A 72,089-nucleotide genomic window follows, 5' to 3' on the forward strand; every position below is an offset into this window, starting at 1 on the left:
CTGTTGGGGCAGCTTCTGATAAAGGCTTTTAACCAGTCAAAGAAGCTGGGAATGCTCCCCGCCCCCCAACGTTATCGCAGGCATCGATTTCCCTTATTTTGAAACGGGATAAGGGCCGGGAATCTCCCCTACCCGGCAGGGCGGTGGGTCCCGGTGTGAACCACTCCGGCGTCGGGCCGCCCCAAAGTTGCTGAATTCTCCGCACCTTTAGCGGCCAAGCCCTCACATTGAGGGGCTAGGCCTGCGCTGGAGTGGTTCCCGCTCCGCCGGCTGGCATGAACGGCCTTTAGGGGCCAAACTATCACATTGAGGGGGTAGGCCTGCGCTGGAGTGGTTCCCGCTCTGCCGTCTGGCATGAACGGCCTTTAGGGGCCAAGCACTCACATTGAGGGGCTAGGCCTGCGACGGAGTGGTTCCCGCTCCGCTGGCATGAACGGCCTTTAGGGGCCAAGCCCTCACATTGAGGGGCTAGGCCTGCGACGGAGTGGTTCCCGCTCCGCCGGCTGGCATGAACGGCCTTTAGGGGCCAAGCCCTCACATTGAGGGGCTAGGCCTGCGGCGGAGTGGATCCCGCTCCGCTGGCTGGCATGAACGGCCTTTAGGGGCCAAGCCGTCACATTGAGGGGCTAGGCCTGCGACGGAGTGGTTCCAGCTCTGCCGTCTGGCATGAACGGCCTTTAGGGGCCAAGCCGTCACATTGAGGGGCTAGGCCTGCGCTGGAGTGGTTCCCGCTCCGCTGGCTGGCATGAACGGCCTTTGGTGCCACGCCAGCCGGGGCCGAAAGGACTTCACCGGCCAGCGTCAGTCCGCGCATGCGCCGGAGCGTCAGCGGCTGCTGATGTCATCACGGCACATGCTCACCAGAGAGGGTCTCTTCTGCCTCCGCCATGGTGAACGCACAGGCCCGCCTTCTGATCGGTGGGCCCCAATCGCGGGCCAGGCCACTGTGGGGGTACCCCCCGGGGTCAGATCGCCCTGCGCCCCGAGCCCAGGACACCGGCTCCCGCCCGTGCCGCCTGCTCCTGCCGGTAAGGTCGGTGGTTTAATCCACGCCGGAACTTCGGCCCATCGCGGGCCGGAGAATCGCCGCAGAGGGCCCGCCGACTGGCGCAGAGCGATTCCTGTCCCCGCCGATCGGCGCAGTGCGATTCCCGTCCCTGCCGACCGGCTCAGCGCGATTCCTGTCCCTGCCGACCGGCTCAGTGCGATTCCTGTCCCTGCCGACCGGCGCAGCGCGATTCCCGTCCCTGCCGACCGGCGCAGCGCGATTCCTGTCCCTAGCGACCGGCTCAGCGCGATTCCTGTTCCTGCCGACCGGCGCAGCGCGATTCCCGTCCCTGCCGACCGGCGCAGCGCGATACCTGTCCCCGCCGACCGGCTCAGTGCGATTCCCGTCCCTGCCGACCGGCTCAGTGCGATTCCTGTCCCTGCCGACCGGCTCAGTGCGATTCCTGTCCCTGCCGACCGGCGCAGCGCGATTCCCGTCCCTGCCGACCGGCTCAGCGCGATTCCTGTCCCTGCCGACCGGCTCAGTGTGATTCCTGTCCCTGCCGACCGGCGCAGTGCGATTCCTGTCCCTGCCGACCAGCTCAGTGAGATTCCCGTCCCTGCCGACCGGCTCAGCGCGATTCCCATCCCCGCCGACCGGCTCAGTGCGATTCCCGTCCCTGCCGACCGGCTCAGTGCGATTCCTCTCCCTGCCGACCGGCGCAGTGCGATTCCTGTCCCCGCCGACCGGCTCAGTGCGATTCCTGTCCCTGCCGACCGGCGCAGTGTGATTCCTGTCCCTGCCGACCGGCGCAGTGCGATTCCAGTCCCTGCCGACCGGCTCAGTGCGATTCCCATCCCTGCCGACCGGCTCAGCGCGATTCCTGTCCCTGCCGACCGGCTCAGTGCGATTCCTGTCCCCGCTGACCGGCTCAGTGCGATTCCCGTCCCCGCCGACTGGCGCAGTGTGATTCCTGTCCCTGCCGACCGGCGCAGTGCGATTCCTGTCCCCGCCGACCGGTGCAGCGCGATTCCTGACCCCGCCAATTGGTGCATTGCGATTCCCGTCGCCGCCGACCGGCGCAGCGCGATTCCCATCCCTGCCGACCGGCGCAGTGCGATTCCCCTCCCTGCCGACCGGCGCAGTGCGATTCCTGTCCCCGCCGACCGGTGCATTGCGATTCCCGTCGCCGCCGACCGGCGCAGCGCGATTCCTGACCCCGCCAACCGGTGCATTGCGATTCCCGTCCCCGCCGACAGGCGCAGCGCGATTCCCGTCCCCGCCGACCGGCGCAGCACGATTCCCGTCCCTGCCGAACCTCGGGTGGCGGAGAATTCGGGACACGGCGGGGGCAGGATTTACGCCGGCCCCGGGCGATTCTCCGACTCGGAGAGCTGTGGCTCGTATTGACCAATCCTCCTGTTAAATGGAGATGCAAAATTGCTGACAACGATCTTGGCTGCACGCAGACAGGATTGTGTCCCGGGGATGATAGGAGAGGACCAGACAGGATTGCATCCCGGGGATGATAGGAGAGGCCCAGACAGGATTGTGTCCCGGGGATAATAGGAGAAGACCAGACAGGATTGTGTCCCGGGGATGATAGGAGAGGACCAGACAGGATTGTGTCCCGGGGATAATAGGAGAAGACCAGACAGGATTGCATCCCGGGGATGATAGGAGAGGACCAGACAGGATTGTGTCCCGGGGATGATAGGAGAGGACCAGACAGGAATGTGTCCCGGGGATGGCCAGACAGGATTGTGTCCCGGGGATGATAGGAGAGGACCAGACAGGATTGTGTCCCGGGGATGATAGGAGAGGGCCAGACAGGATTGTGGCCCGGGGATGATAGGAGAGGGCCAGACAGGATTGCATCCCGGGGATGATAGGAGAGGACCAGACAGGATTGTGTCCCGGGGATGATAGGAGAGGACCAGACAGGATTGTGTCCCGGGGATGATAGGAGAGGGCCAGACAGGATTGTGGCCCGGGGATGATAGGAGAGGGCCAGACAGGATTGAATCCCGGGGATGATAGGAGAGGACCAGACAGGATTGCATACCGGGGATGATAGGAGAGGACCAGACAGGATTGTGTCCCGGGGATGACCAGACAGGATTGCATCCCGGGGATGATAGGAGAGGACCAGGCAGGATGTGTCCCGGGGATGATAGGAGAGGACCAGACAGGATTGTGTCCCGGGGATGATAGGAGAGGACCAGACAGGATTGTGTCCCGGGGATGATAGGAGAGGACCAGACAGGATTGTATCCCGGGGATGATAGGAGAGGACCAGACAGGATTGTGTCCTAGGGATGATAGGAGAGGACCAGACATGGTTGTGTTCCGCAGCAAATAGGAGAGGCCCAGACAGGATTGTGTCCCGGGGATGATAGGAGAGGCCCAGACAGGATTGTGTCCCGGGGATGATAGGAGAGGCCCAGACAGGATTGTGTCCCGGGGATGATAGGAGAGGACCAGACAGGATTGTGTCCTAGGGATGATAGGAGAGGACCAGACATGGTTGTATTCCGCAGCAAATAGGAGAGGCCCAGACAGGATTGTGTCCCGGGGATGATAGGAGAGGCCCAGACAGGATTGTGTCCCGGGGATGACCAGACAGCATTGTGTCCCGGGGATAGGAGAGGACCAGACAGGATTGCGTCCCGGGGATGATAGGAGAGGGCCAGACAGGATTGTGTCCCGGGGATGATAGGAGAGGCCCAGACAGGATTGTGTCCCGGGGATGACCAGACAGGATTGTGTCCCGGGGATGATAGGAGAGGACCAGACAGGATTGTGTCCAGGGGATGATAGGAGAGGACCAGACAGGATTGTGTCCCGGGGATGATAGGAGAGGACCAGACAGGATTGTGTCCCGGGGATGATAGGAGAGGACCAGACAGGATTGTGTCCCGGGGATGATAGGAGAGGACCAGACAGGATTGTGTACCAGGGATGATAGGAGAGGCCCAGACAGGATTGTGTCCCGGGGATAATAGGAGAAGACCAGACAGGATTGTGTCCCGGGGATGGCCAAACAGGATTGTGTCCCGGGGATGATAGGAGAGGCCCAGACAGGATTGTGTCCCGGGGATGATAAGAGAGGACCAGACAGGATTGTGTCCCGGGGATGATAGGAGAGGACCAGACAGGATGGTGTCCCGGGGATGATAGGAGAGGACCAGACAGGATTGTGTCCCGAGGATGATAGGAGAGGCCCAGACAGGATTGTGTCCTGGGGATGATAGGAGAGGACCAGACAGGATTGTGTCCCGGGGATGATAGGAGAGGACCAGACATGGTTGTGTTCCGCAGCAAATAGGAGAGGCCCAGACAGGATTGTGTCCCGGGGATGATAGGAGAGGCCCAGACAGGATTGTGTCCCGGGGATGATAGGAGAGGACCAGACAGGATTGTGTCCCAGGGATGATAGGAGAGGACCAGACAGGATTGTGTCCCGGGGATGATAGGAGAGGACCAGACAGGATTGTGTCCCAGGGATGATAGGAGAGGACCAGACAGGATTGTGTCCCGGGGATGATAGGAGAGGCCCAGACAGGATTGTGTCCCGGGGATGATAGGAGAGGACCAGACAGGATTGTGTCCCAGGGATGATAGGAGAGGACCAGACAGGATTGTGTCCCGGGGATGATAGGAGAGGACCAGACAGGATTGTGTCCCAGGGATGATCGGAGAGAACCAGACAGGATTGTGTCCCGGGGATGGCCAGACAGGATTGTGTCCCGGGGATGATAGGAGAGGACCAGACAGGGTTGTGTCCCGGGGATGATAGGAGGGAACCAGACAGGATTGTGTCCCGGGGATGACCAGACAGGATTGTGTCCCGGGGATGATAGGAGAGGACCAGACAGGATTGTGTCCCGGGGATGGGAGACGACCAGACAGCATTGTGTCCCGGGGATAGGAGAGGACCAGACAGGATTGCGTCCCGGGGATGATAGGAGAGGACCAGACAGGATTGTGTCCCGGGGATAATAGGAGAAGACCAGACAGGATTGTATCCCGGGGATGATAGGAGAGGACCAGACAGGATTGTGTCCCGGGGATAATAGGAGAGGGCCAGACAGGATTGTGTCCCGGGGATGATAGGAGAGGCCCAGACAGGATTGTGTCCCGGGGATGATAGGAGAGGCCCAGACAGGATTGTGTACCGGCGATGATAGGAGAGGACCAGACAGGATGTTGTACCGGGGATGATAGGAGAGGACCAGACAGGATTGTTTCCCAGGGATGATAGGAGAGGACCAGACAGGATTGTGTCCCGGGGATAATAGGAGAGGGCCAGACAGGATTGTGTCCCGGGGATGATAGGAGAGGCCCAGACAGGATTGTGTCCCGGGGATGATAGGAGAGGCCCAGACAGGATTGTGTACCGGCGATGATAGGAGAGGACCAGACAGGATGTTGTACCGGGGATGATAGGAGAGGCCCAGACAGGATTGTGTCCCGGGGATGACCAGACAGGATTGTGTCTCGGGGATGAAAGGAGAGGACCAGACAGGATTGTGTCCCGGGGATGATAGGAGAGGACCAGACAGGATTGTGTCCCGGGGATGATAGGACCAGACAGGATTGTGTCCCGGGGATGATAGGAGAGGGCCAGACAGGATTGTGTCCCGGGGATGATAGGACCAGACAGGATTGTGTCCCGGTGATGATAGGAGAGGACCAGACAGGATTGTGTCCCGGGGATGATAGGAGAGGGCCAGACAGGATTGTGTACCGGGGATGATAGGAGAGGACCAGACAGGATTGTGTCCCGGGGATGATAGGAGAGGCCTAGACAGGATTGTGTCCCGGGGATGATAGGAGAAGACCAGACAGGATGTTGTACCGGGGATGATAGGAGAGGCCTAGACAGGATTGTGTCCCGGGGATGATAGGAGAGGACCAGACAGGATGTTGTACCGGGGATGATAGGAGAGGACCAGACAGGATGTTGTACCGGGGATGATAGGAGAGGCCCAGACAGGATTGTTTCCCAGGGATGATAGGAGAGGACCAGATAGGACTGTGTCCCGGGGATAATAGGAGAAGACCAGACAGGATTGTGTCCCGGGGATGGCCAGACAGGATTGTGTCCCGGGGATGATAGGAGAGGACCAGACAGGATTGTATCCCGGGGATGATAGGAGAGGGCCAGACAGGATGGTGTCCCAGGGATGATAGGAGAGGGCCAGACAGGATTGTATCCCGGGGATGATAGGAGAAGCCCAGACAGGATTGTGTCTCGGGGATGATAGGAGAGGCCCAGACAGGATTGTGTCCCGGGGATGATAGGAGAGGTCCAGACAGGATTGTGTCCCGGGGATGATAGGAGAGGACCAGACAGGATTGTATCCCGGGGATGATAGGAGAGGGCCAGACAGGATTGTGTCCCGGGGATGATAGGAGAGGACCAGACAGGATTGTATCCCGGGATGACCAGACAGGATGGTGTCCCGGGGATGACCAGACAGGATTGTGTCCCGGGGATGATAGGAGAGGCCCAGACAGGATTGTATCCCGGGGATGATAGGAGAGGACCAGACAGGATTGTGTCCCGGGGCTGATAAGAGAGGACCAGACAGGATTGTGTCCCGAGGATGATAGGAGAGGACCAGACAGGATTGTGTCCCGGGGATGATTGGAGAGGACCAGACAGGATTGTGTCCCGGGGATGATAGGAGAGGACGAGACAGGATTGTATCCCGGGGATGATAGGAGAGGGCCAGACAGGATTGTGTCCCGGGGATGATAGGAGAGGACCAGACAGGATTGTATCCCGGGGATGACCAGACAGGATGGTGTCCCGGGGATGACCAGACAGGATTGTGTCCCGGGGATGATAGGAGAGGCCCAGACAGGATTGTATCCCGGGGATGATAGGAGAGGACCAGACAGGATTGTGTCCCGGGGCTGATAAGAGAGGACCAGACAGGATTGTGTCCCGAGGATGATAGGAGAGGACCAGACAGGATTGTGTCCCGGGGCTGATAAGAGAGGACCAGACAGGATTGTGTCCCGGGGATGATTGGAGAGGCCCAGACAGGATTGTGTCCCGGGGATGACCAGACAGGATTGTGTCCCGGGGATGATAGGAGAGGACCAGACAGGATTGTGTCCCGGGGATGATTGGAGATGACCAGACAGGATTGTGTCCCGGGGATGATAGGACCAGACAGGATTGTGTCCCGGGGATGACCAGAAAGGATTGTGTCCCGGGGATGGCCAGACAGGATTGTGTCCCGGGGATGACAGGAGAGGACCAGACAGGATTGTGTCCCGGAAATGATAGGAGAGGACCAGACAGGATTGTGTCCTGGGGATGATAGGAGAGGACCAGACAGGATTGTGTCCCGGGGATGATAGGAGAGGACCAGACAGGATTGTGTCCCGGGGATGATAGGACCAGACAGGATTGTGTCTCGGGGATGATAGGAGAGGGCCAGACAGGATTGTGTCCCGGGGATGATAGGAGAGGGCCAGACAGGATTGTGTCCCGGGGATGATAGGAGAGGCCCAGACAGGATTGTGTCCCGGGGATGACCAGACAGGATTGTGTCCCGGGGATGATAGGAGAGGACCAGACAGGATTGTGTCTCGGGGATGATAGGAGAGGACCAGACAGGATTGTGTCCCGGGGATGGCGAGACAGGATTGTGTCCCGGGGATGATAGGAGAGGACCAGACAGGATTGTGTCCCGGGGATGATAGGAGAGGACCAGACAGGATATTGTCCCGGGGATGATAGGAGAGGACCAGACAGGATTGTGTCCCGGGGATGGCCAGACAGGATTGTGTCCCGGGGATGATAGGAGAGGACCAGACAGGATTGTGTACCGGGGATGATAGGAGAGGACCAGACAGGATTGTGTCCCGGGGATGATAGGAGAGGACCAGACAGGATTGTGTCCCGGGGATGATAGGAGAGGCCCAGACAGGATTGTGTCTCGGGGATGATAGGAGAGGCCCAGACAGGATAGTGTCCCGGGGATGATAGGAGAGGACCAGACAGGATTGTGTCCCGGGGATGATAGGAGAGGACCAGACAGGATTGTGTCCCGGGGATGATAGGATAGGACCAGACAGGATTGTGTCCCGGGGATGATAGAAGAGGACCAGACAGGATTGTGTCCCGGGGATGATAGAAGAGGACCAGACAGGATTGTGTCCAGGGGATGATAGGAGAGGACCAGACAGGATTGTGTCCCGGGGATGATAGGAGAGGCCCAGACAGGATAGTGTCCCGGGGATGATAGGAGAGGCCCAGACAGGATTGTGTCCCGCGGATGATAGGAGAGGACCAGACAGGATTGTGTCCCGGGGTTGATAGGAGAGGACCAGACAGGATTGTGTCCCGGGGATGATCGTGTTAATTCATGGTTAATTTGCTGTCAGTCTAGATTCAATAAAATCTGAGATGGATTTGCAGGTATCATATCATTTAATAATATCTAACTTGCAAGGCTGCATCAATCCATAGAGCTACAGGACACACATACTGTCTTCTGCAACATCCAGGAGTAAGAGAGAGAATGCACGCAATTTTCTACAGATATATTCAAAATTACAGTAAGATTCACATATAAGCTTCCCATTGGTCATTCTATATACCTCCTGACCTGGCCCTACATCCTAATTGGTCACTTTGCATTGTGCCCAGCATCCTTTTCAGCATGCTCACCACGAGGTTACCATCCCCCGAGCCATGCTTTGTTCTGCTCTCTGCTTTGTTCTCTGTCTGTGAACATATTACCCTCAGGGTCCTACTGTCCACCATCTCATTCCATCCTTTTATCATTTCATGATAACCCATCATTCCTAGCTGTAGTTATGGCCCTTCAACTAAGGAAACTCGTTGCTGCATTGCTAAATCCTACTGCAGCACCTCATCGGCCGCTGCATGCTCGTGGATGCTAACAGTCAAGACTCTCGGGGCGGCTATCTGTTCCACCGCACCCTGCATTTTACCCATCACGCATTTAAGGATGGCCATGCCCACAAAGATGCAGGTGAGATAGTCAAGAGCATACCGGTTCTGCATGGCCAATAACCTGAGTTGAGATAATTCCCTGGTTATTGCCCCGAGGGCCCCCAAGGTCTCATTTCACAGGATGGTAATGCCACAAATAAAATACTTCCTATCGTTGACCGCCAAGGAACCCCCCACACCCCCCAGTGTCTAGGCGCTCAGAATTCCCCATCCGGCTGAGTGGCCCCGGTTGGGTACTGGGACCTGAGGTTTCTTCCAACCTTCGCAGAATTCGGCTGAGACTGACCGGCGCGCCAATTTATGGGCAGTATCCACTCAGTGGGGCAGGGGGCCGCAGTATCCACTCAGTGGGGCAGGGAGCCGCAGTATCCACTCAGTGGGGCAGGGGGCCGCAGTATCCACTCAGTGGGGCAGGGGGCCGCAGTATCCACTCAGTGGGGCAGGGGGCCGCAGTATCCACTCAGTGGGGCAGGGGGCCGCAGTATCCACTCAGTGGGGCAGGGGGCCGCAGTATCCACTCAGTGGGGCAGGGGGCCGCAGTATCCACTCAGCGGGGCAGGGGGCCGCAGTATCCACTCAGTGGGGCAGGGGACTGTGGTGGGGACTAGAGTCCCGATAGCAATTTGGCGGGGAAATGGGGTGACAAAACATTGGTCGCTGTACCATTAAAGAAAAAGTAGTATCCTTGCTCCGTTTACAGGCTAGCATCACAATCAGTATATTGATTGAGCAGGGAACCCCCAGTAGCCCATTTCATCCAGCTTTGGAACGCCCATTCGGGCCTCATAGCAATGCGGAATGCCCTAGACCCAACAGTGATATGAGAGACATTCGCCCAGCCACAAAGGAGCGGGACACAAGTGGCATTGTAACAGGCGCATTGACCTGATGTCAGGGTTGTGCAACACTTTGGATCAGTACAAGTGGAGAACAGACATGATATATACATTTTCATCTCTACCAGCAAACAGCCGTACCCCTCACTGCTGAAACAATTCTCGTACGACCGGGAGTCTCTATTGGGAGTGAAGGGGCTAGGTATATACGCCCTCCACCGTCGAAGCTTATCCTACTGAGAGTGGGAATTATCCCGAGGAAGGGGAAGGCAAATAGCCGGTGGTGCGGAACCCGGATCGTAAGGAAGAGTGACTTGCTCGGGCGGTGGCTCGGAACTCTGACAATGAACCACAGTTTGGGGAGTGCCCCAAACAGAAAATAACCTAGACACCGATGCGGGGTTCGGGTAGCAGACAACCTGCCCCAGGCCATACAAGCGGTGGTAGATCTAGTAGAAGAGATTCATACCATCCAGGTTTCCCTCATTCCGGGTCCTAAATAAATTAAGTACATCTCCTGATAACCTACGTCTAGTTGTACCTCCACTCCTTACACAGCCCTTCCTCTGTCTAGTCCCTCTCTCTCACAACCTCTTCCTTCCCCCTCCTCACAGTCTGATTTTACCTGTAAGGCATCAAGGTTAACACATCCAAAATCAAATTTACATATACTCCAAAAACAAGGCAATGTCCATGCAGTCTTCCCTTCCCATCGTTGGGACCAGTGCAATTGCGTCATAAGTCCTGCCTGGTCCGTTAACCGGATGACCTTCCATGAGTCGATACCACGTCCTCGTATATGGGGGGCAGCGAAGAACGTCATCTTTGCAGAGGTGGAATGTCCGGATACTTCGGTTGGGGTTACAGATGTAGATGATATTCCCCTGTTCCATTTCTGCCGCCGATGTCACTCTAAGCGAGGCGATGCCAAAGATCACACAGGCGGTGTGTAGCCACCCCATCATGCTTCATACCTGTAAAATAGCGCTGGGGAAGGGAGGCAGGTTAGTGACCGACCTTTTACAGTGGTGGAGGTGGACCCAAACACTCCACCCCTCCACTTTAACTGCAGTGGGGGTGGTAAGGAGAACATGGAAAGGCCCCTCCCATCGTGGCTCTGACCCTTTCCGAGTCCAATTTTTTTGACCATGATATAACTACCAGGCTGTACTGAGAGCAAGCTATGTGATAGGGACGGTGACGAGTGAGCTGCGTGGACCTGGCCATGGAGCTCCTTGAGGGCGTTAGTGAGGGCTAGAACATAGTTAGTCCTTTCTTTAGTCAGATGGTGAAACTGGACCAATCTGGAAACAGGCAGGTTCCCGGGAGTTCTAATGGGCCTGCCGTAAAAGACTCGGCAGGAGAGAGCCAGGCCGATCCTGCAGGCGTGACCTACAGCTGAATGAGGGCAACGGGGAGCAACTTAAGCCATGTCGGTCCAGTGTCTGTTCTTAATTTAGCCAATTTAGTTTTGAGGGTCTGATCGTGCCTCGCAACCAACCCGGCCGCTTGCGGTCTGTACGCACAGTCTAGCTGCTGGCGTATGCCCAACTGGGAGCAGAACTCCTTGTTAATCTGTCCAATAAAATGAGGCCCGTTATCAGAACTTAACTGAGCCGGTATTCCGTACATAAACACCTCATCACATTTTTACAGCCTTTGGCTCTCCGTCCTCTTCCGTCTGGTGTGATGGTCACCAGTAACGAGATGACATCTTTGGTGAATAATGATGGGCCAAGCCTATCGGCAGCATCCGAGCCCTAGCCAGCGTTTAACACATATTAAGGCATCCAATGATTGTGCAGTATACAATTATAATAACAAGTATTATCAATCCATGCATCAGGTGAAACCCCAAGACCAAGCTATGAGAGATAACCCCGAGCTGATTCCGACTAGATAGATAGCCATCCACAATACTACCGTGTTGCCCTTATGATTTATATCCTTCGTATAGTTATACTGACTAGCAACTATCCCTCAGCCTTGTCATTCGTATTTCCATGTCATGATTTGTAAACTGTGCAGGAAAATCAATGGTAAATGCATCCATCTCGCAGACCAGTGTCGATAGACCCTTTGTGATGTGCTTTCCTCAAGTCCAATTACCGTGAACCATAGCTGGCGCCCCTCAGGAAGGTAACACAATAGCCATTCCGGTTGTTCCACTACCTCCAAGGCATCTGACTACCTCGGGGTAGTAGCACCATAAAAGCTTCCTCATGTCCCTTAGAAGCAGCACACAACTCAGTTCATCAGCGACCAAAAGGTCCTCATCCCTCACTGGGGTTTTTTTTGTAGGAAGTGCTTTCCGTTTCCCATAGGAATGGTAACTGATGATATCTTGTATCATGCACTGATTAACTTGCTTTAATAATTGCAGGAGCTTCAACCAATCTTGTTTCTATTCCTGACTTCCTGACTCTGACGTCGAACATTGTACTGAATCATGTAGCCTGCAAGCCCTGGCTTACTTGAGACAATAGCTCAGTTTGCTTCAACCCCCTGTTGTCTGTTATCATTTTCCTTCCAGCATGGAGTGTATACTTGCCATTATTTGTTTTTTTGTTAAACACCACGCACACACTTAGTTCAGTTAACTTCTTGTGGTTACAACCCAATTGAATTTATACATAAAAGTCCCTAGCAACTTACAGGACATGTCATCTGTAATAACTGTTATACTCTCCAATGCTATATTGGTTACAAATTTCCCCTCGCGGCAGCAAGCTGCCAATATTCTAGACTGTTGTCATTTAAAATACGGGGGTTCCTCATCAGTCGCTGCTGTCTGCCGAGACCCTTAATAACTCCTCCGCGTAATACATCCCTCCTTGAGACCACAGATCACCCATCAGCTAACGTCCCGTTAGAGAAGTCTGACCGGAGGTTTCAGTATTCAGTAATAATTTGATATTTTGATTTGTTGCTAACCCGTAAGGTTTTCCCCCCGGGCTCTATCATTTAATTCCCTCAAACATGTAGCCAATTGTATCATTAGTTTTTTTTTCCATGCTGTCTGAAACATTCTTCTGCAGAGTGTTGTTCAGGTTCTTCATCTGTATTATTGTTGCTTCATCTGAAACTAAAATGAACAGTGCAAAGGCGGAGAGGGCCCTATTTCTTAATTTGTATCTTCATATCCTTGCTTGGATATTCCAGAAGTACCATCTCCAGGTTTTCCCAACAGCATAAACCACGTACTTCCTCACAAATCGATACCACAAGGCTGTCACCTGTCCACAAGCTTGCACAGCCTTTTAGAGTCACATTGTTGTCGGCCAAATTATCCTTGCAGTAATTGCACGTTGCAATTAATCTATCCCACTTACGCTGACACTTCGTGGATTCAAAATCCCCCCTGTGGTCACAAACCTCAATCATTAAAGTTGCCTGATATTCCACAAAACAATCATGACAAAACTGAATGCCCCAAATCTCCCTGGGGGCTGCAGCACCCCATCGCTGTCTTTGCTGTTTCCTGATGTTCACTGTGAACCATTTTAAACTGAGGGCCATTAATCACAGCCCTTGTTCTATCATTCCATACATTTAAATCTTTACTGATTACATTCCTACGCTCATTGCCCGTAGGCTGCCGATGGAGTATCATAATTCCTCTGTATTTGTATAATTTGACCAGATTTTTAAATTCTGACATAATGTCTTTTGCTCCAGACGCCATGATTCTCTAATACAATTGTATGCTCACCCAAAAAAAAAAATTATGATTACTGCTCCTGTGGTTTTATTCGGCAGTTTCTCCCACACTTCCTCTCTGTCATCAATTGGTTTTAATATCCTAATTTTCCTGCATCATCTTAATTTTATTAAATCTTTCCCTGTCATCAGATTCTTATTTCCTGATATGGCAAGTAATTCTCCTAATCTAACTTCAGGTCTAATGTTTCTATTGTCTGATACCCCCTCTAAAATGTAATATCTAACTTCTGGTCTAATATCTTCATTCTTTAAAGCTCCTTCTACAATGTATTTAACACTCTAAACTTCATTTCTTCTGCTAGTAACTTTCTAGCGATGTATCGGGCACTGGAACCCTCGTGGAGCTGTGCCGTGTCAATTTCAACCGGACAGCTGCATAGAGCTGACTGCTTGGAAGTAAAACTTCTCTTTGTGTTTATGCGAAGACCAATTTAGTGCTGAGCACATTTCTTGCCTGCCATTTATAACTTCTAAGTTATGTGAAACTATTTTATTATTTGTTTTTTTGCAGCCAAGACTATGCCGAGTTGCAACTAATCATTTACAAATCCCAATTTATACATTTTGATTTCACTTTTTGTTTTCTTCCTGAGAATTATGTTCTAATTAACTCCCACAATGGTAAGCATTATTATTAAGTTGCTGAAGAAATTTCAAATACTTACCCCGTTTTAAATCTCACTTTAATACCTCCTAAAACACAACATTTCAAAAAACTAGGAACAGAGGATATCACATTCTTATTAAACAGACTCATTCGTTCATTGGAGATCTCCATTCTGACAAAAGGAATTCAAATCCTTATACGTTCATTCATCAATACACAAGTTTGCCTCTGGTTCCCCCTGTCATTTATAAACAATTCTGTTTCATTCAAACAACCCATATCTTCCCGAAACTATATTTGAACGGAATTGAACTGTCCGCAAACATTCCATCAGCGGTCTTTCACTGAACTGTTTCGCGACATCACATCAACCCGATACAGACCTTAACCAATTTTAGCCAAATTCGAATTGAACGGAATTGAATTGCCCGCCAACATTCCATCAGCGGTCTTTTACTGAACTGTTTTAGCGGCATCACATCAATCCATTAAAGACCTTAACCGAATTAAAGTATAATTTAACAGAACCAATTTTTAATTTGCTACTCACATGCAACTGAGTGACCAGGCAACATCCCATCAGACTCCAACTGAACTGTTAGCCTCATTCCAAAACTGAGCCGTACCTGCAATGACTGAAATCAAATCTTCTAATCCATCAGACTGACCTTTGATTTCGTCGAGACAATCTCACCTGATCAAATGCGAGTGATTAGACTGTTAGCAGAATACGAGACAGAGGAAAATCGATATCACATGTTTTATCCAGCCATATCGTGGGCCCATTTTCCTCTTTCCCCTTCCGAGAGCAGTCCAATTCTGATTTCGCAGATGAAAGGCAAGGATCTCGAGAAAGCTGGATTTTGGCACCAAATGTTAATCCATAAGACCATAAGATCATAACACATAGGAGCGGAAGTAAGGCCATTCGGCCCATCGAGTCCACTCCACAATTCAATCATGGTTGATTTCAACTCCATTTACCCGCACTCTCCCCGTAGCCCTTAATTCCTCGAGAAATCAAGAATTTATCAATTTCTGTCTTAAAGACACTCAACGTCCCGGCCTCCACCGCCCTCTGTGGCAATGAATTCCACAGACCTACCACTCTCTGGCTGAAGAAATTTCTCCTCATCTCTGTTCTAAAGTGACTCCCTTTTATTCTAAGGCTGTGCCCCCGCGTCCTAGTCTCCCCTGCTAATGGAAAAAACCCCTACGTCCATCCTATCGAAGCCATTCATTATCTTGTAAATTTCTATTAGATCTCCCCTCAACCTCCTAAGCTCCAATGAATATAATCCCACGATCCTCAGACGTTCATCGTATGTTAGGCCTACCATTCCTGGGATCATCCGTGTGAATCTCCGCTGGACCCGCTCCAGTGCCAGTATGTCCTTCCTGAGGTGTGGGGCCCAAAATTGCTCACAGTATTCTAAATGGGGCCTAGCTAGTGCTTTATAAAGACTCAGAAGTACATCCCTGCTTTTATATTCCAAGCCTCTTGAGATAAATGACAATATTACATTTGCTTTCTTAATTACGGACTCAACCTGCAAGTTTACCTTTAGAGAATCCTGGACTAGGACTCCCAAGTCCCTTTGCACTTTAGCATTATGAATTTTGTCACCGTTTAGAAAATAGTCCATGCCTCTATTCTTTTTTCCAAAGTGCAAGACCTCGCACTTGCCCACGTTGAATTTCATCAGCCACTTCTTGGACCACTCTCCTAAACTGTCTAAATCTTTCTGCAGCCTCCCCATCTCCTCAATACTACCTGCCCCTCCACCTATCTTTGTATCATCGGCAAACTTGGCCAGAATGCCCCCAGTCCCGTCATCTCGATCGTTAATATAGAAAGAGAACAGCTGTGGCCCCACTGAACCCTGCGGGACACCACATGTCACCGGTTGCCATTCCGAATAAGAACCTTTTATCCCAACTCTCTGCCTTCTGTCTGACAGCCAATCGTCAATCCATGTTAGTACTTTGCCTCGAATACCATGGGCCCTTATTTTACTCAGCAGTCTCCCGTGAGGCACCTTGTCAAAGGCCTTTTGGAAGTCAAGATAGATAACATCCATTGGCTCTCCATGGTCTAACCTATTTGTTATCTCTTCAAAGAACTCTAACAGGTTTGTCAGGCACGACCTCCCCTTACTAAATCCATGCTGACTTGTCCTCATCCGATCCTGCACTTCCAAGAATTTAGAAATCTCATCCTTAACGATGGATTCTAGAATTTTGGCAACAACCGAGGTTAGGCTAATTGGTCTATAATTTTCCATCTTTTTTCTTGTTCCCTTCTTGAACAGGGGGGTTACAACAGCGATTTTCCAATTCCTCTGGGACTTTCCCTGATTCCCGTGAATTTTGAAAGATCATAACTAACGCCTCCACTATTTCTTCAGCTATCTCCTTTAGAACTCTAGGATGTAGCCCATTTGGGCCCGGAGATTTGTCAATTTTCAGACCTTTTAGTTTCTCTAGCACTTTCTCCTTTGTGATGGCAACCATATTCAACTCTGCCTTCTGACTTTCCTGAATTGTTGGGATATTACTCATGTCTTCTACTGTGAAGACTGACGCAAAGTACTTATTAAGTTCCTCAGCTATTTCCTTGTCTCCCATCACTAGATTACCAGCGTCATTTTGGAGCGGCCCAATGTCTACTTTTGCCTCCCGTTTGTTTTTAATGTATTTAAAGAAACTTTTACTATCATTCTTAATGTTACTGGCTAGCCTACCTTCATATTTGATCCTCTCCTTCCTTATTTCTCTCTTTGTTATCCTCTGTTTGTTTTTGTAGCCTTCCCAATCTTCTGACTTCCCACTACTCTTTGCCACATTATAGGCTCTCTCTTTTGCCTTGATGCATTCCCTGACTTCCTTTGTCAGCCATGGCTGCCTAATCCTCCCTCTGATAACCTTTCTTTTCTTCGGGATGAACCTCTGCACTGTGTCCTCAATTACTCCCAGAAACTCCTGCCATTGCTGTTCTACTGTCTTTCCCACTAGGCTCTGCTTCCAATCAATTTTCGTCAGTTCCTCCCTCATGCACCTGTAATTACCTTTATTTAACTGTAAAACCTTTACATCTGATTCTACCTTCCTTCTTTCAAATTGCAGACTGAATTCTACCATATTATGATCACTGCTTCGTGAGTGTTCCCTTCCTTTAATATCTTTTATCAATTCTGGCTCATTACATAACACTAAGTCCAGAATAGCCTGTTCCCTCGTGGGCTCCATTACAAGCTGTTCCAAAAAGCCATCCTGTAAACCTTCAATGAATTCCCTTTCTTTGGGTCCACTGGCAACATTATTTACCCAGTCCACCTGCATATTGAAGTACCCCATGATCACTGTGACCTTGCCTTTCTGACATGCCCTTTCTATTTCGTGGGGCATTTTGTGCCCCTGGTCCTGACCACTGTCAGGAGGCCTGTACATAACTCCCATTATGGTTTTTTTGCCTTTGTGGTTCCTCAACTCTACCCACACAGACTCCACATCGTCTGACCCTATGTCGTTTAGTGCTATTGATTTAATTTCATTTCTAATTAACAAGGCAACCCCGCCCCCTCTACCCACCTCTCTGTCTTTTCGATAGGTTGTCAATCCCTGGATGTTTAACTGCCAGTCCTGAACCCCCTGCAACCACGTCTCTGTGATGCCTACCACATCATACCTGCCAATGACAATCTTGGCCACAAGCTCATCTACCTTGTTCCGTACACTGCGGGCATTTAAATATAGCACCTTTAATTCCCTATTGACTGTCCCTTTTTGTTTTCTTAGTGTGGTGGACCTTGGTTTACTGAGCCTTTCCATACACTGTGTCATATTTTGTGAGATGGGGGCTATCGTAACCCCTCCTGAGCTCTGTCTTTTCGTGATTTTTTGTAATCCTAAGCAGCTACGCTTCCCACTGATTCCTTCACCTCTTGGTTCCCTGACTTTCCCTTCCCCCCCCAATCTCTAGTTTAAAGTACTATTGACCACCCTATTTACTCTTTTCGCCAGAGCACTGGTCCCAGCTCGGTTCAGGTGGAGACCATCCCAACGGTATAGGTCCCCCCGTCCCAAAACTGATGCCAGTGTCCCATGAAAAGGAACCCCTCTTTCCCACACCACTCTTTCAGCCACGTGTTAACTTCCCTTATTCTTGCCTCCCTATGCCAATTTGCACGTGGCTCGGGCAGTACTCCGGAGATTATGACCCTTGAGGACCTGTTTTTTAATTTGAAACCTAGCTCTTTATAATCTCTAAACAGGTCCTCTTTCCTAGACTTGCCTATGTTGTTGGTACCGACATGGACCACAACAACTGGATCCTCCCCCTCCCTCTCCAGTATCCTTTCAAGCCGGTCAGAGATGTCCCGCACCCTAGCACCGGACAGGCAACATACCATGCGGGTCCCTCTATCCTGCTCACAAAGGATACTATCTATCCCTCTGATAATAGAATCCCCTACAACTACAACTTGCCTATTTACTTCCTCCCCTTGAATGGCCTGATGAATTTGCTGTCAGTCTAGATTCAATAAAATCTGAGATGGATTTGCAGGTATCATATCATTTAATAATAACTAACTTGCAAGGCTGACTCAATCCATAGGGCCACAGGACACGCATACTGTCTTCTGCAGCATCCCAGGATAAAGAGACTGGAAACACAAAGGGTCTCTGCAGATATATTCAAAATCACAGTAAGATTCACATATAAGCTTTCCATTGGTCATTCTATACACCTCCTGACCTGGTCATATATCCTAATTGGCTCACTTATCCTTAGCCCCTTCTACCCGGCATCCCTCTCACCACTCTCTCCACGAGGCTACCATTCCCCCAGCCATGCTTTGCTCATCTCTTTGTTCTCTGTCTGTGAACACATTACCCTCAGGGTCCTACTGTCCATCATATTCGTTTGCTCACTTCCTCAGTACCACTGCCAACTTAACTGGGTGGCATGAATGTGAATGAGCTATGACGTGGATGGGAAGAGGCAACTTATCATCCAGTATTCCTCAGCTATGTAGCCATGGTAAATACTATCTCGTTGAGTACCGCTCCATGGACACCTTCCTTTTCCGTCACTAGAACTTGCTGGAGTACATAAAGAAAACAGTAAACATGTCAACTACCTCCAACAATGCAGGGATACAAATGAGACATGGATGCATACCCCCGTAACCTTGCGTTGCTATTAAACTTTTTTAACTTCAATGTGAAAGGGTAGGTGACTGCTAAAAGCAAACTTTGACAGCAATTTGTTAAACTACTAAATAGGAATCCTGGCTAACAAAAATCCACAATCTCTCAAGACTGCTAAAAGCAAACTTTGACAGCAATTTTTAAACTACTAAATAGGAATCCTGGATAACAAAAATCCACAATCTCTCAAGTATTTTTCCATTAAGAAGGCATTTTTATTCATTAGTCCTTTGTGGGTCCCTACTTTTCCCATTACAAAGACCACGATCTGCCAGCTCTGCCGACAGAAACATTGTACGTTGCTCCTCCAGATTGGCTCTTAGCCCTGAAGCCCAGTGTGAACTCACCATCAGTAAACATCATCAGTAAATATCTCTGATAACAGAGCACTTCATTCCACGGAGGACCATGTAGCCACCGAAGTTGGCCATTCCCTCAATATAAAATGGAGGAACGCAAAGCTTGCAGGGTAAAATGGACAAAGTTTGCAGCACAAGCAGGCTGCAACAAGCCACTGTGTATTCTGTCTGCTAAGAGAGCAGACGGCACCGAAACGAACATTCCGCATACTAATGAAGCAATCTCAGGGACAGTTTGCACAGTAATGGGACGAACCCAGGGGAAAAGGACACACATAGGGAAGTGATTGCAACATTGTATGGGAAGCCAGACACCTCGGCACCAGCGGGATTCGAAGACAAAGCACCTGGAAGCCCGCCCAGTAGTCGAGGGACAGCCTCAGTATTGGGGGGGGGGTTCAAACAAATCGATTGGGAAAAGACCCAATCGATCCCCAGCAGATAGAGGGTCCGCCCAAAAGGGCGCGAAGCCCTGGGACCTATTAGAGACAGGTCACAAACACCGTTCGTTCTTCTTGACCAGCCCTCCTCTCTTGACCAGCCCTCTCGACCAACCTTTACCGAAGAAGACCTTGACCGAGAGAGAGGAGATGTTCCGACAGCAGCCGCCAGCAAGTAAGTGTCTCTCATCCGATCGCTACCAGAGATAAACACTCCTGACCCCTTTTAACCCGTACCAACTCATTTGGTACGGGTTAAAACAAACTCATTTGTTTGAACTTACTAATTGGTATATGGTTTTATTGCTTTGAACTTGACCTTGAAACTTGTGGCGGTATCTTAACGATACCTGGCGACGCCAGAGCTAAGGAACGAACCAGAGCCAAATTGAGTGTTAAGCACACTCACCCAGAAGGACCAACATTTAGTGGCTACATCCGACGGGTCTCGATTAGAAGTGCCCCCCCCCCCCCCCCCCCCCCCCAAGGATGGCCCCTTTGGAGTTAATTTTGTGTGAATGAGGAGACAGGTTCCGGGAGTATAGGACATACTTGGTGGGAGAACCTATCTCAAATTCATAAAAAGAGTTTAGAGAAAGCACGTAAGCCGATGGCAATTGTGTCCTGCTTGGCACAATTGCGAGGCACAGAGGAGGTCGCTAGGACGCTCCGAGCAGAGTTGGAGGAGAAGAGCCCAATGCGCAAAGTGGATGTCAGGGACATCGAAAAGTTGAATCTAGGTTTAAGGCAACGACTGGTAGATAAGGATAGAGAGGTGAATGATGCCAAGAGTCCACATCAGTCTTGTCTAGCCCATCTGAGCAGTCCCCAAGTTCAATATGAAAAGGCCTATCAAGATGTGCAGCGTGCAGTCTTGGTAAGAGAAGAAGCAGAAAAGCAGGTCGAAACACTAAAGAAGCAATGTAGCGACCTAAAGGCAGCTTTAAGGGCACTCCATGCTGCCACCACTGAGCAAAGGCAAAGCACAGTGGACCATGCGAAATGTAGGAAGCAGATTGCGCAGCTGCAATCTCTGCTTTCTGTGCAGAATGGCTTACAAGAGACATTTGGAACTCAGCTAGATGAAGAAAATGCCGCAGATTGGCAGGGGTTGAGTGAAACCGCGCAGCGCTATGTTCAGGGAACATGTGCGCCAGCGGCGCAGCAGAAAAGGAAAGCGCCCCAACCCCCCACAGCTCAGATTGCACACACACCAATGAACCCAGTCACCACCCAATGAAAAGCAACCGCAGAAGGCCACATGCTAGGTCACATACACCACCCGCTTAACTGTAACCCAACTAAGGGATGCGTGTGAGAAAATCACCCCATCCCTCCCCACTGCAGACCCCCACCAATGTTTCACAAGAGTGATACAGCAAGCGACCATGTGCGGCCTGGATGAGCGAGAGCAGGTTAAGCTCACAGTTTTCAGTTTAGACTCATCGGTAGTAGCAGCCCTCCCCGACCCACAGAACGTTGGAGGAGGCACCCTCGAAGAGATGCAAACAGCTATTTTAGACGCGATAGGGTACAACAGAGAAGACCCAGTCGAAGGCCTAAATAAGTGTAAGCAGAAAAGGACCGAGCACCCCACAGCATTCGCATGAAGGTTGTGGATTCATTTCACTGCCGTTTTTGGTGAGTCAGACCACGCACATTTAACTCTAGATAATAAGGTTAAATGGACCCGCACAATCATCTCCCACGCCACAGACGCAGGACAGAATGTCTGCAGCAATTATGACCCCTCAGAAGAGGCCCATAATGAAAATGCGTCTTGAAAAGATTGTCCCGCACTTGGGAGAAATCTGTCCAAGGCAAGGTAACATTAAAGAACCCCGAAGAAGCTCAGGCTGCAGCATATATTCAGGCAGTGAGAGCGCACCAAAACCCCGCATAGGTAAATGAGGGAAAGAACAGCCCCCCACAGAAGTCACAAGAATCTTATAACTGAGGACAGTTAGGGCATTTCGCTAGGGAATGCAACGCCCCGCAGAAATCTCAGAGAGGCCAGCCGACAGGCACTCTGACCAGGAACAAAGCTAAGCCTATCCATAGTACAGGGACGCAGTCAGGACAGACCAATGTGGACGGAATGGACTGACGGTGTTCGGGATCCCCCACTTGGGTCTGTGACACCCTCTGGGACCGATCCGGAAGGCCGGTGGTCACGGCGAAAATTCGGGGAAAGCCCATATAATTACTTTGGGACACAGGAGGGTCCCGCACTACAATTAATTTCTCCTCTACACCACAGGCAGACACGTGGCCCACTACAGCTTCAATCACACTCAGCGGCTTTACAGGTCACTCGCAGCAGGGACACATTACAGCCCCTGTACCCATCCAACTAGGGAATATCTGCACCAGAACCCCGTTGTATTAGTTAATCTGCCCCGCACAGCAGAACACATACTGGGCATTGACTTTATGAATGCCCACAGCCTGTCGTTCGACCCAGTCAATCAGTGTGTCTGGCGAATGGCAAAATCTGACAGAGCACCCGCAACGCTCACAGTAGGAGAGTATGTGAACAGGATAAGCGCAGTAGGCGACTATTGTTTTGACCCGAACACATTTAGCACGTAAAAACAGGTTAGGGCAGTACTGAACAAACACAGGACAGCATTTGCCAGTCACCGGCACGACTGCGGCAGAATGACTGGACAAGTCCAAATTACAGTACCTGACCCGAGACCACAGAGACGGTACAGCTTTTCCCTTGAAGCGGAGGGAGAAATTGGAAAAGTTGAAGAGAGCTTATTAGAGCAGGGTGTACTTAGGACAGTAGCCTCGACTAATAATGCCCCTATTTGGCCAGCGAGGAAGCCTGACGGATCATGGCGTCTGACCATTGATTACCGGGAAATCAACAAAGTTACCCCAGCAGTAACCCCCACGGTAGCAACAAGTCCCGAAACCATGCTCAAGCAGGGACTCCACTCCAAATATTTCACGGTATTGGACATTAGCAACGGCTTCTGGTCAATCCCATTGGCAAAGGCGTGCCAGTACAAATTTGCCTTCACATTCAAAGGACAGCAGTACACGTGGTTCTGCCTCCCACAAGGATTCCACAATTCCCCCTCCATTTTCCACCGACAGCTGGCAAATGGACCAGCAAAATTTTTCCGACCCGAATGTCTGGTACAGTATGTGGACGACCTATTACGGCAGACAGGCACCGAGGCAGAGCACATCACGCTTCTGTCCGAACTCCTGGAACTTCTGAACTCAATCGGATGTAAGGTTAACCACAGAAAGGCCCAAATATTGGAGAATAAAGTGATGTATTTGGGTACAGTCATCACACACGGCAAACGCGAGATCGAGTTCAAAATAATTGACTCAATCGTCAAATTGCCCCGTCCCCAGAATGTTTCAGCCCTCCGGTCGTTATTAGGACTGGTTGGGTATTGTCGGAACCATATCGATGGTTTTGCGACAAAGGCAGCCCCACTTTCATAAGAACATAAGAACAAAAGAACTAGGAGCAGGAGTAGGCCATCTGGCCCCTCGAGCCTGCTCCGCCATTCAATTAGATCATGGCTGATCTTTTGTGGACTCAGCTCCACTTTCCGGCCCGAACACCATAACCCTTAATCCCTTTATTCTTCAAAAAACTATCTATCTTTACCTTAAAAACATGTAATGAAGGAGCCTCAACTGCTTCACTGGGCAAGGAATTCCATAGATTCACAACCCTTTGGGTGAAGAAGTTCCTCCTAAACTCAGTCCTAAATCTATTTCCCCTTATTTTGAGGCTATGTCCCCTAGTTCTGCTGTCACCCGCCAGTGGAAACAACCTGCCCGCATCTATCCTATCTATTCCCTTCATAATTTTAAATGTTTCTATAAGATCCCCCCTCATCCTTCTAAATTCCAACGAGTACAGTCCCAGTCTACTCAACCTCTCCTCATAATCCAACCCCTTCAGCTCTGGGATTAACCTCGTGAATCTCCTCTGCACACCCTCCAGCGCCAGTACGTCCTTTCTCAAGTAAGGAGACCAAAACTGAACACAATACTCCAGGTGTGGCCGCACTAACACCTTATACAATTGCAACATAACCTCCCTAGTCTTAAACTCCATCCCTCTAGCAATGAAGGACAAAATTCCATTTGCCTTCTTAATCACCTGCTGCACTTGTAAACCAACATTCTGTGACTCATGCACTAGCACACCCAAGTCTCTCTGAACAGCGGCATGCTTTAATATTTTATCGTTTAAATAATAATCCCGTTTGCTGTTATTCCTACCAAAATGGATAACCTCACATTTGTCAACATTGTATTCCATCTGCCAGACCCTAGCCCATTCACTTAACCTATCCAAATCCCTCTGCAGACTTCCAGTATCCTCTGCACTTTTCGCTTTACCACTCATCTTAGTGTCATCTGCAAACTTGGACACATTGCCCTTGGTCCCCAACTCCAAATCATCTCTGTAAATTGTGAACAATTGTGGGCCCAACACGGATCCCTGAGGGACACCACTAGCTACTGATTGCCAACCAGAGAAACACCCATTTATCCCAACTCTTTGCTTTCTATTAATTAACCAATCCTCTATCCATGCTACTACTTTACACTTAATGCCATGCATCTTTATCTTATGCAGCAACCTTAAGAAAGAAGCACCTTGGGAATGGCTTCCGCAGCATATTGAGGCTGTGGAAGAGTTAAAGAAAGCCCTCAGCGCAGCACCCGCGCTACAAGTTCCAGACCAACTCTCCCCCTATGCAATTGAGGTAGCTAGCACAGATCTGACCCTCTCGGCCGTGCTCTCGGAACCTCTCTAGCACAGATCTGACCCTCTCGGAACGGCACGAACAGCTACAACCAGTGGCTCATGCCTCACGACTGTTAGACCCCGTGGAGCAAGGTTTCTCAGCCTGCGAAAGGCACCTGCTCGCGGTATTTTGGGCAGTACAATATTTTTCCTACATTACCGGACTCAACCCCATCACCATTTTGACCGAACACACCCCCACATCGTTACTTTTAGACGGACGACTGAAGGACGGTTCCGTGAGCCAGACAAGAGCAGGTAGATGGACACTTCTGTTACAGGGACGGGACATAACAGTTAAACGGACCAAGACACACACATTTTTAGCGGACAACCTACAGTATCCAGGACTACCCCATCAATGCAAAATATTAGCCCCCCTACACAACACAGGGCCCTTCATTGCTAAGACGCCCCCCAGGAAGATCGGGAATTCAAGCCAGAGTCCCTAGCCCACGGACACGTGTGCACCCCTACGGATTTATTTGGGCGCTTCATCCACAGTTTTAGATGGCGAACGCATTACGGGATGCAGTATTTATGTGGAAGATGGGCAGGGACGCGCACTAGAGGAGATAGCACTAAAGTTACCCGGTCACTTAGGCGTGCAGGCAGCAGAGCTCGCGGCCATTGCATACATAGTGGACCACCCAGATTCGTTCACCTGCCCAGAAGACATATTCGGACAGTCTATATGTATGTAACAACCTCACAGATTTTCTACCCCTGTGGAGGACAAGAGGTTTTGTCTCCGCGGACTGGAAACCCCTTCCATCAGCCCCATTGCTCTGCCATATCTTAGAGAAGGCAAAGGATAGGACGTATGGCATTATCAAGGTTAGAAGCCACCATCGATCGTCCCCCCCTGGAAATGTGAAAGCCGACGCACTGGCTAAAGCAGGTTCCAGGCGAGGTCATTTTTGGACACCCCCAGCCAGCGCACCAGCTAGCGCCTCTGTGAGTTCCGTTCAGGTCTCACAGACAGACATAGAAGATTTTGTACAGGCACAGAAGCAGGGCGCAAATCTCCGGGAAATTTTAAAAGGAAACTTTGTGGCCCAGTACGACAAATTCAAACACGCTTTGACCACACATGAGGGTGTGATTATCAAAGACAAATTATATGTGGTTCCTGAGAAGGACAGGAATCAAATGATTGCCTTATTCCATGATGGTCATGGACACCAAGGGATCGACCCTAATACAGCCCACCTTAGACAACTCTGTTGATGGCCCAATTTAAGAGAAGATGTAACCCACTACATAGATAACTGTACTTTGTGCACAGAATAACCCAGAAATGTATTCAAAGAAGGCACAACTCAGCCACACTCGCCCCGTAATGGCCCCTGGACAAACCTCCAGATCGATTTTATAGGTCCATTGCCCCCTTGGAGGAATGGCTATCAATATGTTCTGGTGGTCATAGACACGCTTATGAAATGGGTAGAGGCATTCCCATCTCGTACAAACACTGCAAAGACAGCCGCAAAGATCCTGACCCACCATATTTTTACTAGATGGGGACTCCCCAGAAGTGTAGAATCAGATCCTGGATCTCATTTTACTGGACGGGTCAAGAAGAACGTCCTGACCATATTCGGCATCAAACAAAATTTCCACATTGCGTATCACCCCCAGTCAAGCGGGATAGTGGAACGCATGAATCGGACTCTAAAATCGCCCCTAAGAAAGATGGTATAGGTGAACAATTCAACTTGGGATTCAGTGCTCCCATTCGCACTAATGTGTACAAGAAATATTGTTTCATCATCAACAGGTTTCACCCCACACACACTCATGACCGGACGCCCTATGAAAGGATGGATCAGAATTTCTTTTAGGACTCGACATGACCAGCCCAGAAGTGAAGGCCCTCACACACGAGACAACAGGTAAACAATTAGTTGAGACTGCAAGGTCGGCCCAGCTAGCAGCCACAGTAAAATTGGATAAAAGGCGGAAACAGAGCAAGGCCTGTTTCAACAAAAATGTCCGCACCACAGAATTTCAGGTTGGGCAACAAGTGATGTTATCTGTGTATAACTCTAGCACGTTTTTGGCCCCAAAATTTTCCGTCCCGTACTCAATTTCGGACAAAATCAGCCGGTCAGTATATCGGATAAAGTACCCCAACGGTAAGACTGCGAGGTTCCATATTAACCGCTTAATGGCTAATGGAACACAGTCAAACCACTCGCACCATGTCCTGCAAGACGCAGCAGAACACCTCGCCCCGCCCACAAGAGACACATTTCCACCCTCTCCCTCACAGGCCAGTTCCTCATCGGACTCGACCTCAACTCCCCCCACCGACTTTAAGACACGCCCCGGAACGCCCACAAGCTGTCACAGCAGAGACAGTGACAGTGACTGTGAGACTGAGGACAACCACAGCACTCCACCCTGCAGCCCCAACTTCACTGTCTTCGACCACGACTTCACTGACCCCATGGAGATCGCTTACCTAAAAACACCAGACCCGCACCCAAACCCACCACCCAACACTGACGACCCCGACAACGTCCACACAAATTTGGACACCAGTATTTGCCACAGGGACAATTTACACAGACTCGTCCGGAACAACGGGAGGGACCCAAGCTCACCGAATGTGATCATAACATGCCTGATCCATACAAGGGTATGGGATCCGGGAGAAGAGGATGCCTTTGAGTCTAACTCCCGGCACCGCAACCCCTTTGTGACCCTGTTCGCAGGGGATAATGAATAAGGTGTCCAGATGCTGAAGTAAAAGGAACCACTTGAGAGAAGCGCTGTCCTTTCTGATGGTAGCCATGATGGAACCTGCAGTACGTTTAATTTTTGTTTGTTCTATGTTTGTATTTCACTCATCTCAGAACGCCTAGGAGAATCGGCCCCAAGACTTTTCAGCTGAACAGTTTGTGACCATCTCACATCTCACAGTATCACTGTAACCAAGATGTTTGTTTCCCGAACCCACCTCATATTGGCCCCCCGCCATATACCAATATCCTGGTGGGGAGATTTGCTAGTGCTCTTCGGGGGGGGGGGGGGTTTAAACTAATTCAGCAGGTGAATGGGAACCTAAATTGTAGTCCCAGTGTACAGGATGTTGAGAGTAGTGAGGTCAGGGATAGGGTTAACAGTTCGAAAGAGGGCACCGGCAAACAAGATGCTGGTTTGAAGTGTGTCTACTTCAACGCCAGGAGTATCCGAAATAAGGTGGGTGAGCTTGCAGCATGGGTTGATACCTGGGATCTCGATGTTGTGGCGATTTCGGAGACATGGGTAGATCAGGGACAGGAATGGTTGTTGCAAGTTCCAGGATTTAGATGTTTCTGTAAGAACAGAGAAGATAGTAAAAGAGGGGGGGGGGGGTGCGGCATTGTTAATCAAGGAAAGTATTACGGTGGCAGAAAGGACGTTTGAGGACTCGTCTACTGAGGTAGTATGGGCCGAGGTTTGGAACAGGAGAGGAGAGGTCACCCTGTTGGGAGTTGTCTATAGTTCCGAATAGTTCCAGAGATGGAGAGGAAAGGATTGCGAAGATGATTCTCGACAGGAGCGAGAGTAACAGGGTAGTTGTTATGGGGGACTTTAACTTTGCAAATAATGACTGGAAATACTATAGTTCTAGTACTATAGATGGGTCAGTTTTTGCGCAGTGTGTGCAGGAGGGTTTTCTGACACAGTATGTAGATAGGCCAACGAGGGGCGATGCCACATTGGATTTGGTACTGGGCAATGAACCCGGCCAGGTGTTAGATTTAGATGTAGGTGAGCACTTTGGTGATAGTGATCACAATTCGGTTATATTTACTTTAGCGATGGGCAGGGATAGGTATATACCGCAAGGCAAGAATTATAGCTGGGGGAAAAGCAATTATGATGCTATTCGGCAATATTTGGGATGTATAGGATGGGGAAGGAAACTGAAGGGGATGGGTACAATCGAAATGTGGAGCTTTTTCAATGAACAGCTAATGCGTGTCTTTGATAAGTATGTACCTGTCAGACAGGAAGGAAGTTGTCGAGCAAGGGAACCGTGGTTTACGAAGGAAGTTGAAGCACTTGTCAAGAGGAAGAAGAAGGCTTATGTTAGGAGGAGACATGAAGGCTCAGTTAGGGCACTTGAGAGTTACATGTTAGCCAGGAAGGACCTAAAGGGAGAGTTAAGAAGAGCGAGGAGAGGACACGAAATGTCGTTGGCGGATAGGATCACGGAAAACCCTAAGGCTTTCTATAGGTATATCAGGAACAAAAGAATGACTAGAGTAAGATTAGGGCCAATCAAGGATAGTAGTGGAAAGTTGTGTGTGGAATCAGAGGAGACAGGGGAAGCGTTAAATGAATATTTTTCGTCAGTGTTTACACTGGAGAAAGACAATGTTGTCAAGTAGAATACTCAGGTACAGTCGACCAGGCTTGATTGGATTGAGGTTCACAAGGAGGAGGTGTTAGCAATTTTGCAAAGTGTAAAAGGGTAGCAAAGGGTTGCAAAGGGTAGGTCATGCCTCACAAACCTTATTGAGTTTTTTGAGAAGGTGACCAAACAGGTGGATGAGGGTAAAGCGGTTGATGTGGTGTATATGGATTTCAGTAAGGCATTTGATAAGGTTCCCCACGGTAGGCTATTACAGAAAGTACGGAAGTATGGGATTGAAGGTGATTTAGAGGTTTTGATCAGTAATTGGCTAGCTGAGAGAAGATAGAGGGTGGTGGTTGATGGCAAATGTTCCTCCTGGAGTTCTGTTACTAGTGGTGTACCGCAAAGATCTGTTTTGGGGCCACTGCTGTTTGTCATTTTTACAAATTACCTGGAAGAGGGTGTAGAAGGGTGGGTTAGTAAATTTGCTGATGACACGAAGGTCGGTGGAGTTGTGGATAGTGCTGAAGGATGTTATAGGTTACAGAGTTTAATAGATACGCTGCAGAGCTGGGCTGAGAGGTGACTGATGGAGTTTAATGAGGAAAAGTGTGAGGTGGTTCACTTTGGAATGAGTAACAGGAATGCAGAGTACTGGGCTAATGGCAAGTTCTTGGTAGTGTAGATGAACAGAGAGGACTCGGCATCCAGGTACATAAATCACTGAAAGTTGCCACCCAGGTTAATAGGGCTGTAAAGAAGGCATATGGTGTGCTAGCCTTTATCAGTAGGGGGATTGAGTTTCGGATCCACGAGGTCATGCTGCAGCTGTACATAACTCTGGTGCGGCCGCACCTGGAGTACTGCGTGCAGTTCTGGTCACCACATTATAGGAAGGATGTGGAAGCTTTGGAAAGGGTTCAGAGCAGATTTAGTAGGATGTTGCCTGGTATGGAGTGAAGGTCTTACGAGGAAAGGCTCAGGGACTTGAGGTTTTTTTCGTTAGAGAGGAGAAGGCTGAGAGGTGACCTAATAGAGACATATAAGATAGTCAGAGGGTTAGATTGGGTAGACAGTGAGAGTCTTTTTCCTCGGGTGGTGATGACCAACACGAGGGGACATAGCTTTAAATTGAGAGGTGGTAGATATAGGACAGATGTCAGAGGCAGTTTCTTTACTCAGAGAGTAGTAGGGGTGTGGAACGCCCTGCCTGCAACAAGACTATCCAAATTTAAGAGCATTTAAGTGGTCACTGGATAAACATATGAATGAAAATGGAATAGTGTAGGTCAGATAGGCTTCAGATGGTTTCACGGGTCGGCGCAACATCGAGGGCCGAAGGGCCCGTACTGCGCTGTAATTTTCTATCTTCTATGTTCTATATCAGTTGAAATGTCTTCTGATGAATCAATCAATGTTCACGACTTGTCTTCTATTTACAGATGTTTGTTTTCACATGCCCGCTCATAACTGCTCTTCTGTTTGGAGGACATAAGATGCAACCCCACGATGAATACATTCTTGCCTGTTTGAATCTGGTCGCTCAGGCAGTCGAGAAACGGCACTGAGGACCCGCCCTGTCTGAGGACCACCCCTTTGGTCAGCTAAGCTCGGGTAGAGCACAGCCCGTCCTACCCGGGGATTCCACCCAAATCTTACCCGTCGCGGCCCACACGCAACCCATTTCGACTGTCTTATTTCTAAAAGTTTGTTTTCCTCTGATTTCGTTTAACGCAGCCCTTTGGTTGCCACCCTTATGCTATTAACATCCAGTAACATTTTGGGATGGTAAATTGCAACACTCTGCGAGATGGCTTGCACTGGTTTAGTACTTAAGTATATGTCTGCTCCTAAACCCGCTTTTGAAAAAAAAAAATAATGAGGGAGTCACATGGACGTGACCATCATCAAGGGAAATTTGGAACAAGAGGACAAATATACTTAAAGTCAAGATATTAAACTGAACAGTGACAGATAATATGCTTGATCCCATAGGCTTCGATCGTTCGAGAGAGGAACCGAAGCAACAGTACAGCACGATCCCAGGAAGGAAGGAAGAGAAGGGAAGAGAGAGAGATGAAGAGCACTCCAATTGCTATGTTTTTAGCTTTTGTGGCATCTGCGTGGTTGCGCGTGAACGCGAACCCCCTTTCCCACAGTACAACGTTTGCAAACTTCTCCCAAACCCTGACCACCCCCAGCCCAGTCAATGGTAACAGTACCCCGACCTGGTGTACCAGATCTCTGACATGGTACTCCTTGTCGTACGTTATAGAATCACTTTTAGCAATTGCGATCAATTATTATAGTCCAAACCATCAGGATGAGGAAATGGAGAAGGAGAGCCTACCGCGCTCGTGCCTCAACAGTGTATAGAGTGAGATCCCCTATTTTTGGATTCCACCAGTCCCCCGAACCCCTGGAAATGTACTTAGAACTTAGAACTTAGAACAGTACAGCACAGAACAGGCCCTTCGGCCCTCGATGTTGTGCCGAGCAATGATCACCCTACTCCAACCCACGTATCCACCCTATACCCGTAACCCAACAACCCCCCTTAACTTTACATTTTAGGACACTACGGGCAATTTAGCATGGCCAATCCACCTAACCCGCACTTTTGGACTCGATGCCTTTGTAAAATAAAGAGATTATTTCTATTAATGATGTACCTCTGAGCTCGACTGCCGAGTCAGAGAGAATTAAATGTCATGATGCTGCTGTGTGAATGATTAAGGATTTAGAATGTTGTAGAATGTTTAAATATGAGATGAGAGTAGTTTATTGAGGATAGTTAGAGGTTCCCGATTTCAATTGATAATGCATGTCCCCTTTGAAATAGCGCCAATCAGAAATTGTTAGATAAAGTTTTTTTGGCATAATTGAGGAAAGTGCAGAGGCCATGGAACTCGCTGAGGTCTGGGAAGAGAGACACCGTACTTGGGTGAGGCTTCACGCTTTCGCTTTAGTATCACAAGGAGGGAGCGTAGCCACCGAAGTTGGCCATTCCCTCAATGCAAAATGGAGGAACGCAAAGCTTGCAGGCTAAAATGGACAAAGTTTGCAGCACAAGCAGGCTGCAACAAACGACTGTGTATTCTGTCTGCTAAGAGAGCAGACAGCACCGAAACGAACATTCCGCATACTAATGAAGCAATCTCCGGGACAGTTAGCACAGTAATGGAACGATCCCAGGGACAAAGGACACAAATAGGGAAGTGATTGCAACATTGTATGGGAAGCCTGACACCCCGGAACCAGCCGGGTTCGAAGACAAAGCATCTGAAGGCCCGCCCAGTAGTCGAGGGACTGCCTCAGTATTGGGGGGGGGGGGTTGCAACAAATCGATTGGGAAAAGACCCAATCGATCCCCAGCAGATAGAGGGTCCGCCCAAAAGGGCGCGAAGCCCTGGGATCGATAAGAGACAGGTCCCAAACTCAGTTCGTTCTTCTTGACCAGCCCTCCTCTCTTGACCAGCCCTCTCGACCAGCCTTTACCGAAGAAGACCTTGACCGAGAGAGGGGAGAGGTTCGGACAGCAGCCGCCAGCAAGTAAGTTTCTCACAACGATCGCTACCATAGATAGGCACTACTGACCCCTTTTAACCCGTACCAACCTGACGTCTGCGGACCCAGTGCAGTGCAAGAGGCCATTGTCCCCCTGATCCGGCAGTTCCTTATTCAGATAAGTGTTGGTCTATTTAGTGGTAGGAATAGTTTAGTCATCTTAGCGTGTGCATGAGTAGTTTATAATTGTATTATAATAAACTCATTTGTTTGGACTTACTAATCGGTGTATGGCTTTATTGCTTTGAACTTGACCTTGAAACTTGTGGCGGTATCTTAACGATACCTGGCGACTTCAGTGCTAAGGAACGAAACAGAGCCAAATTGTGTGTTGAGCACACTAACCCAGAACGAGCAACAACAAGGCCATTGGTGCAGAAGCTGTGCCTATCCTTTCCAACCACCACATCTATTTCTGGAGGCGTTACAACTGACAAGGTACCTCCAGTACATCCTGCCCAGATGTACTTGGCGTCCACGTAGCCAGCGTCGGCTGAGTCCTGGCAGTGCCCCTCGGCCATCAGCATCTCCAAATAACAGAGCTAGCCAGCCATGGGTCAGCCATGGTCGGACTGCCTCATCTCTCTCCCTCCCTCCCTCCCTCTCCCTTGGTCAGACCAGAGGAAAATTAAATTAAAAGGTTTTTAGTGTAATTGTGTGGGAAAGGAAAATGAGCCTCACGGATAACTGCCGTTCGTCTCTGGCGAGATGGAAAAATATATTGTGTGGGGGTGGAAGGTTAGCGGCTTGGAATGAAAAAAGGAGGGGGAAAAGGATGATTCCACCCCCCCCCCCCCCAACCGCCGCCGGCTCGCACCCCGTTAGCAATTTACCTCCTTCACCTTAAAATATACAGGCGTAGCTTTTTTTTTCTCTTCTTCTTTCCCCGCCCTCCGGCTCCACTTGGTTCGAAATTATTGATATATTAAACTCTTCCCCCCACTCCCTCCCTCTCGCTTTTGAGCACACTCCAGCCCGGGCCGCTGTCTCTGTAAAAGCATGTTGTTAGATTTGACTGGTATCGAAGTGTATGGAGATCAGCTAGGATTTGGAATTTAGATAGAGGATCAGCCATGTAAATACTGAATGGTGGAACAGGTTCGAACGTTTGAAAGACCTGATAATGATCCAAGTCTCTGTGTTTTATGTTACAACAACATTTAAATAAGGTTACGAAAACACGACATTTTTTAGGAGGTACAGTATCTTCCGTGACCTGTTAATATCGAGCACTGTTGGAGTTTTGTCATTGTTGTATACTCCCCTTTGGGAGCGCATTGATACCATGCAAACCTATTGCTGCATTAAAACGTGGGAAGAGTCCGTCCTGTTTATTTCCTTTGTTACGATTTAGTTTATTTTGTTATTTTTGATCCCAGGATCTATAATCGGAACGTTCCTTTCAGCAGAAAGGTGCTTGCCTGGACTCTGTCTTCCCAGGTTTTGTATTCTGGAGAGGATAAAACAGACCAGTCCGAAGCAGGTGAACTGCAGATTGATAGGTTGGCTAGGGACAGTGTTCTGCCTGCCAGCAGAGTGAGAGCCAGAGAGGTTTACAGAATCAAAACATGCCGCCCAGATTTTACCACGAAGCTAGTTCTATTGCCTGTATTTGGCCGAAAATGCTCCACACCCAGCTTTCCCATCGAACTGTCTAAATGCTTTTTAAATGACAAAATTGTACCCGCCTCTACCAGTGCCTCTGGCAGCTCGTTGCAGATACTCACCACCCTCTGTGTGAGAAAATAGTCAGCGATTGGCTCCTGTCTGGTGTTTATTTCAGAGAAACTGCCAGGCGCAGCTGGGCCCTCGAAGGAAGTGGATCTTTGTTTCGCCCTCTCTCTGCTGCCAGTTGCCTGCGATCTCTGTAATTCTGCAGTGAAGATCTTTACAAGCTGAAGGGAAAGAAATGACCCAAATGAAGGTCTAACATTGACTGAGAAAGTAACTGGAAGACATCCATCTGAATCAAAGATCCTTACCCTGTTTATTTTATAATATTTTCTTTACCTTGTAACCAGCCTCTTGCCCTCTGTTTTTCGTCTGTGTGTGTGGCGAGACTGGGTGGAGTTAGAAAGACGGGGTTGGGAATCAGATACCGCATAACTAGTTCAATGTTATTCCGTCTATTTAATTATAATAACTTATATTAATTAAATGTTACACCTGTTTACTAGTGTTGACTAGTCTAGTTATCTCAATCAAGGCCACATGCATTAATACAGAATACTATTTCACCTGTGTTTTGACTCCCGATCAAATGGGGTTGGAAGTTACGGTGCACTAGCCCACGGTGTCATCCCATAATTTGAGGGCTCGCCCGGGATCTTTGGGACCGCAGAGAGCGGCGAATTGGGTACAGTATATATTAAAAAGGCAGCAGGTTTGTACTAGCATAATTGCAGCTGGTACTGGAAGCTTCCGCGGCCTTTCTGCAGTTGGTGGAACTGCCTTTGGTTTATTACAAGGACTTCGTACAGGCATGTTAATTGAATTGGCAATGAATTAAAGTAGATTTGCTGATTAAAGCTAGGAAAGCAGAAATACATGATGTACTGTTTGAGTCTTTGGTGTATTATAAACATAACGGAGCCCACAAGCACTTCGGCTTGGCAGTGTCTTACCAAAAACACTTGCTGATGTGGAGGACGCTGTGGAGAAATTCACTTGCAATTCGAGCACGACAGGGAATTTTAAGAAATAAAAATGATGGAAAAAATGGGGAAGAATAATGGTTTTAATGGCAGATTTAGACGAGGAAATCTGATCTGGAAATGGAAATATTAACAATGGAGAAAGGGCAGAGAGAAAGAGAGAGAATATCAATTTAAAAGTTTGGAGTTGAAGACAGAATTTGAGGAAAGTCAAGAAGGAGGTGCAAAATTTCACATTCAGGTCCTGGTGAGGAATTATTGAAAGATGTACAGGTTCTATCAAAATGTTGGGGAAAGGACGTAAAGGCTTTAATCATTTGACGAAACAGCAACTCAAAGGGAGTGGCCGTCCAAATGTTGGTGCTCAGTATGCAAAGTTAATTGATATGTAGGGCACATGGAGTTCATGTTCACTGTCAAAGCGGATGACTAAGGATAATGACAAAATATGAAAACATCCTTTGAAGTCACATATGAATTAGTTCCATACAAAGAAGATACGTAGAAACGACACAGAAAATCGAAGAGGAGGCCATTTGGACCATGAGCCCCCTCCACCATTTATCATGATCATGGCTGATCATCATGCTCAATACCCTTATCCTCCTTCCCCCCCCCCGCATAACCCTTGGTTCCTTTAGACGCAAGAGCAATATTTAATTCACTCTTGAAATGACGCAACATTTTGGCCCCAACTACTTTCTGTGGTAGTGAATTCCACAGATTCGCCACTCTGTGGGTGAAGAAATTTCTTCTCACCTCAGTCCTAAAAGGTGTGTGCCTTATCCATGGATTATAGCTCCTCTTCTGGACTCGTCCACCATTCTTTCTGAATCTGTCTAATCCTGTTAGAATTTTATGAGTTTCTATGAAACCCCCTCTCACTCTACTGTGCTCCAATAAATGTAATCCTAACTGACTTACTCTCTCCTCGTATGTCATTCCTGCCGTCCTAGGAATCAGTCTGGTAAACATATGCTGCACTCCCTTCATAGCAAGAACGTCCAGCAAACTTTTACCTAGTGAGTAGTGGGAATCTGGAATTTGCCACCCAAATGGTGGTGGGGACAGATACCAATCTTTTGAAAAAGTACCTGGGTTGGGTATGCACTTTAATTGAACTCAGCTTCAGGGCCGTGGACTGGGTGCAGAAATCTGGTGGGGACAGATGGGACACCCGAGTCCCCTTGGGCTGGCATGGAGGAGATAGGTCGAATGGCCTCTTTTCGTGCAGTAACGTTTCTACGATCTGTGATACTTCCTCAGCTAAGGACACCAAAACTGCACACAAAACTCCAGGTTCCGAATAAACAATGTCCTATACAATTGCAGTAAAACACTCTCATTCATATAGGCAAATCCTCTCGCTCTGAAGGTCGATAAATGATTTGCCCTCATCACTGCCCTGCTGTATCTGCATGCTTACATTCAGCAACTAATGCGTGAGGACATCAAGGTCTCGATGAGTATCCACTTCTCTCAATTCACACCCATTCAAATACTAATGAGTCTTCCTGTTTTGCTACCAAACGATAATATCCATTATACTGCATTTCGCCATGCATATGCCCACTCACCCAGCCTACCCAAATCCCACTGTCTCATCTCTGCATCCCGCTCACTGCTCACCCTCCTACCCAACTTTGTATCATCTCAAAATTTGGAGATAACGCATTTCGTTCCTTCGTCCGAATCATTAATATATAATATGCACACATGGCATCCAAGCACAGATCCTTCCGGTACCACAATAATCACTACTGCCCATCTTAAAAGGACCCACACGTCAGTACCACGGGCAGGAAGAAGCGACCCCCCTTGGTGCAGAGATCAATGACCAGGGTGCATAGATTCCAGGTGAGGGGCAGGAGGTTGGGCGGGGATGTGAGGAAAACCATTTTACCCAGAGGATGGTGGGAGATTGGAACTCGCTGCCTGAAAGGGTGGTGAAGGCAGAGACCCTCATAACATTTATGAAGCATTTAGGAATTATACTTGCGAACCCAAAGTATGGACCAAATGTAGGAAAATTGGATTAGAATATTTCGATGGTTGTTTATGACAGGCGCAGACGTGATAGACCGAAGGGTATTTTCTGGGCTGTAGAGCTCTGTGACTCTATGGTATTTTCTTCTAAGGGGTTTCAAATGTAATAAAATTGTTTCAGCAACAGGTATACGCCATATATTGGAAATTACAGAAGATTTATCGTGTTTGTGAGATTTTGAAAATGAGACTGAAGCTGCTTACTGTTCAGCACAATTCTTTATTGCATGTTTTTTAAAATCATCTGCAGGATGCGATTAGGCCGACCGAATATTTATCGCCGATCCCCTATTTCCCCGAGAAGGTGATCGGTGAATCACCTCCTTGAACAGCAGCAATCCCTGAGGTGTAGGTGCACCCCCCGTGATATTAGGGAGAGATTTCCAGGAATTTGGTCCAGCGGCTGTGACGAAACGTTTGATGTATTTTCAAGTCAGGATGGCTATGGCTCGAAAGGAATCTGGCAGTTGCTGCTGTTCCCCATATGTTTGCTGCCCTTGTCCATCTAGATAGCAAAAGTCACCGGTTTGGAAGGCGCTGTCCAAGGAGATTTGATAGTTGCTGCAGAACATCTCCCCGTGCGTGCGTGGGTTTCCTCCGGGTGCTCCAGCTTCCTACCACAGTCCAAAGATGTGCAGGTTGGGTGGATTCGCCATGATAAATTGCCCTTAGTGTCCAAAAATTGCCCTTAGTGTTGGGTGGGGTTACAGGGTTATGTTGATAGGGTGGAGGTGTTGACCTTGCGTAGGATGCTCTTTCCAAGAACCGGTGCAGACTCGATGGGCCGAATGGCCTCCTTCTGCACTGTAAATTCTATGATAATCTTTTATATATAACACACGGCTGCCACTGAGCGCCGGTAGTGGAAGGAATAATTGTTTGTGGAAGGGATGGCAATACATTCGGCTTCTTTGTTCTCGTCACCGTCGGGTTCCTCTTCAAACTTGTCCATCAATGATATGGACGGTTATCTCATGCCGGTCAAAGGTAATAATACATGCACTCTCTCTCTATCTCTCTCACACACACAAACACAAAACACAACACACTCACCTTCAGCAATATCCCTCTGTTGGACCAACTTTGTTTCACCCGTGCAAGCTCAGTGTCGTGGAAATTATAATAAAGACAAATTCCTCGAGGTTCGATTGAAGGAAATTTATTTGCACAAATATATTTGCGGAGAGTGTTCCAGCTGCAAAGCCAGTGCACTGCACTCCGAGATTCGATTGAAGAAAGCATATTTTTATCGTCTTAAATAACAGCCTGAAGTAAACAGGCATGTTTATACTAAATCGACCTTGGAAAGTACGTAAGATAAAATACGTAGTACGTATGTTCTTGCCCTTGGCAAAAAACAACTCGAGTACACATTTTGTTATCTTTCGGAGGACAATGTGTTTTCATAATAAGGTCGAGACCAGAATATTAAGCAGTATTTCATTTATGTTACCTGACCTACTTATTTTCATTTAAAAGCAGTGCTGAATTATAGTCAAGCATTGCCCAGCTTGCTTCTAAGTTGGCAACTCATTAATTTGCCTTCCACACTCAAACGCACAGTCACACTTGTGCATGTACCCACTCAGGTAAACACACTCACACATTTTCAGACACACACGCAGTCACAAGCGATCACACGCACACACATACACACTCACACGCAGACACACAAAACATACGCTCACGCACTCAGTCACATAATCTCAAGTACACATGCAAACGCTAAAGCACAAACACCCCCTCCCGCTCACACACACTCACACAGAAACGACAATGTGCACAAAAACGCATTGAGTCACAAAACAAACGTATGAACAGATTCACGCAGATAACATCACTCACGGAGACAGACACACACATTCCCAAACACTCCTGCAAAAAGAAACACACAGCAAAACTAAGACACTACACCACCCAAAACAGAAATCGGCATGCACCAGGACACAGCTTTTACAATGTTGAATATTTACTGAGTCTTTTGCGGTGTGATCTGGTCCAATCACTGCACGTGGATATTCATTGAGATTCCTAATGAATAGTTTATGGGGTCAATTTGAGATATGTTTTGCAATGCATTTTAGTATTTTTGTTCTTACATATTAAATGATTTGAGAGGCCAATTGAAGTGATGTCTGTTGCTGGAATTTAAAGTATTAATGATGTGAACATTAAATCAAAAGCTGTTTTCTTTCTGCAGCTGACCGTTATTGCTGTTCCACATCACCCAACGAACAATTGTGTCACCGAGATCAAGGGGTTGAGCAGAATTTATAATTTATTGGTTCATGGGCGTTCCTGGTGAGGTCACTGATTATTGATCATCGCTGATTGCGATTGCTAAGGTGACAGTGATCATCCTTCTTGAACTCAGGGCCCCAGAGCATTACAATGGGATTCTGGTTTACTAATATAGCGACAATACCACAATGTCACTGTTTCCCCCCATGTGGGCCGGCAATAATCACAATAGTCTTAAAAAGTAAGAACTAGAATTTTGAATCTGCGGCCATCAAGAAACGGAGATATACTTCCAAATCAGGATGGCTAATAGCTCGGTGGTGAACCTTCAGGTGCTGTTCCGCGTGTGTCTGCTGCCCCTTTCTGACCAGATGGCACAGGTGACGGGTTTGGGAGGAGCTGTGGAAGTGTTGCCGTTCGTCACCGGAGTCACCAATAATGTTGGTCTTTTTAATGAGTGGAATACTATCCCACCGATCGGCACCAATAATGTTGCCAAATTAACTCGATATGGCAGTTATTAATGATAATATTGCCTTTCAGAGTCGCCAGGTATCAAATGATACCACCACAAGGCTTTACCGGATATCGATCAAAGACAAAACAACCAGTTAGTCAGTTCAAGTTCAAAATCAGTTTATTTATACACAAGGATTACTTCTACATGCAACATAAAACACTACAAGTTAAACAACACGGAACAACTACAATAACCTATACTTAACTTCAGGGCAACCGACTCTATACAGATGGACAAAGCCTTTGTCTGGAACTTGCGTGGCTGGGTGGTAGAAGTGGCACTGTTACTGCTGGACTCATCCGTCTGGTAGCGATCGTTGGTCTTGAACGTGTCTGTCTGGTCGTTATGCTGCACTTGGGTTGGCATAGGCCAGATCCAAGAGAGATAGAACACATGTCTGCGTCTCTTTTTATCCCTCTGGGATTTGGCGCCCTTTGGGGCTGTCCTAAGCTTTCGACCCAATAATTCGACAGGATACGATCACTGCCTTCGATTTTGGCCAATAAAGGGGCGGGTGCCTTAATGGCTGGGCGTGTACTGAGCGGTAATTGACCTTGGCTGTTTGGGCTTTCTTAGCAAAGGGAGTGGAGTTGGTTAGTCGGTTACCCGGGTACGCTCCTTCTGTTCTGGGGAAATTGGCCAATAGAATTTATAGAATTTACAGTGCAGAAGGAGGCCATTCGGCCCATCGAGTCTGCACCGGCTCCTGGAAATAGCACCCTACCCAAGGTTAACACCTCCACCCTATCCCCATAACCCAGTAACCCCACCCAACACTAAGGGCAATTTTGGACACTAAGGGCAATTTATCGTGGCCAATCCACCTAACCTGCACATCTTTGGACTGTGGGAGGAAACCGGAGCACCCGGAGGAAACCCACGCACACACGGGGAGGATGTGCAGACTCCGCACAGACAGTGACCCAAGCCGGAATCGAAACTGGGACCCTGGAGCTGTGAAGCGATTGTGCTAGCCACAATGCTACCGTGCTGCTCAGCTGCAATAGAATGCAACTGAGCGGGGATTTCGATCACGTCTAGCTATCTGGGTTCCAAATACACACACAAGCTCTGAGTGTGTCTGTGTCCTGGGTTGGCCATAATTCCCATGCTCCTTTGCAGGTGGCCATCTGAGATGGCGACAGAAAGTGCCTTAGCGAGTCCCTACAGTGAATCTTGTAGGTAGTACCCACGGTGCCACTGTGTATCGGTGGTGGAGGGAGTGAATGTTTGTGGGTGGCATGAAAATCCAGTCGGCTGCTTTTTCCTGGATCGTGTCGAGCTTGTTGAGTGTTGTTGGAGCTGCACACTTCCAGGTAAGTGGTGAGTATTCCATCACACTCTTGACTTGTGCGTTGGTGGATGGGGTATGGGGATTGAAGAGGAGTTATTTACTCGGAAATGATCGGATCTAAACTGGTAGCCAATATATTCACATGGAAGTCACAGTACAGTTTCTGGTTAATAGTAATGGGCACAGTGAGTTGGAGGTGGGGAATTTATCGACAATATTGCAATCGAGTATCAAAGGGAAAAGCTTAGATTCGCTATTGTTGAGATGCTCATGGTTTGATGCATGTGGTCACAGTGTGAGTACTTTCCAGGCCAAATCAACAGTTGCCCAGGTTTTACTGCATTTGAAAACAAGCTGCTTGAGTGTCCCAGGAACTGCTGTTTGTCATTTTTATAAATGACATAGAGGAGGGCGCAGAAGGATGGGTGAGTAAATTTGCAGACGACACTAAAGTCGGTGGAGTTGTAGACAGTGCGGAAGGATGTTGCAGGTTACAGAGGGACATAGATAAGCTGCAGAGCTGGGCTGAGAGGTGGCAAATGGAGTTTAATGTGGAGAAGTGTGAGGTGATTCACTTTGGAAAGAATAACAGGAATGCGGAATATTTGGCTAATGGTAAAATTCTTGGTAGTGTGGATGAGCAGAGGGATCTCGGTGTCCATGTACATAGATCCCTGAAAGTTGCCACCCAGGTTGATAGGGTTTTGAAGAAGGCCTATGGTGTGTTGGCCTTTATTGGTAGAGGGATTGAGTTCCGGAGCCATGAGGTCATGTTGCAGTTGTACAAAACTCTAGTACGGCCGCATTTGGAGTATTGCGTACAGTTCTGGTCGCCTCATTATAGGAAGGACGTGGAAGCTTTGGAACGGGTGCAGAGGAGATTTACCAGGATGTTGTCTGGTATGGAGGGAAAATCTTATGAGGAAAGGCTGATGGACTTGAGGTTGTTTTCGTTAGAGAGAAGAAGGTTAAGAGGTGACTTAATAGAGGCATACAAAATGATCAGAGGGTTAGATAGGGTGGACAGTGAGAGCCTTCTCCCGCGGATGGAGGTGGCTAGCACGAGGGGACATAGCCTTAAATTGAGGGGTAATAGATATAGGACAGAGGGCAGAGGTGGGTTTTTTACGCAAAGAGTGGTGAGGCCGTGGAATGCCCTACCTGCAACAGTAGTGAACTCGCCAACATTGAGGGCATTTAAAAATTTATTGGATAAGCATATGGATGATAAGGGCATAGTGTAGGTTAGATGGCCTTTAGTTTTTTTTTTCCATGTCGGTGCAACATCGAGGGCCGAAGGGCCTGTACTGCGCTGTATCGTTCTATGTTCTATGTTCTAATGACTCCAAAAATTAGAAGTCATCAACAAATATTCCCAATTCTGACCAAACCATTCTAGACAAGTCATTACTCGAATATCTGGAGATCTCAGGTATTGAAACGGCTAGTACTTCAGTTGTTGTTACACAATTAATTTAACAATCAGAGTGAAAGGGTGTTGAACCACAATCTTCAACTGTTCTTTGAATTTTGTCTGGGTCACAGCATAAATGCAGGTGTTTGTGCAGAAGCTTAATGTCTGCAGAATGAATGCAATTTCTCCCAAGTAATTAGGTGCAGCTGCAATATTTCCGATCACATACCACAATTGATCCCAAATAACAAACACCAAATAGACTGACCACAACAGTATGAAGTTCCCAGAGATAACCAAAAGTAAAATCATGGACTTCCTCCGGCTCTCCATTTCTCGATCGATGGGCTTGTCTTCATTATTCTGAGTGCGGAGCCTCCTTCGGGCTTGGTTGCTCACTAAAATCTGCCTGATTGTTAAAGCATTGAGCAACAGAATCAGTACAAATGGAATAACTGGCGTTATAAAGTAGTGAGTGAGTTCAATTATGGTCCAGGATAGAGATATCGTCACTTCGTAACTTGTCTGACAAAACCGGGATGAATTGCTCAGTTGATACCCAACTGTGAGCATGAAATACCAGAAAATGTTCTTCAGAAACATTAGCACAGTTGTTATTCCCAGAACTACAACTGCTGTTTTCTCGGTGCAATATTTACTTTTCAGCTTTTGGCAGCAAATTGCCACAAATCTATCAAAGGTAAAAGTGACGGTGAACCAGATAGAACAGTCTCTAGTAGCATAAACCAGGACAGCGTGAAACCTACAGACAGGGCTGGAATACAGGAATACGAAATGTTCTATAAATACAACCGGAATTTGCCTCAGTATCAGGTCGATAATTACGAGCAGTAAATCAGTCGCTCCCATAGCCAGCAGGTAGCAAGTGACACATTTAGAGAGACCACACTTTCTCTGAGAGAGGACGACAATCATCACCACGTTAACTGTGAGGGCAAATATACATGGAAAGTGAAAATATTGATAGGACTTGAGAAAATGAATCAGTTTTATGTAGTATGGATTGCTATTTGCAGATTTTCTGTGCTGTATGAGCATAGAACATAGAACACACAGTGCAGAACGAGGCCACTCGGCCCATCGAGTCTGCAGCGAACCACTTAAACCCTCACTTCATTCTACCCCGGAACTCAATAACCCCTCCTAAACGTTTTCTGGCCCTTCAGGGCAATTTATCATGGCCAATATACCTAACCCGCACGTCTTTAGGATGTGGGAGGAAACCGGAGGACCCGGAGGAAACCCACGCAGACACGGAGAGAACGTGCAGACTCAGCACAGACAACGGGGAATCGAATCTGGGACCCTGGCGCAGTGAAGCAACAGCGCCGACCTATTGTGCTACCGTGCTGTCCATGCATGCGACTGGAGTGTGCATACGACTGCAATGGTAACAGGGCAGTCAGGAGCTGGAAACCATTTACTTCCGATGAAATCTACCTTGAAAAGAATTGCAATGTTCTGGATTAAGTAAAACAATGTTAATTTCTGAATTCAGATAAAAATCTATGTTGAGCTGCAAAATGCAGACCACACGAGTTCAGGATATATTGTTGGTAATAACTGTGAGATCAATGGCTCTGGAATACAGTCCACACATCTTCCATAATTCCAGCTTTTGATCTTTACACACTTACCCTACTTGGTGTTCATGGGGGAGGGAGGGAAACGGAGTTGTGTGGATCAGCCCAGGTGACAAAACCTGCTCATTTCATAATGACACTCTGGAGAATCAGACTATTCACAATCTCTGATTTTTTTGACCGATTCTATTGTCTGGGTGTCTGGTGGGATATCGGCACAGGGTGAAGGTGCTGGACGTTATTTGCAAAACTACGCAGAGAATGCGGGGGAGAATCAAATGATTGCGCAATTCTTCCTGTGAACATCAGAGGACCAGAGCACTGGGAGGAGCGTCAATTCCAGAGAATGAGGAGGCAAATATTTGATGATCCAATAGCATCAGGGATCATCGATTGCATCAGGAATCATTGATTGCATCAGGAATCATTGAAGGAATTAGAAATCTCTGCTTCGGCATTCCAGGACATTCTCCCAAACTCTGACCTGGAATGCCTCCTCGGAATTTTACAGCTTTCAACAGAAGCACCTCTGACGCTGGGGCAATGACGACTGGAAAACAAAGTCAGGCAAATGTGCCAATTGAACCCATTGCGAACTTCGTCTTATGCAAATTTATGTTTTCTTAAATGTGGCAACGGAAACTTTCCTGAGAGCGCTCTGTGCGGTCTGACCAATTCCCTGTGCTGCCTCGCAAGACTGTTACAATCTATGCCCGTTTCAATGAAGTCCAATGTTCCATTTACCTCTCTATTATGTTGTTATATTTGAAGCCGACCGTTCTGATTCAAGAACTGGAACAAGCAGACCCCTCTGTTGAATGTCGATACAGCCAGATATAATTCTGGCTGTCTCTTCTACATCATCAATTGGATATCCTCAGACCGTCCTCAATGCACCTTACCAGGCAAATGCTGACCCTTCCTTAATCGATCCACGTTAATTTGCAGTGTCTCTGTGCGATCTCCACGAACATTTCCCGCTCTCCGTGGTTGTACCTGTGTGACATCAGGTCAGAGAGTATTCCTACTTCCCAGCCAATGAGGGGGTGACGGGGCAATATTAAGGATTTGGTAATGGCTTGGATTGGGATGTGAACTTACATTGGGTCGGATATCCTACCAGGATGAATGGGATCGCAGAGATTTCTATATTCTGGTTGAGGCTAAAATATTGAGCAGGAAGAAATGGAATTGGTAGATAGGGCGAGATAATTACGATGGTAAGTGAAAACCATATGCGTGGTAATAGAAGAACAGACATTCAGTGTAATCATACTTCACTGATGAAGAGAGAGAGGTTTGATGTTGGACCAATCAAAACCAACACGAGGGTGTAATTTACAAGATCAGCAATGCAATTACAAAGGGTGGCTAATATTTGGACCCAAAGACTCAACAAGAACAATCAAAACAGCAAGGAGAATCGAATAATTTCCAAGAAATATAATTGAGCTAATGCCGATTTCCAGAATTATTAACTTGAAACGGAGACTTACCCGGGACACCAACTATAGCGAGGATGGGATAGAAAAAGTATCCAACAATCTCAAGACCCCAGGAGAGCAATAATGGTAATGATGCACCCCATCGATGAAACTTCTCAAAACGGTTAATATCCTCCAATAATCCCCTGTCCATTGCTGCAACATTCCAGCCGAGAGTGCTCAGATTTGGATCCTTTGCTATAACATTCCAGTCGATTGTTCTCAGATTCTGATCCATTGCAGTAACGTTCCAGTCTGTTGTCGAATTCTGAGTTGTCAGTGTAAAATTGTGATCAATTATTCTCCGGTTCTGATCTCTCCTCTCACTCTCTCTGGAGCAGGAGTTGCCGTTAATCCCGGAGGCGTTGCTACCTCTCTGAAATTGCTTGACAACTCATTGAATCTAGTCCCTTATTAATACAGGTGCGGCCCCCTCCGGTGACACAATTAAGATCCATGGAGACTCACATCAATTACCCATCGTTGAAAAAACAGGTTAGCTCAACGCCTCCTAAACTAAACCATGCCGACGACAATAAAGGAAAACCTTTAATTATTGCCGGTCATATGTAGGAGCGGTACTGGAGGAACGAATTGTGGACAGTGGATAGAACATAGAACATACAGTGCAAAATGAGCCCATTCGGCCCATCGTGCCTGCACCGACCCAATTGAGGCTTCACTTCCACCCTCTCCCCGTAACCCAATAACCACTTCTAACATTTTTGCTCTCTAAGGGAATTTTATCATGGCCAATCCATCTAACCTGCACGTCTTTGGACTGTGGGAGGAAACGGGAAAACCCAGAGGAAACCGACGCAGACACGGGGAGAACGTTTCAGATAGAGTTTTAAAGTGCTGGTTGACAAGGATAAGAGTGGTCCTAGTGTGAATGTGCTAAATTAGGGGAAGGCTAATTATAACAATGTTCGGCGGGATCTGAACAACCCAGATTGGGGGAGGATGTTTGAGGGTAAATCAAATTCTTACATGTGGGAGGCGCTCAGATTTCAGTTGAAAGGAATTCAGGACTGGCATTCTTCTGTGCGGAAGAATAATAAATAAGGCAAATTTCGGGAACCTTGGATAACGAGAGATATTCTAGGCCTCGTCAAAAAGAAAAAGGGGGCATTTGTCAGGGCTAGAAGGCTGGGAACCGACGAAGCCTGTGTGGAATATAAGGAAAGTAGGAAGGAACTAAAAAATGGAGTCAGGAGGGCTAAAAGGTGGTCACAAAAAAACACTGGCAAATAGGGTTAACGAAAATCCCAAGACCTTTTATAAGTTGATAAAAAGCAAGAAGGTAGCCAGGGAAAGGGTTGGCCCACTGAAGGAACCGCAAGGGAATCTATGTGTGGAGCCATAGGAAATGGACAAGCTACTAAATTAATACTTTGCATCAGTATTCACCAAAGAGAAGGAATTGGCCGATGTTGACTCTGGAAAAGGGTGTGCAGATAGGCTGGGTCACATTGAGATCGAAAACGATGAGGTGTTGGGCGTCTTGAAAAATATTAAGGTAGATACGTCCCCAGGGTCTGATGGGATCTACACCAGAATACTGAAGGAGGCAAGAGAGGAAATTGCTGAGGCCTTGACAAAAATATTTGGATCCTCCCTGTCTTCAGCTGATGACTTGGATGACTGGAGATTAAGAAGGGTAGCAAGGACTTCCGGTTGCGGCTGTGCGGAGCTAAGCCGCACGTTCGGCAGCTCCCGCAACTAAAGGACTTTCGGGCCTATTTGAGGGCCCCAAACGGCGCTGTTTCGACAAATCCCGGTGGGGGAAGGTGTTTGGAGGAGCATTCCCCGAAATTTATGGTGCTCACCCACAGTGGGGCAAAAGAAAAGGCTGCAGCAGCTCCCCAAGAAAAGCGGGGGAAGAAGGACAAAATGGCGGCCGGCGGAACACCCGAGGACTGGTGGAAGTGGGCGCAGGAGCAGCAAGCAGCTCTTCTGCGCTGTTTTGCGGAGCTGAAGGCTGAGTTGCTGGACTCCCTGAATGTGACTACCAAAAGGCTGCTTGAGACCCAGGCGTCCCAGGAGGCGTCCATTCGGGAGTTGCAGCAGCAGGCCGCTGAGCGGGAGGAGGAGGCCGTGGTCCTCGTGGAAAAAGTGGAGTTGCAGGAGGCACTTCACAAAAAGTGGCAAGACCGTTTGTAGGAGATGGACGTTCGCACGAGGCGAAATAATTTGTGGATCCTGGGCCTGGCGGAGGGGCTGGAGGGGTCGGATCTTCTGTCGTATGTGACCACGATGTTGAGCTCGTTGATGGGCGCGGGGTCCTTCCATTTGCCCCTGTAGCTTGAGGGAGCCCACAGAGTGCTGGCTAGGAGGCCCTAGACAAATGAACCCCCTTGGGCGTTGCTGGTGCTGTTCCATCGATTCAGCGACCGGGAGTGTGTGCTGCGCTGGGCCAAGAAAGAGAGGAGCAGCAAGTGGGAGAATTCGGTAGTGCAAATCTACCAGGGCTCGAGTGCGGAGGTGGGTAAGCGGCGGGCCGGGTTCAACCAGACAAAGGCGATGATGCATGCCTGGCAGTTCAAATTTGGAATGCTGCAGCCTGCGCGTCTGTGGGTGACATATAAGGACGGGCACCACTACTTCGAGTCCCCGGAGGAGGCGTGGGCCTTTGTACAGGCGGAGAAGCTGGACTCGAACTAGGGTCTGGGGGCACACTATGGTCGTTGCTGTTTTTGCTGTTGCTGTTTTGTAATTTTGACATGAGTTTTTTATGCTGGTTTTGTGCTCTGTTTCCGGGTGGGACTGTTGGGTATGGTTTTGGGTTATGTGGGAAATGATGGGGGTTTGTGTTTTTTATTTTCTCCTCTGTACGGGGCTGAGGGTTGGGGTGAAATTGGATTTTGGGGAGCTGCGTCAGAAGGGTGGGGTGTGGCAGTATGAAAGCGCGGGCTTTCCTCTGGTTTCCCGTGCTGCGGGGCAGGGGGGTAGAGCTGGCGGTGCGGGCGTGGCCCCTACTGTTTTTTTTCCCGCGCTGAGGCGGTGCCAAGGAGGTGTGGCAAGAGGGGGATGACCCCATGTCGGGAGCGGACGGGTTTTGGCGGGAGCTTCCTGGGTCAGCATAAGTCAGCTGACTCACGGAAGTACCATGGAGGGTGCGTCGCGGCTAGGAAGGGTCCTAGCCTGGGTGGGGGGGGGGGGTGGGGGGGGGGTGGATACCGGGCTGCTCTTGGAATGGCCAGGAAGGAGCTGATGTGGGCCGGGGGGGTGTAGAGGAGAGGTGTTATCGCCAATGGGAACGGGTCGTGCGGGGCGCGCTGGCCTTTGGCGAGCAATCGATGAGCTATGGCTAGCCGGCGGGGGAGGGGGGCCGGTTATGAGAACTAGGGTATTTTCTCATCTGAAGGGGCTGAAGGCGGACGTGGCTATGCTCCAAGAGACCCACTTGAATGTGGCAGACCAGGTTCGTCTGAGGAAGGGGTGGGTGGGGCAGGTTTTTCACGCAGGATTGAACGCGAAGTACCGGGGGGTGGCAATTTTGGTGGGGAAGAGGGTGGCGTTCGAGGCGTCTGAGGTGGTGTCGGACAAGGAGGGCAGATATATTATGGTGAAGGGTAGGCTGCAGGGAGAGAATTTGGTGCTGGTTAATGTATATGCCCCGAATTAGGATGATGCTGGCTTCATGAGGCGCTTGTTGGGCCGAATTCCAGACCTGGAGGCAGGGGGCCTGATCATGGGGGGAGACTTTAACAGTGCTGGATCCCCCACTGGACCGGTCCAGTTCAAGGACGGGTAGGAGACCGGCGGCGGCCAAAGTGCTGAGGGGGTTTATGGACCAGATGGGAGGGGTGGATCCCTGGAGGTTTGGGAGGCCGAGGGCGCGGGAGAATTCCTTTTTCTCTCATGTCCATAGAGTTTATTCCCGAATAGATTGTTTCGTCCTGAGCAGGGGATTGATCCCGAAGGTTCAGGATGCCGAGTATTCGGCCATAGCAATTTCAGACCACGCTCCGCACTGGGTTGATCTGGAGATGGGGGAGGCGCGGGACCAGCGCCCGCTCTGGCGCCTGGATGTGGGGATGCTGGCTGATGAGGAGGTGTGTAGGAGGGTCCGGGGAAGTATTGAGGGTATCTTGATACCAATGACACGGGGGAGGTCCGGGTGTGGATGGTCTGGGAGGCTCTGAAAGCAGTGAACCGGGGGGAGTTGATCTCCATCCGGGCCCATAGGGAAATGTTGGAGAGGAGGGAGAGGGAAAGACTGGTGGGGGAGCTCCTGGATGTGGATAGGAGGTACGCGGAGGCACCGGAGGAGGTGTTGCTGGGGGAACGGCGTAGTTTGCAGGCCAAGTTCGACTTCTTGACCACCAGAAAGGCGGAGACACAGTGGAGGAGAGCGCTGGGTGCGGTATATGAGTATGGAGAGAAGGGGAGCAGGATGTTGGCGCATCAGCTCTGTAGGCGAGATGCGGCTCGGGAAATTGGTGGAGTGACGGATAAGGATGGGAATGTGGTGCAGAAGGGGTCATAGGTAAACGGGATCTTTCGGGACTTCTACGAGGAACGGTACCGGTAGGAGCCACCGATGGGGGGGGGGGGTGGAGAGCTTCATGAACAGGCTATGTTTCCCAAAGTTTCAAGAGGAGCTGGTAGAGGGGCTGAGTGTGCCGATAGAGTTGGAGGAGCTAGTCAGGGGGATTGGTCAAATGCTGTCAGGTAAGGGGCCAGGGCCGGATGGGTTCCCATTGGAATTTTATAAAAAGTATGCGGATCTGGTGGGTCCCCTGTTGGTGCGAGCCTTCAATGAGGCATGGGAGGGGGGGCTGTGCCCCCGACGATGTCGCGGGCGCTGATCTCTCTGATCCTGAAGCGGGATAAGGACCCCTTGCAGTGTGGATCATACAGGCCTCTCTTGCTCCTCAATGTTGACGCTAAGTTGCTGGCGAAGATCCTGGCCACCAGGATAGAGGACTGTGTGCCGGGGTGATACACGAAGATCAGACAGGATTTGTCAAGGGACGGCAGCTCAACACGAATGTGCGGAGATTGCTAAATGTTATTATGATGCCGGCGGTGTAGGGGGAGGCGGAGATAGTGGTGGCGCTGGATGCAGAGAAAGCGTTTGATATAGTTGAGTGGGGGTACCTGTGGGAGGTGCTGGAGCGGTTTGGATTTGGGGAGGGGTTCATCAAATGGGTGAGGTTGCGTGGCTCCGATGGCGACTGTAGTTACAAATGGAAGGAGATCGGAGTACTTCAGCCTCTACCGTGGGAACAGGCAGGGGTGTCCCCTGTCCCCCTTGCTCTTTGCATTGGCGATTGAACCTGTGGCTATGGCGTTGAGGGAGTCAGGGAGGTGGAGGTGTCTGGTGCGGCGCGGGGAGGAACATCGGGTTTCGCTGTGTGCGGACGACCTGCTGTTGTATGTGGCGGACCCAGAAGGGAGAATGCCGGGGGTGATGGATCTGTTGGCGGAGTTTGGGAGCTTCTCGGGCTACATGTTAAATTTAGGCAAGAGTGAGGTATTTGTAGTACACCCGGGTGATCAGGAGGAGGGAATTGGGAGGCTCCCGTTTAAGAGGGCAGTGAAAAGTTTCAGATACCTGGGGGTGCAGGTGGCCAGGAGTTGGGGGACTCTCCATCAGCTTAATTTTACCAGGCTTGTGGAGCAGATGGCGGAGGAATTCAAAAGGTGGGACATGGTGCCGCTATGGCTGGCGGGTAGAGTGCAGTCCGTCAAAACGACGGTTCTCCCGAGGTTCTTGTTCCTTTTTCAGTGTTTGCCCATCTTTATCCCTATGGCATTTTTTAGGAGGTTGACTAGCAGCATCATGAGCTTTGTTTGGGCGCATGGGACCCCGGGGGTGAAGAGGGTCTTCTTGGAGTGGGGTAGAAATGGTGGGGGGGCTGGCGTTACCCAATCTCTCGCGGTATTATTGGGCGGCCAATGTGTCGATGGTGAGCAAGTGGGTGATGGAGGGGGAGGGGGCAGCATGGCAACGGTTTGAGATGGCGTCCTGTGGAGGCACAAGCCTGGGGGCCCTGGTAACGGCGCCGTGGCCGCTCCCTCCTACGAGGTATACCACGAGTCCGGTGGTGGCGGCTACCCTCAAGATTTAGGGGCAGTGGAAGCGACATAGGGGGGAAGTGGGGGGCTCGATGGAGGCTCGGTTAAGGGGGAACCATCGGTTCGTCCCGGGGAACAGTGATGGGGGGTTCCTGGATTGGCACAGAGCGGGCATCAGACAGCTGAGGGACCTGTTCATTGATGGGAGGTTTGCAAGCCGGGGGGAGTTGGAGGAGAAATTTGGGCTCCCTCGGGGAACATATTCAGGTATCTGCAGGTAATGGCGTTTGCTAGGCGGCAGGTGGAGGTATCCCCTTTGCTGCCCGCGAGGGGGTGAGTGACAGGGTGCTGTCGCGGGTCTGGGTCGGGGAGGGGAAGATATCTGATATCAACAAGGTAATGCAGGAGGTGGAGGAGGCGTCAGTAGAGGATCTAAAGGCTAAGTGGGAGTGGGAACTGGGGTTACAGATCGAAGATGGGACATGGGCTGATGCCCTGGAGAGGGTAAACTCTTCCTCCTCATGTGCGCTGCTTAGCCTCATCCAATTCAATGTGCTGCACCGGGACCACATGTCCGGGTCTAGGATGAGTAAGTTATTTGGGGCCGAAGACAGGCGTGTCAGGTGTTTGGGGAGTCCAGCGAACCATGCCCATATGTTCTGGGCATGCCCGGCACTGGAGGAGTTCTGGAAGGGGGTGGCGAGGACGGTGTCGAGGGTAGTAGGATCCAGGGTCAAGCCAGGCTGGGTACTCGCGATTTTTGGGGTTGGGGTGGAGCCGGGAGTGCAGGAGGAGAAAGAGGCCGGTGTGCTGGCCTTTGCGTCCCTAGTAGCCCGGCGGAGGATCTTGCGTTGATACGGTCTTGGGGGTGTTACAGTTATTATGGGGTTATATTGTTGCTTTTCTTTGTTTGTTGTCATATTTTATGTAAAAAATTTCAATAAAAATTATTTTAAAAAAAAGCAGGGTAGCAGGGATAATCCAAGCGTGGAGACCTGGATCAACGACATGGCGGGTTTTATTAAGCTAGAGAAGGTCAAATTCGCCCTGAGAGGATGGGTACAAGGGTTATTTAGGCGGTGGCAACCTTTCCTCGACTTTCTGGCTCAACGATAGGGTACTCGGTCAGCAGCAGCAGCAACCCGGGGGGGAGGGGGGAAGAGGCGTGAAAAAATGGGGGGACAATGACTATGTTTGCTTATTTAATTTTAATTTATTTTTTTAGTTCTCTTGTTGTTTACAGGGATGGGGGGGGGGGGGGGGGGGGTGGGGGGATGTGATACATGCGTTGATACGGTCTTGGGGTGTTACAGTTATTATGGGGTTATATTGTTGCTTTTCTTTGTTTGTTGTCATATTTTCTGTAAAAAATTCCAATAAAAATTATTTAAAAAAATAAAGAAGGGTAGCAGGGATAATCCAGGTAACGACAGGCCTGTGAGCCGTACGTCAGTGGTAGGGAAATTACTGGTGAGAATTCTTCTAGACAGGATCTACTCCCATTTGTAAGCAAATGTACGTATTCGCGAGAGGCAGCACAGTTTTGTGAAAGGGACGTCGTGTCTCACTAACTTGATAGAGTTTTTCGAGGAGGTCACAAAGATGATTGATGCAGGTAGGGCAATGGATGATGTCTATATGGACTTCAGTAAGGCCTTTGACAACGTCCCTCATGACAGACTGGTACAAAAGGTGAAGTCACATGGGATCAGCGGTGAGCTGGCAAGATGGGTACAGAACTGTCATAGAACTGTCAACAGAACTAGGTCATAGAAGCAGAGAGTAGAAATGAAAGGGTGCGTTTCTGATTGGAGGCCTGTGTTATGGGTCAGGGTTTATAGAACCCCAATGTGTATCATGGAATTCATCTGACCGACAACTTTTAATAGATTGTCGTATGGGGAGCACACGGCCCACTCTACAGGTGTGGGACACCTGAAATGGAAAAGCATTTTTTGAAGCAAAGCAATGTTTATTCTATGAACTCAAGTTAACCTTTTAAAACATACAGTGAACGCCTTGGCAACCAATAATTCAAATACAACTCCCAAAGAATAAAACACTAAGTAATCCTTAATAACATACTGAACAACGTTCCAGAAGACAAAATAAACACCTTTTAACAGAAGCACATTAGGTTTACATTCACTACTGTTTAACATTTATGCTTCTGAATACACCAAATGATCAAGAGATAGTCTTTTCACGGCAGAGAGATCAACAGTACATCTGCTCTGTCTAACTTCAGGTCCAACACTGAAAACGAAACTAAAACACACCCTGCAGCAAGCTGCCTAAAACGGAAGTAAAAAGCTGACAGACAGCCCAGATCCACCTATTCGCTGACATTACTGAAAAACACCCATTTCTTAAAGGTACATTTCCTAAACACCCATTTCATAAAGGTACTTTCATATGACCTCTTCCCCCAAGAAAAAAAAATAAACCATCAACTTCAAGGTGGTTTTATTTTTCACCTTTTCGCTATAATTTAAGAAATCCACACAGTAAATATACTTTTTTGTTTCAAAAACCAACACATGCAAACAGGTGTAATAATATAGACAATTTTTGTTTCGTTCTTCTTCATCCAACTGAAATACGTCTCGATTGACAATCTCTTTGAACAAGGTTTCTGCACGATCCATCCATTTTCTACGCCTCGGCATTTCTCTTTGAAGTCAGATAATTTAGTTCAATCTGATCACAGAGTCCTTGCAATTCTCCAACACATGAGCATCGGTTATCACAGCTGTCAGGCGGTCAAATGACTGTTGAAGGTCCGCTGTCCACTGAAATATCTGAAGTTTCTATAGCACGTCCAGCAGTGGAGCAACCACGCAACAAAACGTTTGCACAAATGTTCGATCAAATCCACCCATGCCAATAAATCGCATTGTTTCCCTTCGTCTTGAGGGTATACGAAACTCTTCAATAACTGTTGGTTTCACATCCCGTGTGAACATTCGTCCCTGTCCGATTGTATGTCCAAGGAAAGTGACTTGGGCTTTTTCAAATTCACTTTTGGCTTGGTTTATCATCAAACCCGCATCTTTGGGTCGATCGAATAACTATATCGGATGTTGTAAATGTTCTTTCCATGTCTGGCTGAAAATTACCAGATCGTCGATGTATACCGCACAATTGGGTAATCCTGAAGCGACTTTGTTAGTTAACTGTTGAAATGTGACCGGGGCGTTTTTCATGCCAAATGGCATAACTTTGAATTGGTGAAACCATCTGGAGTCACAACAGCAGAAATCTCCTTCGCCCATTCGGATAAAGGTACCTGCCAGTAACGTTAAGTAAATCAAGTTTGGAAATGAAAGCTGATTGTCCCACTTTCTCAATGCAATCCTCCAAACCTCGGTAGGATAAGAGTCCATTCTTGTAACTGCATTAACCTTTCTATAGTACACACCCAACCGTTGAGTACCATCTGGTATCGGTACAATCACCATGGGTGAGCTCAATTGGCTGCAACCCACTTCAATTATGCCATTTTTCAGCATACTTTCAATGTCTTTGTTAAGTGATTTTAAAGGATTAAGTCTGTGTAGATGTTGTTTTACTGGAACAGCATTTCCCACATCTACATCATGAGCAGCCATTTTAGTATTTCCCAATGTATCTCCACAAATTTGCCCATGTGATATCAATAACTCTTTCAGGTCAGTTCGTTTTTCCTCTGGAATGTAATTCAACAATGTGCCACAATTTTGAAGTACATCCTCGTTTTCCAATTTAATTTGAGCTATGTCAAATTCACAGTCATCTGGACTTGGTTCGTCACTGAGTTTAGATCAATAAAGCCTCCTCCTTTTCCTCTTCCGTTTCAAAGTACGTTTTAAGCATATTCACATGACACACTCCGTGAGACTTCCTTCTATCCTGCGTTCTTACCACGTAATTCACCTCATTTAATTTCCTTTCTATCTGATAAGGTCCATAAAACCTAGCTTCTAAAGGCTCACCCACCACTGGTAACAACACTAAAACTTTATCTCCACTGACAAAACTACGAACTTTGCATTTCTTGTCTGCGACCCGTTTCCTCACATTTTGTGCAACTTTCAAATGATGTCCAGCCAATTCACCTGCTCTATTTAATTGTTACCTAAAATTTGACATGTAATCCAATAATATAAGTTCCGATTTCTCATTCACCAACTTTTCCTCAATCAATTTACGTGGTCCTCTGACCTCATGACCAAAAATTAGTTCAAAAGGACTAAATTTCGTTGACTCATCAGGTGCATCCCTAATTGCATTATCCCAATCCTCTGGATAATCTTGACAATAAGCCTTCAGCATTGTCTTTATTGTCTGATGCCACCTTTCTAACGCTCCCTGCGATTCTGGATGGTACGCGGTTGATTTAAATTGTTTTATTGCTAAACTATCAATAACCTCTTTGAATAACCTTTAGGGAATGTTTGATCCTTGATCCGATTGTATTTCTGTGTGTAGTCCATACCTAGTCAAGAATTGAAGTAAGTCCTCCACAATATTTTTAGCTGTAATATTGCGGACTGGAATGGCCTCTGGAAACCGAGTAGACACATCCACTATCGTCAAACGATTAGCACTTTTCGTTTGCAGAAGCGGTCCTACGCAATCAATTAGGACTGTTGTAAAATGTTCCTCAAATGCTGCAATGGGTATTAATGGTAAATGCTGTAACGGGTATTTATCACTGCTTGAGGTTTCCCTATCACTTGACATGTGTGACATGATTGAAAACATTTAACTGCATCTTTATTTAGTCCAGGCCAATAAAATGTTTTTGTGTTTTAGCTTGAGTTTTTAATATTGGTACCTCATGTGCAACCCGCAACACCTCCTTTCTATACCGTACCGACAACACTACATGATGCCTCTGCCCACGTTTCATCCGCCTGCATATGTAACCTTCTCCATTTTCTCATCAAGGCATTAATTTTACGGTAATAATACTCTGCTATACACGCAGATTCCTCTTCCGTATATGCTTTCTGCCACATCCGTTTTATTTCTACATCTTTTTGTTGTAACTCCGCCAATTTCACTGAGCTAAAAATATCCGCCTCATCCTCCAACTGTTCTTGTTCTTTTTCAACCACCTGGTCAAAAATTGCTTCTAATAATTGCACTTCAACTTTATCTTCACTCTTTGATTTCTCCTCTAGTCTTAACCTTCGACTTTGCGACCTTGCTACTGCACAATCCCAGGATATTCGTCCTTCAACACTTCAGTTGTCTGATTCTCCACTGGCTTATAAACCACAGTTGACATCACTCCCATCTGCGATCCAGCTACATCATTACCCAAGATAAACTGTATTCTTGGACAAGATAGTTTCTCTACTACCACTTCACCACTCTTCATTGAACTTTCCAACCTTACCTTATATAATGGAACACAACTTCTCTCACCCTGAATTCCACATATTACCACCTTTACTGGCAACATTCTTCCCAAACTACATAACTCCTCATCTCTTCCCATTAAAGATTGACTCGCTCTCGTATCTCGTAAAATTGTGACTTATTTACCTGCTCCTCCTGATACACATGTGTAAACTTTAACAGCACAAGTAAATTCTTTAAAGAGATCAGGCACCTTCAGATCAATCACCACTTGAGCAGGCTGTACAATCATTTGCACCTCTTTCGCTTCACTTGCGCTTCCCTTTACCACTTTAACAAACCCCACTGTCTTATCCTGTTTTACCACATCAGCCTTCCCAGTGCATTTCTTCAACCACCAACACTGTAACTTTCCATGGCCTAGTTTATTACAGTGAAAACATTTGAAACTTTTCATTTCTCTTCGATCCTCGTGGATTTCTTTTTTAATCTGAGGTGCACTCTCCTTATTTTCTCCCATCAGATCACTTTTACTTTTACCTCTTGAGTATTTCTCATGTCCTCAGTTTCTATCCCTCACAGGCTGAAACTGATGTCGGGAACCAAGCTTTGATTGATGAAATAATTCATAATAATCTGCCATTGCTGCTGCTAATATCACAGTTTCATTCCACTGCTCATCCAAATGAGTTCTCACTACATCAGGAATTGAATTTTTAATCTCCACCAAAAGTATAATTTCTCTGAGAGCTTCGTTTGGTCTATTTTCAAAGCCCTTATACACCTATCAAAATTATTATGTTTGATCCTTTCAAACTCGATGTATGTTTGACCAAATTCTTTCCTTAAATTTCTAAACCTGTGTCTGTCGGCTTCATGAACCAGTTCATATGCACCTAAGCTGGATTTTTCTCACCTCTTCATACGTCCCAGATACCTCCTCCGGTAGTGATGCAAACACTTCACTCGCCCTACCTATCAGCTTTGTTTGAATCAGTAATACCCACTTGTCCTGTGGCCATTCCATTTGTTTAGCTACCATCTCAAATGAAATGAAAAAGGCTTCCACCTCCTTCTCATCAAACCTTGGCAATGCTTGGACATATTTAAGTAGATCCCCACCAAGCCGTCGACTATGACGCTCTTTCTCTCACCCTCATCACTATCATCCAGCTGTACGTTTCCCTTTATGCCTGACAATTTTACCTGACTGTCATGTTTCATGGCCATTTTCCGAAGCTCAAACAGTCTCTCTTTATTTTTTTCCCTGATCTGCATCTCCCTTTCTCTTTCTTTTTGTTCTCCTCGTTTCTTCTCTCTCCTTTTCTTTTTCCTCTCTATCTCTTTCTCTTTCCGCTCTCTCTTCCTTTTTCCTCTCTTTAGTATTCAGGCTGCTTTAATTCTTTCTCATGTTCATTTGTTTAATTTGTAACTAAATTTTTGCCACTTCCAATGCGTCAAACTGTATCTCGGGCAACTTTAAATGCTTAGCCACCGCCATTATTACTCCATCATTTCTCATTTTGTCAGGAAATGTAAACTGCAATGTCTTTGCAAATCCAACAGTGTGCTTTTAGACTCTGTCCGTAAGATACTGCGTTTCACCGTCTCCACCCCCAAAAACATCTGAGCCCCTGAAAGAGACATTATCCACAAAACACTCCCTACTTATACTGAAATACCACACCTGATAAGCAACCACAATATGCTCACACCTCAACGTCTTTAAGTTCATATATCCAATCCAATAGATAGACTTTTATCCCGGACGAGACCCCAATTTGTTATGGGCCAGGGTTCAGAGAACCCCAAAATGTAACATGGAATTCACCTGACTGACAACATTTAATAGATTGTGGCATGTGGAGCACACGGCCCACTCGACAGTTGTGGTACAGCAGAAATGGAAAAGTACTTTTTAAAGCAAAACAATGTTTATTCTATGAACTCAAGTTAAACTTTTGAAACATACAGTGAACACCTTAGCAAACCTTAATTCAATTACAACTCTCAAAGAATACAACGCTAAGTAACACTCAATATCTTGCTAAATAATATCCAGAAGACAAAATAAACACATTTCAACAGAAGCACATTAGGTTTACATTCACTACTGATAACATTTATAATTCTGAATTCACCAAATGATCAAGAGATAGTCTTTTCATGGCAGAGAGATCAACAGTACACCTGTTCTGTCTGGCTTCAGCTCCAACACTGAAAACGAAACTAAAACACGCTCTAAAGCAAACAGCCTAAACGAAAGTAAAAAGCTGACAGACAGCCCAGCTCCATCCACACTCTGACAGCACTGATAAACACCTATTTTTTAAAGGAACTTTTCTTAAACAAGCAATTCTTAAAGCTATTCTGAGATGACAGTTGTGACTAGTGTTAAGTTACATTTCATAAACACCCATTTCTTAAAGGTACTCTCACATGACAGCTGTGACTAGTGGTGTTCTGCAGAGATCAGTCCTGGGACCTTTGCTTTTCGTAGTATATTTAAATGATTTACAGGAAAATTCAACCTTCTGATTAGTAGGTTTGCAAACGACACAAAGGAAGGTGGAATTGCTGCAGCAATGAGGACTGTCAGAGGATACAGCAGGATTTAGATCGTTTGGCGACTTGGGCGGAGAGATGGCACATGGAGTTTAATTCGGACAAATGTGAGGTATTGCATTTTGGAATGTCTAATGCAGGTAGAGAATACACAGTGAATAGAACAAACAAAGAACAAAGAAAATTACAGAACAGGAACAGGCACTTCAGCCCTCCCAGCCTGCGCCGCTCCAGGTCCTTTATCTAAACCTGTCTCCTATTTTCCAAGGTCTACCTCCCTCTGTTGCCGCCCGTTCATATACCTGTTTAGATGCCACTTAAATGATGCTATCGTGCCCGCCTCTACCACCTCCGCTGGTAAAGCGTTCCAGCCACCCACCACCCTCTGCGTAAAAAACTTCCCACGCACATCTCCCTTAAACTTTCCCCCTCTCACCTTGAAATCGTGACCCCTTGTAACTGACACCCCCACTCTTAGAAGAAGCGTGTTGCTATCCATTCTGTCCATACCTCTCATAATTTTGTAAACCTCAATCAGGTCTCCCCTCAACCTCCGTCTTTCCAAGGAAAACAATCCTAATGTACTCAACATTTTTCATAGCAAGCACCCTCCATACCAGGCAACATCCTGGTGAACCTCCTCTGCACCCTCTCCAAAGTATCCACATCCATCTGGTAATGTGGCGACCAGAACTGCACGCAGTATTCCAAATGTGGCCTAACCAAAGTCCTATACAACTGTAATATGACCTGCCTACTCTTGTACTCAATACCACGTCCGATGAAGGCAAACATGCTGTATGCGTTCTTGACCACTCTATCAACCTGCGTTGCCACCTTCAGGGTACAATGGACCTGAACTCCCAGATCTCTCTGCACATCAACTTTCCCCAGGACCCTTCCATTGACCATATAGTCCGCTCTTGAAATTGATCTTCCAAAATGCATGACCTCACATTTGCCTTGATTGAAATCCATCTGCCATTTCTCTGCCCAACTCTCCAATCTATCTACATGTTGTTGTATTATCTGACAGCCCTCCTCGCTATCTGCAACTCCACCAATCTTAGTATCATCTGCAAACTTGCTAATCAGACCACCTATACCTTCCTCCAGGTCATTTATGTAGATCACAAACAACAGTGGTCCGAGAACGGATCCCTGTGGAACACCACTAGTCACCCTTCTCCATTTTGAGACACTCCCTTCCACCACTACTCTCTGTCTCCTGTTGCCCAGCCTGTTCTTTATCCATCTAGCTAGTACACCCTGAACCCCATACGACTTCACTTTTGCCATCAACCTGCCACGGAAAACCTAATCAAACGCCTTACTAAAGTCCATGTATATGACATCTACAGCCCTTCCCTCATCAATTAACTTTGTCACTTCCTCAAATAATTCTATTAGGTTTGTAAGACATGACCTTCCTTGCACAAAACCATGCTGCCTATAACCGATAAGTCTATGTTCTTCCTGATGTGAATGAATCCCATCCCTCAGTATCTTCTCCAACAGTTTGCCTACCACTGACGTCAACCTCACAGGTCTGGAATTCCCTGGATTTTCCCTGCTACCCTTCTTAAACAAAGGGACAACATTAGTAATTCTCCAGTCCTCAGGGACCTCACCCGTGCTCAAGGATTCTGCAAAGATATCTGTTAAGACCCCAGCTATTTCGACCCTCGCTTCCCTCAGTAACCTGGGATAGATCCCATTCGGTCCTGGGGACATCCACCTTAATGACTTTTAGAATATCCAAAACTTCCCCTTTCCGTATTACAACTTGACCTAGAGTATTTAAACATCGATCCCCCGCCTCAACATCCGTCTTGTCCCTCTCCTTTGTGAATACAGATGCAAAGTACTCATTAAGAATCTCACCCATTTCCTCTGTCCACGCATAAATTCCCTCTCTTGTCTTTGAGTGGGCCAATCCTTTCCCTAGTTACTCTCTTGCTCCTTACATACGAATAAAAGGCTTTGTGATTTTCCTTCACCCTGTTAGCCAAAGATATTTCATGACCCCTTTTAGCCCTTTTTATTGCACGTTTGAGATTCGTCCGACTTTAATGATATTCCTCCAAAGTTTCATCAGTTTTGAGTCGCCTCGATCTTACATATGCTTCCTTTTTCATCTTAGCTAATCTCACAATTTCACCCATCATCCATTTTTCCCTAATCTTGCCATTTCTATCTCTCATTTTCACAGCAACATGTCTGTCCTGCACTCTAATCAACCTTTCCTTAAAAGACTCCCTCATTTCAAATGTAGATTTGCCCTTAAACAGTTACTCCCAATCCACATTCCCTAGCTCCTGCCGAATTTTGTTATACTCTGCCTTTCCCCAATTTATTTCTCTTCCTTTCGGACCACTCTTGTCCTTATCCATGAGTATTCTAAAACTTACGGAATTGTGATCGCTATTCCCAAAGTAATCACCGACTGAAACATCAACCACCTGGCCGGGATCATTCCACAATACCAGGTCCAGTATGGCCCCTTCCCGAGTTGGACTATTTACATACTGCTCTAAAAAACTCTCCTGGATGCTCCTTACAAACTTTGCTCCATCTACGCCTCCAACACGACACGAATCCCATTCAATGTTGAGGAAGTTAACATCTCTCATCACAACCACCCTATTGCTCCTACATTTTTCTATAATCTGTCTGCATATTTGTACCTCTACTTCATGCTCGCTTTTGGGAGGCCTGTAGTAAAGTCCCAACAATGTTACTGCACCCTTCCTATTTCTTAGCTCCACCCATATTGTCTCAGTGCTCGATTCCTCTACCGTGCCCTCCTTAATCACAGCTGTGATATCATCTCTGACGAGTAATGCAACTCCTCCACCCCTTCTACCTCCCTCTCTATCCCTCCTGAAGCATCTATACCCTGGGATATTCAGTTGCCAGTCCTGCCCTTCCCTCAACCAAGTCCCAGTAATACCAATAACATCATATTCCCAGGTTCTGATCCAAGCCCTAAGTTCATCTGCCTTACCTGCTACACCTCGCATTAAATCAAATGCACGACAGACCACCTGTCCCTTTGCGTTCATCATCTCTTCCCTGTCGACTCTGCCCCTTAGTCACAGTGAGTTGATTATCTCGTACCTTACCGGCTTTAGTTGCTGCTCCTTTACTGACCTCCAACTTCCTAATCTGGTTCCCATCCCCCTGCCACATTAGTTTAAAACCTCATGGTAGAAACCTCAAGAGCATTGACAGTCTTAGAGATTTAGGTGTACAAGTCCAAAGGTCACTGAAAGGGGCAACACAAGTGGAGATAAAAAAGGCATATTCCATGCTTGCCTTCATTGGCCGGGGCATTGAGTATAAAAATTGGCAATCATTTTGCAGCTGAATAGGTCCTTAGTTAGGTCACACTTAAATAATAGTCTTCAATTCTGGTCGCGCACTACAAGAAGGATGTGGAGGTTTTAGAGAGGGTGCAGAAGAGATTTACTGGGATGTTGCCTGGTATGGAGGGCATTAGTTATGATGAGAGGTTGAATAAATTCGGTTTCTTATCACTGGGATGATGTAGGTTGAGGGACGACCTGCTGGTCTACAAAATTATGTGGGGCACAGACAGAGTGTCTAGGCTTTTGCCCAGGGTAGAGTGGTCAACTAATTTCGGGCATACGTTTAAGGTGCGAAGGGACAGGTTGAGAGAAGATCTATGAGGCAAGTCTTTCACACAGAGGGTAGTGGGTGCATGGAACTCGCTGCCGGAGGAGGTGGTGGAAGCAGGGACGATAGTGACGTTTAAGGGTCATTCTGGCAAATACATAAATAGGATGGTAATAGAGAGATACGATCCAGGAAGTTTAGAAGATTGTAGTCTTGACAGGCAGCATGAAGGGCCGAACGGCATATGGTGTTTCATCGGACAAATGTGAGGTAATGCATTTTCTGTGCTGTACTTTACTTTGATCTTTGTTCTTTGTGCAGACTCCGCACAGACTGTGTCCCCACGGAGAATCGAACCTGGGACTCTGGCGCTGTGACGCCACAGTGCTATCCACTTGTGCTACTGTGCTGCCTGAATAGATTTGCTTTTGAATCATTCAATATTTTGTGGATGGAAATTGTGTTACGGGCTAAAGAATGTTCTATATCAGTATTAATCCCGCTAATAAGCCTCCCCGGACAGGCGTCGGAATGTGGCGACTAGGGGCTTTTCACAGTAACTTCATTGAAGACTGCTCGTGACAATAAACGATTTTCATTCATTTCATTTCATTTCATAAATATGTCACTGACAAACAATTGCAAGCCCGGACTATTCAATCTCACATCACTGAGAGATATGGACAGTTCAGTGGAACACTGGACTCCATTGCAATGGGGGTGGATTGTAATAGTCTGCGGGAGCAACACAGCAAATTTATCAGACCACGCACAGTGCGCGAAGGAGAGTTTGGGTTGTCACATGAAAGAAGAGATCAATGCAGAACAAATATTTGTCTTTCAAAAAACGACGTTTGCAAATAAGAAGTAGCAAGATCGCTTTAGAGAAAGATTGTGTGCAACAAGGTTGTTGGATCATGTCAGAGGAAGCAATGGGATGTTGAATTTGTTCAAACTGATCTTATTCTTCTGTCATTTCGAAAGGATTTTGTGCAGGAGTGCTCTGCGAGACTAATTCAGTAACTGGGAGACAATGAATGAAAGGAGTTGTGGTGGCGTGCACTTGCAGGTTGTTGATGTAAGTCATGTGGAAATAAGTTTGAAGTTGCACCTGGAAAGAGGAAGGTGACACAGAGGGGTACAGGGAGGGCATTCCAAAACATAGGGCCTAAAGAGCACAAACAATGGTGGAATATTTAAAACCAGTGGTGATAGGGAGGCTGGAGTTAGAGGTTGCAGGTATCTCCCATGTGTGTAGGACTGGAAGGATTCAGATATTTGGGAAAGGGGATGTCGTGTTAATCACCCTGGGGTAACACGTACTGCAACTGGATGCAAACTTCCATGTTCGTTCAATACGCTTTATTTAATTTGTTGCGCAGTGCACACAGTTCACTGTGGGTTTGACACTCTACTAATCTAAGCGTGCTTACTATAACTAACCAGACCAGAGAGCTCTGAGCTACGTGTGGAAGGTGCTAACTGATATATACACGCTAACTGTTACTACAGTTGTCACCAGAGGAAGGAGGCAGAGTGCTGATGCCTCGTGTGTTTTATCGTGGGAAACCAGCTTCTAGTGTCATGCCTGGTGATTGGTTGTGTTCTGACTTGTGTGTTGAGTGGCTGTACTGGGTGTCTGTCGCTGCCTGTTTTAATCTCATTATGTGCATGAGTGCATATCATGACATCTTCCATTTTTTTAAAAAAATGTCGGTTGCTTGCAGCATATGCGACTGTATTTACATGTGGAACTACTTACATTAAATGGCGAGTGGATGAATATATAATTAGGAGGTGTCCAGCATGTAGATACAGAACAAAATGTACAAGAAAAATGTCTATAAGTCCAATCTTTGGGGCGTGTGTCGGATCCTTGTCGACCACATGAGAGGTGGAGTTGGTCCGACGGTGCCTTGACAGGCGCGATTTCTGCCAGATTGGTGGCCTCGTGGTGCGAAGTGTCCGGAGGACGCATAACAACCTATAAAAAAGTACGATCTGGTGGTGGGCAGGCAACTTTGCGCGGTGCCCTTCTGTTGCGCCTGACAATGGAGCCATCAGCCATACGAACTACAAACGATCTGGGAGCAGCCTTTCCAACAACAACAGCTGGAGCTGACCAACCTCCATCAGGTAGCTTGATCGGAAAAGAATCTTCCGGCGGTATCACAGGCAAATCGGTAGCATGAACATCATACGTCAGCTTTTGCCTGTTCCTGAGTTGCTGCACCTTTTGCAGCACTGAGAGGTGATGCAGGTCAGGTAAGTGTATGGCTGGCACAGTCGTTCGCAAGGCTCTATTCATGTGGAGTTGAGCCGTTGACATACCGATGGACGGAACGGTTACCCTGTACGCCAACAGCGCAAGTCAGAAGCTGAGGTCCGCAGGCTTGCAGAGCATTTGCTTCACTATATGGACGCCTTTCTCAACTTTCCCGTTGGACCGCGGGTAGTGTGGGCTTGAACTAATGTGGTTGAATTGGTACGACTTGGTGAAATTGGACCACTCTTGGCTGTGGAAGCAGGGACCATTGCCACTCATGACAGCGAGTGGAATACAATGCCTGGCAAATGTCTCCTTGCAGGCCTTGATGACTGTCCTTGTTGTGATGTCTGACAGCTTCACAACTTCCGAATAATTTGAGAAGTAATCTATGATGAGCACATTGTCACGCCCATTGGCCTGAAAAATGTCGAGTCCCACCTTGGACAACGGAGAGGTCACGATCCCGTGTTGCTGGAGTGTTTCTTTTGTTTCAGCAGACTGGAAACCCTGGCAGATCGCACAATTGAGGACCCTTTTGGATATGTCCTGGCTGATTCCAGACCAATTGATAGCCTGCCGGGCCCTGCATCTACACGTTTCGACACCGAGGTGTCCCACATGGATTTGTTTGAGCCCTAAGCTCTGCAGACTGAGGAATAACGATACGATCTAGTTTGAGGAGCATCCCCTCGACGACTGTCGTCCTTCACATTCTTGAACTGCGGGCAATGCCCTTTTTCCAGCCATTTGCAAAGTGGTGCATTACACGTTGGAGAATAGGGTCTTTGGCAAACTCTTCTGGAATGCTCATCACTCTTTCATCTGAGGCCGGTGGTTGCTGGCGCACAGCTGCACCTGTGCTTCAATCTGGCGGATGAAGTCAACCTGTTCACAGGCGAGGTGATTGAGCGGGACAGGGCACCCGCAATTATCAGCCCCTTGCCTGGTGTGTGTACTAACTCAAAATCGTACATTCGGAGTCGAAGGAGAATGCGCTGAAGCCTGGGTGTTATGTCATTCAAGTCCTTATGAATGATATGGACCAAGGATCTGTGGTCAGTCTCCTCTGTGATTGGTGGTAGACTGTAGACGTTGTCATGGAACTTTACAATGCCGGTTAGGAGGCCCAGGCACATTTTCCATCTGGGCGTACCTCTGTTCAGTCGGAGTCATGGCCCTTGACGCAAAAGCAACTGGAGCTCAGGACGAGGAGTCATCTCTCTGGAGGAGGACCGCACAAATGCAGTCGTGGCTTGCATCATTGGAGATTTTTGTTTCCCTGTCCGGGTCAAAAAACGCTAGGACCGGAGCAGTGGTTAGCTTCGCTTTGAGCTCGTGCCACTTTGCTTGATGTGTGGGTAGCCACTGGAATGCAGTGGACTTCTTTATCAGATGCCTGAGAGCCGTGGTGTGTGAACTCACGCACACGCTCTTGCACTCGCCCTCAGACATACTCTCACACATCCTCTCAGACATACTCTCGCAGACGCACTAGCACACGCACTCACATATTCTTTCACACATGCTCTTGTACAGGCTCTCAGACATACTCTCACACCCTCCCTTGCACACTCTCTCACATACTCTTGCATACATTGCCAGACATGCACTCGCACATGCTCTCATACATAATCTCACACACGCTCTCGCACATGTTCTCATATACCTCTCATATGCTTCCCGTACCAGCGTCCCCGAACAGGTGCCGAAATGTGGCTTTTAACAGTAACTTCATTGAAGCCTTCTTGTGACAATAAGCGATTTTCATTTTTTCATATATACTCTCAAACACGATCTTGCACATGCTCTCAGACATACTCTCACACACGCACTCACGCACGCTCTCAGACATACTCTCACACGCACTTTCACATATATTCTCCCACATGCTCTTGCACATGCTCTCAGGCAAACTCTCACACACATTCTTGCACGCGCTACCAGACATACTCTCACACACGCTCTCACAGACACGTTCAGACATACTCTCATACATGCTCTTACACACACTCTCAGGCATACTCTCACACATGCTCTTGCAGACGCTCTCAGACATACTCGGGGCTGGTTTAGACAACTCGGCTAAATCACTGGCTTTTAAAGCAGGACAAGGCAGGTCAGCAATACGGTTCAATTCCCGGCGCCGGAATGTGGAGAATTTAATTGAAGCCTACTCGTGACAATAAGCGATTTTCATTCAACTCTTTCAAGCGCTCTTGCACACGCTCTCAGACATACTCTCACACATGCTCTGAGACACACTCTCACACACGCTCTTTCACACGCTCGCAGACATACTGTCACACATGCTGTCGCACACGCTCCCAGACATGCTCTCGCAAATGCTGTTGCACACACTCTAAAGAGTACTCTCACACTCTTACACGCACTCTCACACACGCTCTCGCACACGGTCTCACACACACTCTCGCACATGCTCTCAGACATACTCTCACACACGCTCTCGCACGCGCTCTCACACACGATCTTGCACATGCTCTCAGACATACTCTCACGAACGCTCTCACGCATACTCTCACACACGCTCTTGCATATGCTATCAGACATACTCTCACACACGCTCTCACAGACGCTTTCAGACATACTCTCATACATGCTCTTACACACACTCAGGCATACTCTCACACATGCTCTTATACACGCTCCCAGACATACTCGGGGCAGGTTTAGGACACTGGGCTAAATTAGTGGCTTTTAAAGCAGACCAAGGCAGGTCAGCAGCACGGTTCAATTCCCGTACTTGCCTCCCCGAACAGGCGCCGGAATGTGGCGAATGGGGTCTTTTCACAGTGACTTCATTGAAGTCTACTCGTGACAATAAGCGATTTTCATTTCATTCATTTCATACTCTGGCAAACGCTCTTTCACATGCTCTCAGACATACTCTCACACATGCTCTGAGATATACTCTCACACAGGCTCTTGCACACGCTCGCAGACATACTGTCACAGGCTGTCGCACACGCTCCCAGATATGCTATCTCAACTGCTGTTGTGGACACTCTAAGACATACGCTCACCCACAGTCTCACGCAAGCTCTTACACACGCTCTCAGACACACACTCAAACGTTCTCCTGCACAGGCTCTCTGACATCGACTCCCACATACTCTTGCACACGCTCTCAGAGATACACTCACACACGCGCTCGCACATGTTCTCAGGCACACTCTCGCACATGCTCTCCGACATTCACTCACGCTCTCGAACACACTCTCAGACATACACTCACACACGCCATTGCACTCGCTCCCTGACATACTCTTAAGCACGCGCCCGGACATATTGTCACACACGGTCTCGCACACGCACTCTGACATACTCTCACACAGACACTCACATATACTTACACACATGCTGTTGCACACGCTCTAAGGCATACTGTCACACACTCTTACACACACTCTCACACACGATTTCACACACGCTCTCACACACGCCCTCACACACGCTCTCAGACATACTCTCACACAGACACTCACATATACTTTCACACATACTGTCGAACACGCTCTACGGCACACTGTCACACACTCTTACACACACTCTCACACACGCTCTCGCACACGCTCTCACGCATAATCTCACACATGCTCTCCCGCACGCTCTCACACACGATCTTCCACACGCTCTGAGACATACTCTCACACACGCTCTCGCGCACTCCCTCAGCCACAACTCACACAGGCTTTTGCACAGGCTCTCAGACATACTCTCACACACGCTCTTGCACAACCTTTCAGTCACACTCTCACACACGCTCCTGCACACGCTCTCAGACATACACACACACACGCTCTCAGACATACTCGCAAACACTCTCAAGCATACTCTCACACACGGTTTTGCACACGCTCTCAGACATAATCTCATACAATCTCTCACACACGCTCTCAGACATACTCTCACTCACGCTCTTGCAGACGCTCTCAGACATACTCTCACATACTCTCACGCACGCTCTCACACACGCTCTCAGACATACGCAAACGCATAGTCTAACATACTCTCACACACGCTCTCACACACGCTCTCAGACATACTCAAATACATAGTCTAACATATACTTTCACACATGCTCTCTCACACCCTTTCAGACATTCTCTCACACCACGCTTCCGCTCACGCTCTAAGACATAGTCTCACACACGCTCTTGCACTCGCTCACAAAAATACTCTCGCACACGTTCTTTCACACTCTCAGACATACTCTCTCACATGCTCTCGCACACGCTCTCAGATATACTCTCACACAGACTCTTGCACATGCTCTGAGACATACTCCCGCACATGCTGTTGCATATACTCTCAGAAATACTCTCAAACATGCTCTGACACGCTCTTGCACACCCTCTCAGACATACTGTCACACATTCTGACGCCCACGCCCTCATACCCACTCTCACCAACGCTGTTGCATACGCTCTAAGACATACTCTCATCCACACTCTCACGCAAGTTCTTGCACATGCTCTCAGATACACACTCACCCATTCAGCTGCACACGCTCTCAGACATACTCTCACACATGCTCTCGCACATATTCTCATGCATCCACTCACACACGCTCTTGTACACGCTCTCAGACATACTCTCACACAGGCTCTTGCACACTCTCAGACATACTATCACACATGGTCTCACACAAGCTCTCACACACGCTCTCAGACATACTCTCGCACACACAATCACATATACTCTGACACATGCTCTTGCACACGCTCTCAGATATACTCTCACACACGCTCTTGCACATGCTCTCAGACATACTCTCACACACAGTCTCACAGACATTCTCAGACATAATCTCACACACTTTCACACTCACTCTCACAAATACTCTCGCACATGCAATCATGCATACTCTCAGTCACAATCTTGCACACGTTCTCTGGCACATTCTCAAGCACGCTCTCGCACACGCTGTCACACACGCTCTTGCACACGTTGTCAGACAAAATCTCACACACGCTCTCACATACGCTCTCGCACATGCTCTTAGACATGTTCTCACACACGGTATGGCAAATGCTCTCACACATACTCTGACATATGCTCTGGGACACGCTCTCAGACGAACTCTCAAACATGCCTTTGCACATGCTCTCATACTCTCACACACGCTCTTGCACATGCTTTCAGACATTCTATCCCACACGGTAGCAGCCATACTCACGCACGCTCTTGCACACACTCTCAGACATACTCTCACACACTCTCACGCACACTCTCACACACGCTCTAGCACATGCTCTCAAGAATACTCTCACACACGATCTTGCACACTCTCTCAGACATACTCTCACACACGCTCTCGCACACGCTCTCCGACACGCTCTTGTTCACGCTCAGACATACTCACACGCACCCTGTGACAGATCCTCTCACACATGCTCTTGCACACGCTCTCAGACAGACTCTCACACACGCTTTGCCCATGCTCTCAGACATACTCTCACACACACTCTTGCACATGCTCTCAGTCATGCTCTCACACACAGTCTCAGATGTACTCTCACACACACTCTCATACACACTCTCAGACACGCCATCTGACAAGCGCTTGCACACGGTCTCAGATAAACTCTCACACATGCTCTCAGACATACTCTCACACACGCTCTCAAACACGATCTCAGGCATGCTCTCGCACACGCTCTCAGCCATACTCTCACACACTATCTAGTACACGATCTCAGACACACTCTCACACACGCTCCTACACGCGCTCTCAGACATACTCTCCCACATGCTATTGCAAACGCACTCAGACACAGCCTCACACACGCTCTTGCACAAACTGTCAGGCATACCCCCACAGACGCGCTCACACACGTTCTCACACACATGCTCTTCCACACGCTCCCAGACATACTGTCACACACGCTCTCATACACGCTCTCAGATATGCTCTCGCACACGCTCTTTCACATGTTCTCAGTCGTACTCTCACAAACGCTCTTGCACAGGGTCTCAACCAAAAACTCACACACTGTCTTGTGCAAGCTCTCAGACACTCTCACACACGCTCCTGCACGCATTGTCAGACATACTCACACATGCTGTCAGGTATGCTCCCA

General features: G+C 48.0%; 1 pseudogene; it reads right to left on the bottom strand.

Annotated features, from left to right (window-relative positions):
- Positions 1-19,518: 19,518 nt before the first annotated feature.
- On the bottom strand, positions 19,519-33,436 carry LOC119958581 (annotated as a pseudogene).
- Positions 33,437-72,089: the final 38,653 nt, after the last annotated feature.

Source organism: Scyliorhinus canicula, chromosome 30 (genome assembly GCF_902713615.1).
Source record: "Scyliorhinus canicula chromosome 30, sScyCan1.1, whole genome shotgun sequence".
Lineage (NCBI taxonomy): Eukaryota > Metazoa > Chordata > Chondrichthyes > Carcharhiniformes > Scyliorhinidae > Scyliorhinus > Scyliorhinus canicula.